This window comes from Coptis chinensis, chromosome 5, assembly GCF_015680905.1.
Source record: "Coptis chinensis isolate HL-2020 chromosome 5, ASM1568090v1, whole genome shotgun sequence".
Lineage (NCBI taxonomy): Eukaryota > Viridiplantae > Streptophyta > Magnoliopsida > Ranunculales > Ranunculaceae > Coptis > Coptis chinensis.
The window spans coordinates 85,373,502-85,445,590 of NC_141460.1; the positions used below are offsets into that span (position 1 = coordinate 85,373,502).

General features: G+C 37.4%; 6 protein-coding genes across 8 annotated transcripts; 2 read left to right on the forward strand and 4 right to left on the reverse strand.

Annotated features, from left to right (window-relative positions):
- Positions 1-8,464: 8,464 nt before the first annotated feature.
- On the forward strand, positions 8,465-8,965 carry LOC147499571 (protein FAR-RED IMPAIRED RESPONSE 1-like). Its single transcript, XM_086563503.1, has one exon. The coding sequence runs from the start codon at positions 8,465-8,467 to the stop codon at positions 8,963-8,965; it is 501 nt and encodes a 166-aa protein (XP_086419629.1).
- Positions 8,966-11,685: 2,720 nt separating this feature from the next.
- Positions 11,686-14,008, reverse strand: LOC147499572 (uncharacterized). 3 transcript variants are annotated; one of them, XM_086559139.1, is made up of 5 exons: positions 13,761-14,006; positions 13,551-13,625; positions 12,506-12,689; positions 12,113-12,202; positions 11,686-12,032 (listed from the first exon to the last, which is right to left on the reverse strand). In XM_086559139.1, exons 1-5 carry the CDS (start codon positions 13,842-13,844, stop codon positions 11,869-11,871), a joined length of 597 nt encoding a protein of 198 aa, XP_086415265.1. In that variant the 5' UTR covers positions 13,845-14,006; the 3' UTR covers positions 11,686-11,868. The 3 variants fall into 3 exon arrangements, with proteins under 3 accessions (XP_086415265.1, XP_086415266.1, XP_086415267.1); XM_086559140.1 differs by having other exon boundaries at positions 11,686-12,017; positions 13,761-14,003; XM_086559141.1 differs by lacking the exon at positions 12,113-12,202 and having other exon boundaries at positions 11,686-12,017; positions 13,761-14,008.
- A 2,708-nt stretch (positions 14,009-16,716) lies between these two features.
- On the reverse strand, positions 16,717-18,661 carry LOC147499573 (pectinesterase QRT1-like). The gene is made up of 4 exons (XM_086561337.1): positions 18,069-18,661; positions 17,773-17,976; positions 17,412-17,647; positions 16,717-17,229 (listed from the first exon to the last, which is right to left on the reverse strand). The coding sequence occupies exons 1-4, from the start codon at positions 18,543-18,545 to the stop codon at positions 17,073-17,075; spliced, it is 1,074 nt and encodes a 357-aa protein (XP_086417463.1). The 5' UTR covers positions 18,546-18,661; the 3' UTR covers positions 16,717-17,072.
- A 295-nt stretch (positions 18,662-18,956) lies between these two features.
- Positions 18,957-22,297, reverse strand: LOC147499574 (pentatricopeptide repeat-containing protein At4g02820, mitochondrial-like). The gene is given in 3 exon segments (XM_086561336.1): positions 18,957-20,171; positions 20,174-20,492; positions 21,972-22,297. Coding segments are annotated over 3 exon segments (1,530 nt in total). The 5' UTR covers positions 22,248-22,297; the 3' UTR covers positions 18,957-19,236.
- Positions 22,298-31,679: 9,382 nt separating this feature from the next.
- LOC147499575 (peroxisomal adenine nucleotide carrier 1-like) lies at positions 31,680-35,876 on the reverse strand. The gene is made up of 5 exons (XM_086561338.1): positions 35,533-35,876; positions 33,450-33,681; positions 32,986-33,132; positions 32,340-32,500; positions 31,680-32,265 (listed from the first exon to the last, which is right to left on the reverse strand). The coding sequence occupies exons 1-5, from the start codon at positions 35,667-35,669 to the stop codon at positions 31,989-31,991; spliced, it is 954 nt and encodes a 317-aa protein (XP_086417464.1). The 5' UTR covers positions 35,670-35,876; the 3' UTR covers positions 31,680-31,988.
- Positions 35,877-51,192: 15,316 nt separating this feature from the next.
- LOC147499576 (uncharacterized) lies at positions 51,193-52,509 on the forward strand. Its single transcript, XM_086563504.1, has 2 exons — positions 51,193-51,990; positions 52,129-52,509. The coding sequence occupies exons 1-2, from the start codon at positions 51,193-51,195 to the stop codon at positions 52,507-52,509; spliced, it is 1,179 nt and encodes a 392-aa protein (XP_086419630.1).
- Positions 52,510-72,089: the final 19,580 nt, after the last annotated feature.

Consider the following 72,089-nt stretch of genomic DNA (forward strand, 5'->3'; position numbering starts at 1 on the left):
AGACAATGCTAAGCTATAGCAGTTGGCATTGGATACCAAAGAACAAGAATAATATAGCAGACTCTCTTAGAATTATTAACCTATTGAATGGTACTGAGCAAGCACCCGCCCTTGATACTTTTTCAAACACTTTGGTACGTTATGAGAAACTAGATGGAGATGTTTAACAAGAGTTAAAAGCCCATAAGCTAGACCATTTCTGGAGCCATTTAAGGGAAGTGGAAGGTCGAGTCGGTGACGCAAGCTAACTGATCTTGCATCCTTAATAGTCACCACTGCACCATCAGCTAAGATCACTTCCTTCAATACATCGGCATCCACATCATGCTGGAAAAACAAAATAATGAACACCAACATTAGCATTATGTACCAATGCGTAACAGCTATATAAAAAAAAGGTGAAATTCCGTCGAGATACATCCACTAATAATATACCATAATAAAGTTAAAAGTTTAATGCCGAATAAAAATTGACGCCAAAAAAAAAATGAGATGTGCCATTTTGCGTAATGTTTAAATTTTTTTAGCACAATGTGACTTATGAGCAATGGTATCTAGAATACCTAATATTGAAAAGTTACATTGCATATTCTAACTCTAATTAATTAAGAGGTATCTAAACTATTAGAAAACTTATTTGAATTGACTTTGCCTTTCTATGCAACAATTATAGAAATGTTATCGTCAACTCTAGATTTCTACATATAGAACAATCATAATCATTTCAAAAGATCTAATAAGGAGGATCCGTGAAGATATTGTTTTATACTTTGAGTAAACACAACATTAGGGCATCTCCAATGGAGAGTGTATATATACACCTCCACATAAGTGCCACATAGGTGCCATTAGGATTTTATGGCCCCTCTTACACATTAATAGTTTCCACATCCAAAATGGTTTCCAATGCAACAAAGTTTAAGAGTTTGTAAAATTAAAAATGAGAAAACCGGACGGTCAAAGTCCGTCGTTGGGGGTTAACAAAAAAAAAAGCAAAGCGCCACTTTGAGTAACGTTCAAGTTTATTAAAACTGGGCCAACCAATAAATGACGGTCTTTACCCGTCGCAAACGTTACAATTCTAAAAAAAAAAAAAAACGGAAAAAGTTTAAGTGACGTTCAATTGGGGCGCTATACTTCAAAGTGACGTCCGAAATGTTTATTAACTAATAGCATGGGGATTCCCCATATTAGCTATTAGCTTATCACCGGGATTTACACCCACCATTGGAAACATGTTTTTGACATTTAGAGTGTAAATTTTACACTTTAAACAATTTACACTCTCCATTGGAGATGCCCTTAGTAAAGAGATTAAATAGTTCTATCATAATTACTATGAAAATCTTATAATGCATCCCCATCCTCAGAAAGTGTAATATAAGCTTCTTTAGTATTGAGGCTTACATGAAGGATGAAGAAACGATGAAGGGGGAATAAAACAAATGAATAAATGAATATGAAAAATTGATTGTGAAATGATAGGTCAGACAATAGTGGCGTACTTAAGAGCTGCTCAGAGGAGTTATTTTGCAATGGATGGCAAGTAATCAAGATTAAGTCAAGTAATGTTCTAACGTTTTATCATAATTGATTGGTTTAATATTTACCAATTGATTTCCAATATGTTCAAAAAATTGCGCACCAAAAAAGAAGCTTTTTACTTCAAGCAAAATATCCTAAAGATCTCGGGCGTATGCCCGGTTCAAAATCTAGTAATGACATAAAAATACAACATACTTTCTTGTTTTTTACATTAAATACAATGTATTTTTTTTTCTTGCCTAGAAATACAATGTACCTTCAATTTTTTACAATTGATACTATCTGTTAAATTTGATTGGACGGAATGTGATTTAGCGGTTATAAAAAGTCACTGAAAATTGCACCTGCCGTTTTATTTTATCAATATGACTAAAATACCAATGTCCTATTTATCCAGAAAAAGACTTGAATACCCTCAACAACAAATCAAATTTTCAATTGTCTAGTACGTAGTCATAACACATACCTTCCAGCCATACATTGTAGTTGAAACCATTAATGGAGACAATGTTGTTTGAACAAGATTATAATTCACAAATGGGTTACTTCATTTTTGTGTCAAAAAATTCGGCTGCACGGAAAAAAAAAATATTTGTTTCCGACTCTTCTTTTCGAGGTGTGAGACACTCTCAACTTCCAAAACCCATAAACAAAACATGAAAAATTTAAAACCAATAAAAATTTAAATTAAACAAAAGTCCTCTTTATTACAAAAATTCACAAATAAGATTAGGTTACAAATCTCTTTTCAATAACTCTTTATTTAAAATTACAAATGAAAATACAAATAACATTGTCTCAACTGAAAATCTATATCACCTCAAAGAAAAACAAAGCCTATCTTGAAATGCAACGCTAACGCAAACCACAAGCAGGAACCAATCTTCTTCAACACTAAACATGTCAAGATTTATCAACTATGTTCATTTAATGAACACACCCGATAAGCAAACATGCAAATCGGGTCAGCATTATAAACAATGCTGGTGTGAGTAACCCTAAAATACAATATATATTTATACATATATTTACACACTAAATAAGGCAATTAGTTCCTCCACCGAGGCGCCTTAACATCCAACGAATAATACAACATCCTTAAGTACCATAATTAAGGCAGGTAGTTCCTCCACCGAGGCTTTTAGCTTTCCGACAATAATACAAAGGCATTTAGTTCCTCCACGAGGTGCCTTAGGTTCTAACTAAACTAATAACCAGCCAAGCATATTCTATACTTACCACATTTCATGCTCAATTACAAAGTGGGTCGTCTCTGCACAAGTAATTAGTTTGACCCACCCTTATGCAAAATCATATACAATCATCTGTCTAAAGATATATCATTAACCAACATATTACCATAATTATATTAATTAAGGCTTTCTTTACGTATTCCTAAAATCATGTCGTATCTATGTCTTACCTAGTTTCCCTAGCTACCACAATCACTTCCCAACGCCGAACATGTACATCCACATGCCTCCTCTCACATAATGAACCACTCCGTGCGTAACTACCCTGAGCGGGATGTCGCACACTAAGTAACCCTCACACGAAAGCCATTATGTGAGTACTGCCATTATTCAGAATAAAATATCGCGCATCTCGTTCTAATTTTGCGAACGGAATAATCAAGCTACTATTCAAATTCACGCCCGGAAAGGGCCATTCAGATTCTTCAAACGCCCGGAATGGCCAATCACATTACTTATGCCCGGGGCCATTCAGATTCATCAAACGCCGGAAGGGCCAATCATATCACATAATACCCATCACCAAGGCAAATCCCATGAGTTGTGGTAGCTAGGTTCTAGGATTTTTGTTACGTAATTTATTCAAGTGTCAGACATATATATCTCAGAATAATTCTTATTCTATCTCATGCCAGTATACTTAATTTTACTGAAGCTCAACGTTTCTCGTTATAATACAATCCACATTATCACGTGTCAATACTATTCATTGCACGATATCCAAATATATCTATATCAAATCTCGAAACTTATTATTTCACGTGCCAATTATATATTGCACTACCCCATATGGAAAGTATCAAGCTTTCATAAATACTACAATTCATTTAAGTAGCAACTCATAATAGTAATCAATCATGTAACGTATTCATTCAATATATTTATGTGAACTCAATTCACCATCAGAGGCACGCATTATTTCCATTTGTGCACAATACAAATAGTATATAAATAATTAAAATATAAGTCCATTCCACCAAATATCAAAATGAAACGACTTTAAAAGAAAGAACAACTCAAGTCCAACTCACAAGTCTTATAAGAATTCCCCTCTTGTTACGTGCCAATATTTATATGTTTTACACACTACTCACGTCAAATCTTAATTAGATAATGACAAACAAAGTTATACAATTTTTGATAATATTTTATTACTACATTTGTCCATATTCTTAAATATGGGAAAAACTGGAAAAAGTTAACATTCCACAGTCAACGGTCAATGGTCAACGATCAAAGTAAAGTCAACACGTCATTTTCAAAGTCAAACTGTCGTTTCCATGTTCAATAGGTTCAGGGTCATAGCCATGGTTCATGGCTAAGGGCAAAGGTGCATGGCTCATGGGCTCATGACTAAGGAAACGGTTCGGACCCAACTAGCCAAGCCCAAACCCAAACCTTAGAACCCGGCCCCAAAAGTCTAAACTGGCCTAGCTTTAAAACATATGGACCAAGCCCAAAACAAAAATAGAAAAACTGGTCCAAAGAAAAATAATGTGAGCCGACCCAACAACAATAGATAGAACTGGCCTAAAACAAAACAAATAGAAAATGGCCCAATCCACTAACTAATTTAGTCCGGCCCAAAACTACAACTAAAACCCAAAAACTGAAATCGGCCCCAAACCAAATAGATTTCAGCCCAAGGGAAAACAAACTAAGCCCAAGCCCAAGAGAGACCACCGAAATCGTTTTCTTTAAATGCTCCAAAGAAATTCTCCCACCACCGCATTTCAAATGCCACCAACTCTCCTCTTCATCATATCGGTTTTGACCCAAATAAAAAAAACCCCATAACTTTACTAAAAGCTCTAACTCGATTTATTAACTCAATCTTCTACCTCCAAACTAGATCTGGATATATAAATTCCCGCCGCCATTAACAGCTTGTTCAAGAGCTCCCCCACTTCACAACACTCAGTCCCATCCCCTACAATCAATTCTCAACCAACCAAGGCAACTACAAAATGAATTGTATCGAACCCTTCCTCCACAGTGAATCGTCAGCCATTAACGACTTCTCCAAGCTCCCAATAGCCCCCGACAGCACTCAAACCCCCCATTACCAGTCTACAACCCATCCACCAAAAGCACCCATACCAACCAAACATCAAAACTATATACAAAACTATATACAAGTTCAATCCATAATGTTCGACAGTTTGACGATTCTTTCCTTTGGGCTTTAGCCGCCATTAACGGCCTATTCCGAGGTCCCACAGTTCAGTAAAGAATATCAACAGTTTCAATCAAGCTAAAAGATATCGACATACATAAATAAGTAAAACAAAAACTGATCGGAAGCACTCGACAAGAAAACTTTTAGTCATAGTCAGATAACTCCGCCGTGAAAACGAAAAACATAACTACTTACCAGATAAAAAACTCACTTAATCCCTCAGAGTCCGAATCATCAGCTCCAACGCTTCTAGCCAACGAGCTTTTATCTCCGCCTCCATTTTTTTTTTATTATCTCGTAAACCCTATTCTCCGAACAATATGAATATATACTTGGGTTTGAAACCTAAGCCCAATACAGACTCGGGCCCATAAACCAGGCCCACATGCATATCCCAAATCCAATCCAGCGAATTTTAAATAAATAAATTAATTAATTAATAAATAAATAAATACGTATTTTAAATACGGGCGTTACAATTTGTTTAACATCAACTATTGAAGCTTGTAGTGATCCAGAACCAGCTTATTTACAAAGGGTATTGCCTTAATTTGTTAAATTATTGAGAAGTGAGAGTTTTAAGGACAAACTTGTTTTGTTATCATTGATTCAAACTGTTATCGGTGTTGAGCTAAACATGAATCGATGAACCATAACTCTTTACACGATTTTCAATGGTTGTTTGGTTAAGTTTTTGAGTAATGAGAATCGAGCTTAAACAAGGAAAGCTAGTGGAGAGGCATGCATTATTGAAGTAAACGGTCTTGTTTTTAAAGATATGTTCCGAGTTTAAGTCTTAGTGTTGGGTTTCTTTTGAACCACGCATGGCTAGTTGAGATTGGACAATGACACAATGAGCATATACCCAAGGAATCGTAAATTTTTTTCCATGGTTGTTTGGTTGTTCTTGTCAGGAAAGTGAACGTTTTTGAGTTGGTTTTTTTTAAAGATATGGGTTTAATAAAATGACTTTTAGCCCCCTCGTTTCTTATGCTTCTCTTTTCATCTTTCTCCTCTCACTATTTGTTTTCTGCCCTTCTCTTCATCTCTCTCCTTCCCTCCTACCTTTGCCAATCTCACTTCCCCACTGCTATGCAATAATTCTAGTTAATGTTGGATCGATGTCTATCTGCAGTAAATTTTACAATTTTGAACAACCTTAATTTTATAAAATCTGTTTTTAGATGATGGCATTACGTTGTTGGAGCTAGGAATTGACATCTTGAAACCACTGTCCGTTTAGTTACAATCCCTTTGCCAACCATTTCAGCTACATGCCAATATGCCATCAGGCTTAAAGTTGATAATGCACAAGCGAGGGTTTGAAAATTTTGATTGAATCGCCTTTATGATATCTCAAATCTACTTTTCTGGACTCATCCTAAAATTTCGATTACCACTTTACATCTTTATGTTTCACGATCCAAATACACATGGTACAGTGTTCTCAAAAATGGTTGGGCCATGAAATTCTTTTTGGTTGCTGGTTGCTCCTTAGCATTCTTCAAATAAAGAAAGATGCACAAAATAGTATCAAAATGATAAACAACATTCTTGAAAAAGAAAGATGCACAAAATAGTATATTTTTTCAATAGATGAAGAAGTTTACCACAACACTGACTCGATCTAGATAAGTGTATGTATTAAGCACTTGTAAAGAACTTCCTACCAGACACATGATGTACACAAGGCTCACATGCAATGACTCCTCCAGCATAATTCGACCCCAAACATATGGATACCCATCACACCTGAAGACGACTCCAGACACTCGTCATATCTAACGTCTAGTGTCATCACACATACCCAAAGACGACTCCAGACACTCGTCATATCTAAAGACTCGCATACACTTAATTCCAAAATTAAGTGTGATAGGTATCCATATGTTTGGGGTCGAATTATGCTAGAGGAGTCGTTGCATGTGAGCCTTGTGTACATCACGATCCGTAGGATGTTCCTTACAATTGCTTAATACATACACTTATCTGGATCAAGTCAGTGTTGTGGCAAACTTCTTCATCTATTGAAAAAATATACTATTTTGTGCATCTTTTATTTGATACACTACTCTCAAGAATGTTGTTTAATCATTACTTAATACTATTTTGTACATCTTTTCTTTATTTGATACACTACTCTGAAGAATGTGAAGGAGCAGCCATTTAAAAGAATTTCATGGCCCAACCATTATTGAGAACACTGTACCATGTGTATTTGGATTGTGAAACATAAATATACTAGATGTAAAGTGGTAATCGAAATTTTAGGATGAATCCAGAAAAGTAGATTTAAGATATCATAAAGGCGATTCAATCAAAATTTTCGAACCCTTGCTTGTGCATTATCAACTTTAAGCCTGATGGCATATTGGCATGTAGCTGAAATGGTTGGCAAAGGGATTGTAACTAGGTTTCAAGATCTCAATTCCTAGCTCCAACAACATAATGTCATCATCTAAAAACAGATTTTATAAAATTAAGGTTGTTCAAAATTGTAAAATTTACTGCAAATAGACGTCGATCCAACATTAAATAGAATTACTGCATAGCAGTGGGGAAGTGAGATTAGCAAAGGTAGGAGATGAGAGGAGGAGGAAGATGAAGGAGAGAGATGAAGAGAAGGGCGGAAAACAAAGAGTGAGAGGAGAAAGATGAAAGAGAAGCATAAGGTAAGTGGGGGCTAAAAGTCATTTTACACCCTCTCCAAAAAAAACCAACTCAAAAACGTTCACTTGACAAGAACACTCCCATACCATGGAGAAAAAATTTGCTCCTTGGGCTATATGCTCATTGTGTCATTGTCCAACCGCAACTAGCCATGTGTCACTTTTTTCTGTCACCTCATACAGAAATTTAATAGAGACAAAACTCTCAATTAGGAAACTAACTAACCGAAATAAATTAATAAAATTGAACCACAAAATAAGGAATCTATAAATCCTACGCGGGATATTTGGGCATGATATCTCTCCCTCTCTCTTTTTTGTTCGTCCCTCCAACTTCTCCACTTCGTCTCTTTCCTTTTCTTTCTAACTCACAAAAAAGAACAAAAAAATAAAAGAAAAAGACACGATTAGCATTCCTCAACCCAGATGGACAACAATGAAACAAAAACCCAAAGTACTACTGATAGTGACGTAAGTATGATTGGACTGACATTTGATTCGGAAGAAGAAGCCTATGATTTTTACAATTTGTATGTGAGGGCTACTGGATTTAGTATAAGGAAAAATCAAATGACTATGAACAAAGATGGAAAGATAACTCGAATGCAACTAACATGTTCCTTTGAAGGTGAATACCATAAGAAAAGTACTCCAGTAAAGAAAAGAGCAATAAGAAGAACAAGGTATGAAGCGAAACTATACCATTATGAATTTCAAAGAGGGGCATAATCATAACCTTGAACCTCCATCCAGAGTTCATCAATTAAGATCACAACGAGGTATCGAACCTTCTCAAGAAGATATCATTTTCAATATATATGCAAGCTGCTGGAATTGGGTCTAGTGCCATATACACTTTCTTTTCGTCTGAAGCAGGTGGAAGCTGGAACTTAAATTTTACTCGAACAGACTCTAATAATCTTGCTCAGAGAAGGCGTATTGATTTTCTAAAGCAAGGGGTTGCAAATTGTCTTCTTAGTTATTTTCAAAGTAAGCAAAAACTCAACAAGTCCTTTTTTTTTAGGCTCACGACAAATGATGATAATCGTATATCAGGTTGTTTTTTGTGTGGTGCAAAATCGAGAATTGACTATAATTTTTTTGGTGATGTTATCTCTTTCGACACCACATATAACACCAACAATTATAATATGATTTGTGCTCCAATAGTAGGGGTGAACAACCATGGGCAGTCAGTCCTATTCGGATGTGGACTACTCGTTGATGAAACTACAGACTCATTTGTTTGGTTATTCCAGAGGTTCTTGGAAGCTATGGGAGGAAAACATCTTAAACCAATATTCACAGATCAAGCTTAGTCAATGGCAAATGTAATTGAAATAGTGTTTCCAGGTACACACCATAGATTATGCTTGTGGCATATTTTTTTAAATGCTTCAAAGCACTTAAAATACGTTTATATGCAACATACCTTCTTTCTAGTGGAGATGAAAATGTGCGTATATGAACCAGAGAAAGTAGATGAATTCGAAACAAGTTGGATGATGAAGTTGCTTGAAAAATATGGACTAGTAGAAAATGAGTGGTTGAAGGGTTTGTACAAAGTGCACAAGAAGTGGGCTCAAGTGTATGGGCGTTTTGAGTTTTGTGCAAGTATAACAACAACTCAAAGAAGTGAGAGTGTGAACAGTTTCTTAAAGAAGTTCTTCCCAAGAACAATAATTCTCCGCGAGTTCATCAAACAATATGACCGAGTGTTGGCATATAGACGGGAAAAAGAAGCTGAAGAAGAAAAGAGGTCACATCAATTCTTACCTCCACTTCGATCACACTGGAAGCTAGAACTTCAAGCTTCACGGACATATACTCAGAAGATATTTGGAGAATTCCAGAATGAATTAGTTCATTTGATTGATTGGGATTTGGAATTCATTGAGGACGATGGCACAACCAAGACATATAAAGTTATTCCAGTTGATGATCATCAAAGATCTTGCACTGCACTATTATGTATGTTCCTCTAACTTAGACGTTAAATTGTAGTTGCAAAAAGTTTGAGTTCACTAAAGTATTATGTGGACATGTTTTGAAGTTGGTACACAGCTTACGATGGCTTGAATTGCCATCAAAATACTACTTGAATAGGTGGAGAAAAGATGCTACATCATATTTTATTATTGATACTGATGGAGACGTTATTAGACATGACCTGGATCCCTTTGTGTCAGCACAACATAGTGAACTCATGCACATTGCACAATCTATTGTTATAAAAGCAGCAATGTCGAGTGATGCATTTAATTTGGCCAAAGATGAATTGCTCCAGGTCAAACAAAAATTTTATCCATCCTCAAGTTCTGAAAGTGGGAGTGGTAAAAAGGTTTCATAAAATAATGTTGATGATCTAATAACAGTAAGTGACCCTAAACCGAGAAAAAGAAAAGTCAACCCAAAGGCAGAATCAAGGATCCAATGGAGAAAGGAACAACCAAAAAGACAAGGAATTCAAAGAAGATAAATTTACAACCTGGTACTATTTGTATTATTTAGCTTTTAGTGAAATATGTAATAAGTTATTGCTATTGCTTTGTAGGTGTTGCAGGGGAAAACAAATAAAATAACACTGAAAGTAACATTATGCAAGCAATACATGTTGGAGAAACAGTTGATATACCTAGTACTAAACCTTATCATCAAATAGGGAGGCTGAACTCAATCCATCAAATGGGGCATACAAGCTCGCACCTTGCAGGCAACAATCAATCACCTTCAGAGGTAAAGTGTTTATGGAAATATTAGTTCATTACTTACCGTGTTGACAACACCCATGTATTATCAGTTCCTCTTAATTGAGTAGCTAATTTTTTTTGAATTGACAACAACTAAATCCGGTTCGAATGCTTAACTTTGCAGACTTATGGGACCTACAGTAGTGCCACCTACGTTCAACCAATTTTTTACAATAACTTGTTATTGAAACCAAAAGCAGTTTTATCTGCTAGGAATATTCTCCTGTTATCTCCAAGCATTCTGGCAATAGGACAGAAATACTTTTGTGAAAGGGCAAGTGGTTTGTTGATTCCACTAAAAGTATGGGATCAACTTATGGGAATGCTTTTGTGAAAGGGCAAGTGACGTACACGGTGAAATATGAGCTGGTAATTATGCCCATGTTTACTATCTCTACCATCACTTTGCTTAACGTTTAGGAGGTCAACTCCCTTGAGGAAAAGAGTACTGTAATTATGGAATAGAGGAGGTTACTAAGAAACTATTGTCTAAAGAACTTTAACTTGGATGATCATTGTCTGTGTATATATTGTGATTTTTATTTTTATTCTATTTGTATATAGGACTTGAACTAATGAACGAAGGCGGCCTTGCAGTCAAAGAGTGTTTTAACTGGCGTTTTTCTTAGGAAGAAAGTGAATCCAAAAACTTTTAAATCTTTTAATTAGATTTAGTCATTGTGTTATAAATAATGGTTAGGAAATGAACGATCTATTTGAATGTATCCAGACTTTACTTTTTCCCTTTTTGTCAAATGTCAATGTCTTCCAGACCAGATAGATATATAGTTATTTATTTTTGTTGGTTCCAAAAATATTACATACTGTTGCACTTCATGAAATGATACTGTTCTCTTTCAAGCTAAATGTCAAAGCCTAGTATGTTTCAATGTTTTTGAAACTATATTCTCTTCGTAATATAAGCAAGTTCATCTTGTTATTTTTACTTGCTTTATAGGCTTCTTCTTCCGAATCAAATGTCAGTCTAATCATACTTACATGTCACTATCAGTAGTACTTTGGGTTGAGGAATGCTAATTGTGTCTTTTTTTTTTTTTTTTTTTTTTTTTTTTAGAAAGAAAAGGAGAGAGACGAAGTGGAGAAGTTGGAGGGATTTGTGGTTCAATTTTATTAATTTATTTCAGTCAGTTAGTTTCATAAGTGAGAGTTCCGTTTCGGTTAAACTTGTGTGTGAGGAGAGAAAAAGTGACACATAGCTAGTTGCGGTTTGGACAATGACACAATGAGCATATAGCCCAAATAGCAAAAAATTTTCTCCCCGTACCATGTGGCCAATTAGCAAGGCTATCTTCCATATCGATGCATTTGAATATGACTGACTCACAGACCATCCAAAATAAGAGAATATTGTATTCTTTTTTAACATTATTTACTAGTTACATTCCATGAATCCTGATGTACTCTTATAGATTTGCTGAACCGCATTTTCAGTTTATTTCTGCAAATTTGAGCTAATAACTCCATTCTTTAGGCAGATAAATCTCTGGGGATGTACGACGCACAGCTGAGGCAACACAACTCTGTGTTGTTACTTTGCTTTCTAACTCCTCAATTCCAAGTTTAGAACCTCGAATCCTTCTTTTTAGATTACTATCTGGATCTGCAATTAAACAGTCTATATACCATTAGAAAACCTAAGCAATCATGTAATGTTCAGCCAACATAATACAAGTTAAGATAGGCTCTTAAACTAACTTTTTCGAGGAGAGATTTGGGAGGCTAGTGTGTGCACATCGAGGTTTAAGGCATGAATAACACGCGCTGGAAGAAGTACTGGAGAGCAAACTGTAATTATACCAACACACAAGTTGCAATGAGTTAGACTTCAGATATATAATTTCAGTGCAAAGTATACAATTTGTGCATAGTTTCTATGTGTATTAGTTGTATAGTTTTCCTTAAAATTCGAAAAATCATGAATTATATCCGATTTAGGTGATCTAGTCCGTCCCAATTTCGAAAATAACGTTTTTCCTAGTCTAATTTATTGTCTACAGGCTACAGCTATATAATCAGTGCCACAATATTTTTTTAGCATGAATATTCTTGATTAAAAACGAATAAGAATGGTTTCAGTAATCTACTTACTGGGTTTCTTGCTCATCTGAGAGTTGTTACCAATCATTTGAGGGAGGAAGAACCCAGTGCCGCATGGTTTTTGGCTAGAGTCTAGAAAAATAGCTTGCATTCCTGTTCCTCCGGGTCCTCGACTTGATTGCAATTTTGTCCTTGAATGAAATTTTGGGTTGGACTTGTTGAAGGGATGGTTATTCTGGAATTTATTAATAAATATGAATTAGTTTCCCGTGATAAAAAATTACTTGAATGCCAATACTAATTAGCCCGATTTTTATATGCGCCTAGTAGAGAACTTTACCTATGGTTTCAGGCTTTCAGCTAAGAAATGTGACTAAGCTGATCATATTCGATCATATGCAAATAGGAACAAAAAAAAACTCGGAATATTTTGGAAATCATGAGTACTTTAATACCTAAAAGGAATAGACAATGTGAATAGAATTTTATGGTCAGACTGTCTGAGCTTTTTTTTTTTTTTTTTTTTGTTATCTTTGGCATTGCTGGACCCATTCAGTGACTAATACAGATATAGCCTGCTTTAGCAGTAACCTCGTTCATCTTATAATCACGACAAATCTTTGACTCATAGGGGATGGATTCATATTTCATCCTATCCCCATTAATAAGTATTTGATATCATTCAATTAACCATATTCATTTTGGTTTGAGATCTTACTAATATCGACCACTCTAGATCTTATACACGATTAGTACAATCAATGTGGATGGTCACTAGTACCACTGAGGTTTTGGTTCATTGTTTGAAACATTTGATCATTGATTCTTGAAGTTCATTAGATTTTTTTTTCTTTGAAGTTTTTTTATTCTTTTCATATGGAAGAGCACAAAAGCGACCTATCACCATAAGTCCATAACCCCCAAGTTTTTAACTGTCAATAACCATTTTTTTTTTTTTCCTTAAAACCTTTGATAGATTAACCGTTGGAGCAATCTAACAACTTAATTACATATATTATTGTTTTCCGCCCAACCCCTACCTTTTTATATGAATGCAAGAAAGTGAAAATAATTGAGGATATCAAGTGGTACTTACCCGATGAATTTTGTCCACAGAAGGGTCCATTGTTCGATGATATCGCCGTTGCTCTTGTTGAGGCCATCGGTTCTCCTGAAAAAATGATTTGCAAAATTAATTACAAAATTTAGTTAAGTTAATAGAAAATAGAACCAACGTACTCTATCCCTATAGCGAGCCATGCATGTAGGTACAAAAAAAGAAAAACAAAAAACCATAAGATGAGACCTTTGATTCAAAAGCTTCGTCAAGAACATGTGTAGGAAGCCAAACTCTACCCTCCTCAAATCCAACAGCAACTATATCTTCCATAAACTTTTATTGGGATAGAAAGATGTGAGAGATATTGAATGAGGGGGTTACTTGCAATTTGGTTTTATATAGGAGAAGGTGTTTCCGTGTTGGAACTCCAACTTCTAACCTGCAACATAACCACTTAAAATATAAATCGTGGTGATGAGACTATGATAGAGAGAGAGGGAGAGTGTTCATTTGAATGGTTTGGTATATAAGATTGACCTTGAATTCTTGCAAGATTAATTAATATCTAATTCGATTTAGATTTCGTTAAAAGTCTCAAAATGGCAAATCTACCCTTAATGGTAAACTTCTAGCACAACACATACTTTAAACACGAATAAAGTCAGCATATAGAAATACCACAAGACACATCACACAAGTAGTAAGCATCAAAACATTCAAAAGTACCAAGAAACGTTTTGGAACATACTGAAATCAATGGCTAAATTCTTAAAAGATTTGGCCACGTGGTGTACCGAAATCATAACATATGAATATAAAAGGATTTGAAAATTTAATCCATTCCTGAGTATGAAACATACGACAGCGCTAGGAGTGGGCTCATAATTAAACACATCAAAACAAGGATCTTATACATGCTAAATATTTGGTGAGGAGGTTTTTTTGGCCTAAGTGGGCAGGATTGTTTTATGAATAAAAGTATAGTGAAGAATTTCATGTATAGAATTTTCGCATAGTCGATAATCAAGGGCAGATTTTGAGATAATCATGGCTGTAACTAAAATGGTATCATGAATCATGATGTTTTAGAGGAAATTTATTTGAAGGGTAGTTTGGTAATAGGAAGTAGTGAAATGGGAGCTCGAGACGTGGATTGGGTTGGGTTGGGTTGGGTTGGGTTGGGTTCGGTAAACCTCTATATTTGATCAGTTGTTGCAGTTAATAATAACTTAACATAAACTCAAATGCTGATATGCTTCACTCACGTAACACTCTTTCCTGCTCTGCTCTCCAACTCCACCTTACGCGCAACACACGACGCACTAGTGCACTAATACACAATCAGTTCATGTGTAATTACAACTATGAAAAGTCTTGGTTATTGAGATCATTACTTGTTTTTTTTGGTCACCTAACTATATGGATGTGATTGAGTTGCCAATTTGCCATATATATGATAAAAAACCTGACGAGTCACAATTTGCTTATGAATTGTATAACACGATAGAAACTAGTTTGAATACGCATTATAGTTTGCATTGTGTATTTTTTTGACTTGGGTTGATCGAGAGATAGCCAGGAACAATTATTTATGTAAATGTTGGAGGGAAACCTCCTCCTTGAACAACATGCCTGTCACATTTTACGAATGTAAATCTGATCCATCATATATGTAGTCATTATAACCGAATAGCGCACTTATAGATGTTGCAGTATTGGAATCTGACATATTTTCTGAGTATGTTGGTGATTTGATTAGGAGGATGACATGATATACTTTGACACAAGAAAAGGCCAACACAATGTAGTATATCCAAACAGGCCGGTCAATTTCGTTACACTAAAACCATTAAGCTATATTATCTTGATTTAGTTGTTGTTCTACCTTTAGTCCTTAACTACCACAACTACTGCAAAAATACATCCGTGCTAGCTTGTCAATCTGTTGAAATTCTGTTAAGTGAAAGGTCTAGTACTCTCCATATCGAGAACTTGGCCTCTTGATATCACAGAATCAACAGCAAGCTTCCAGGCGCTCAAGAATAAGGCATCACCAGCTCTCACACATGCATATATTTCACTGTGTAGGTCACCAAATCAAGTAATAAAATGAGTTATGACTTGCTAGTGTAACATCGTTCTCGTTCTTAAACTCCAATGGGCAATTAGAAAATCTTCCAGCGATTACAAAAGTCATTATGTACGTCCACAGGACCTCTGCTCCAGACCCAATATAGTTACTTAGCTTAATGGGCCAAATGCTGACTTACACATGTACCATTGTAATTGGCAAAAAATATACAAGTACCATTGTAAGATTTGAATAGTTTCATAGTGTTTGAACCCTAAGCAATTGCAAATTAAGGCTCCTTCAAGTAACACATTACAACTGTTGCAAGTGTCAAATGTCAACAACCATTTGTTTTTCCCTAGTTCTACTGCGAGTCAGTTGGTAGGTACAGCACCACCTAGCTTCTTCGTTCATCCCCGGAACTCCCTAAGCCGTAGTTCAACTTTATATTATGGGGTTCTAGAAGCATATCTTATCTTTAACATGTAAACAAACTCAAAATCGTTAAAGTATTTATAAGTTTTGGATTAGGCTAATTTTTTGTAGATATGATTTTCTAACTATTCTAAACATTATCACAAATAATCAAAAAAATTAAAAATTTCTAAACTAGCCAAATATAGTATCAAAAATGGTGAAAATGAACGGTTTACAATTAGCCAAAATTTGTAAATTGTTAACTGCATTTGGTAAGTTTGAATTTTTTTGATTTTTTAGATTATTTGTGACCATATTTAGAATAGTTAGGAGATCATATCTACAAAAAAAATTAGCCTAATGCAAAACTTATAAATGTCCTAATGATTTTGAGTTTGTTTAGATGAAAAATGACCCTAGAACCCCTCCCTTTATTAGCAACCGCAACTACTATAACTGTGGAAAGCACTCAAATCACCATCTATCCTTCTCTAGGAAATATCCCTCCACAAGTCCACAATAAACCTGTTCCAATAATCTCAAGGCCGGTAAAACCTTTTTTTTTTTTTTTTTTATCAGAGCCACCAAAGGAATAACACCATATGGTCGAATGTTTCTAGCCAAGGATACAGAATTTCTCCTAAATGTTACTTCGTCAAGGCATATATGTAAATGCAAACAAAACTGAACCATTTTTCCACCCACTACTAACTTGGGTGATCGTACATGGATTCGGTCTAATCACCAGTTGCGAGGTAACTAAACAAAATTCATTTAGTCCTAAACTCCTACTCTGCCAATTTTGATCACTCAAGGGTTATCGAAAAAAAAAGATCACTGAAGGGTAAATGTAACTAGAACCAGTCTTCGATCTGGTGCAAGAAATCCTACATACTGTATACCTTACTTTAGCAAGTAAATAAAATTAAATAAGTGAACCACCAGTCACCACATTGCCAAAAAAAAAAAAAAAATCAAAAACCAAATAGCATAGTGGCAATTAAGGCTAGTCCCCTGTGTAGAATCCTGCATCCGCCCCGGAATGAAAATATTGATCAACTCCGAAACAGCTAGTAGTCGGCGAGCCTAAGCCACTGTGCAGCATCAATGAAGCTCTTGTCCATATACGGCCCTACTTCCTCAGGGCTGAAATTTTTTGCCCATCCCACACGGTTTGTTTTATCGGCTCCTCTTCCTCTGCATTCGTATTCTCCAAAAGTCACAGTCCTACATCAAAACTTTCATTAATCTCACATATTTCATTAACATATGTTAATTGTTTTCGAAATTTCCAAAGAGTATACCTACATCAAGATTATATGATGCAAAAGTCTCCCATGCAATTGTACTATTTGATTCTAATACTTATCCTAAAAGTCTGTTAAGTTTGTACAGTTTGTTGAACTTACTGTTGTCTTGATGGGTCTCCCCAGTCAGCCCAACCTGATGGATTTATTATATTCTGGAAACGACAGAGAGAATAAACGATTCTTGCATATCGACCCCAAGCTCTTCCCAAGTAGTTAATTCCAGTTCCAGTGACTTTACATTTGTAGAATGAGAAGCCTGTATTCTCCTCAGTTGAGTTCCTATGATGTGCGGCAATTGCTCCAGATCTTCTTGCCATTGATTTTAGAGTGCAATCCTTAAAAACAAAAACACATCTTAATTATATTAGAATCATATATAATTGTACATCTTGTTTGGAGCACTGCTCAAAATAAACGACAAATAATCACAACGCTTTTTAGTATATTAAATTTCTGTTACCTCAAAGAGTGACCTTGCATTGCCACATATAAAGTCCACAGACCCTTGAATAAAACATTGATAGTAATAATGGGTGCCCGTCAAGTCTAAGATAGTGTCCTGTGTCCCACGAACTGTGACTCTAAAGAACATAGCTTTGTCACCAGAAACCTTTAATGCAACGGCTTGCATCCCTACACCTCCTCCCCTTGCATCTATAGTGTTCTGAAATAACATGCATTAAAATCCGTAGCAAAATATATATATATATAGGGGGCATCATAACATGCATTATGTTAAAACAGATTAATTATTACCTCAATCGTTAACTCTGTTGCGACAAAGTAGTCACTTGCAACATCAACGGTGGCTGTACCGTAAGTTCCAAGTACCCTTCCATACATATCTTTATCAGAAGCTTTAGCATTATAAGTAATCGTAACTTCGGCACTTCCATTTCCGATTAATGAAATATAAGGCTTAGTGCGTGGAATATGCAGTCTTTCTCTGTAAACCCCGGGATATATAAGAATCTTTACCCTTTGAGCGTTGTTATGAGGTATCATATCAACTGCTGCCTGAATTGAAGCTGAATCTCCTGACCCATCCTTGGCTACAACGATATGTCGAGTAGGACTGAAAATACCCTCCGCTTCCAAGTCTCTATAATCCGACAAGTCCGACCAAGATATATAGTTCAACGAATTATCATCACCAGAAGTGCAACAGATTGTAGGTAACTGTGAACTAAGAAGAACGAGAAGAAAAACACCACAAAGTACTGAAGAGTTCATGTTGTTTTTTCTTAAAAGTTTGCCAAGTCGCCAAGAGAAGATGGTTAATGGGATGAGCTGATTCTAGTTCTTGTAGAGAAAGAATTCATCATGGCATGTAGAGAATGGAGTACGTACTTGATTTGAAGGTGGAGACTGGAGAGACGAGTTGTAGAGAGAGAAGGATTTGAGACTTTGAGTCCAAGTCTGAAATTTGGTTTTCCGTGTTTATGAGACTGACCCAAAAAAATATGCCCCTGAAGTAAATTGATCAATTGGCTCAGCCCAAGCTTGGCCTTGGCTTGGTTCGTGTATATGCCTAGCCTATTTTAAGGTTCCAAGTTTTTTTTTTTTTTTTTTTTTTTTTTGGCTAAAGGGTAATTGGTTGTATTGATAGCAAAACTGCGCCATAGCAATTAGCCTGATAAAGGATTTCAGAACAACACGGCTCATATTAAACATTGAACAAACTAGTAGTCCATATGCATACTTTTTAGGATTCAATACATCGTTCCTTGTCGTTGATAAATATATTTGAATAATCAAAGCAAACTTTGAACAAACTACTAGATCACCCAAAATTACTAATAGCCGCTAATCCCAACAAGAAACACTCGGACCAACTTCTAAAATGGATGATATCTTCCATGCAGCTCAATACTTGTCATTAAGGTGTTAACAGGTCGTTTGCGTATTTGCACTTTGCACTCCCTCAAGAAAGTACACTTGAAGCGTCAGCCACACAAAATTTGCTGGTCAATTTTATAAGCTCTTGTGTCTCTTCATTCAAATCAACAGTGTCCTTCTTCATTCGTTCAGCAACTATGAGAGGCATTTTACCAGCTTTCTCATACGTGCGTAGTAAAGCATTGTAAATCTCTGTTGTCACATGTCCAGCTTCTCGAAGAATGACCAGTAACTTTTCTGCACCCTCAACATCTCTCTGCTTACTGAGGTTATGAAATACTTCTCGGATAATACGATCATCAGGCTCCCATTTCCCAACGCTCTCAATAGCTTTCTGGAAGTAGTGTAGGACTTTGTCCATTTGCTTCAGTTTCAGAAAACCCCATGTAAGAAGTTCCCAAGTAGTGTAACTGGGTCGTATGCCTTTCTGCACCATTCGGCCATAAAAGCTTTCAGCCTTTTCCATATCATCATTGTTGATGTATGCTGCAAGAAGTAGATTTGAAAGCCTCGAGTCACCTGTGGTGGATACTGTCTCCCACTCAGAGTACACTTTTTCTGCTTCTTCAAACTCCTTAAATTTAACAAGAGAAGATATCATGCATGTATACTCAGCATCATTCATCTTGCTGAAGATTGAATTCATCTTCTTCCATATTCTGTGGACGCCATCTTTATCATCCATGTTGGTATGCAAACTAATAAGGGACGAGTAAGCAACACGAGCTTTCCGAGAAGCCCTTTTCTCCATCTCCTTCAAAGTACTTCTTGCCTTGTCAAATAGAGAATTTTTTATGTATAAACTGGTTAGTGTGCTGTAAGTTACCCAGTCTCCATCTATCTTTGCTTTTTTTAGCTTGAGGAAATACTTTTCTGCACCCTCAACATTATTCTGCGAGGCGCACACAGCTAAACATAAGTTGAATGTAACAACATCTGGGGAGGTGTTCTTCTTCAACTTTTAACCACCTCTGGGACCTTATCCATCTGCCCAGTTGCTATGTACAAAGTAAGCATGTGGTTATAGGGAAGAGGATATTTCAAGAAACCACATTCTGACATCTTCTTCATCAGAGCCTCGGCCTTATCAGACAATTTGTTCTGTGCATAGGTGTGGAGTAGCGCTGTGCAGGTCTGTTGTCCTCTCAGCTGCTGTGGAAGATCTTCAAAGAATTTCTCTGCACTAGCCAAACCACGGACTTTTGCAACCAAGTCCAAATGAACAGCATAGTCCCCTGGTAATAGTTTGATATCTTTCTGAATCTTCATCCATTCACATATCTGCAAAGAAGCAAAGGATCTGGAAAATCAACTTACGACTTATGAATTAGGGTTCGGAGGCATTCAAGCAGTTCGCTCTCTCTGTCTCTGTCTCTCTCTCTCAGCTTTGACTACTACGCCAGTACAAAATAGCCAAATAGGACAGAGGAACGAACCCAATCAAAAACCTTACCCCAAATCTTAACAGTTCTTTCAAAGTGAAACTAAACTAAAATTTGGGCATCAAAAGATCTTAGTGATATATATTATACGACTTTGAGGTTCTACAATGATGGAACTGAATCAATATATTGTGGCAATCATATATTTGAGCTTGAAGAATACAATAAAATTGTCAAACACCAATCTATATATTAATGTATGCATTACAAAAGTTTGATAGACTTCGAACTTGATATGTATTCTTATCGTGTTTTACTAAACCACTCCGGGTTCTTTAAGGGTGTTCAATAGCACAGAGCCACAGATATCTGAAAAGAGATTATCCCCAAAAGTATTCTACATTCCCGGTCACAATTTGCACTGCGACTTGTGTTCAGTGCCACTTAACACTTTTATTTTCTTTTGTTCCGTCAACAGTATAAAGAGGGCTCCAAATTCCTAATACACTTAAGCTTTAAGTGTTCACTCCAAAAGTATTCACCCATATTAGCTCCTTACCTTCAACTCATCTCAATTGCTACCACTCTATACCCAATCTATGCCACACCTGGAATGGCTAGATTTCCAACTTCTAATCTTCCTTCTTCTAAATGGTGCTTAGACGAATAACAGAAATCAACTTTTGTCACCATTACTATTCAGAAGCACCACATGAACCAAAATAAATCCATTTTTTCATCCAAATTAAAAACATCACACTTCTCCACATTAAAACACCAGTCCTGTTTTAAGCTACCACTAGAACACAAACTAAGGGTCCATTTAACTCCCACACCTATCCATTCGCTAAGATCTTGTTCATTAGTTCATTTTTTTTGGGAACTTTCACACACACAAAAACTCTATTCTCACCCCAAACACTTCCATGCCCCTCCCTACTCATTTCAACTTCCCCACAAAATTACAACTATTAAGTTGTGAAAATTTCTCACAAAATCAATAGTTTTATCCAAAATTGCTTACTAAAGTGGAACTGTGGAAGTTTAGAATTATTTAAACTAGTCAAACACACCCAAAAATCCCCAATTTGGAATTATAAACCATAGAGCTAAAATCCCCAAAAAACTAATCACATTTCCATAACAACTTATCCAAATCGCTAACTGAACAAAATTATCACAATACCATTCCAAAACTAAACAAAATTCACAAAGAAGTACACAAACCACCAGCCAAACAATCCCAAATATCAAAAAGACTAAACATTTCCACAACTAAACACAATATAACAAACACCCAAATCACAATCCATCCAAAAACATAACCAAAAACTCAAAAACAATACAAATTTCTACAAATAAACAAAAGGGGCAGTACCTCAAGAGCATGTTTATATCGTCTAAGCTTCCGAAGCTCACGAACGATACGATTAAGCTCATATTTACCAACTGGGTTTCCTTCTTCTGCCCATTTACGTATAGTGATTACAGCACTTCGTTTTGGGTATATCAGACTTAAAAGTCTTCTTCCCAAAGTATCTTTTCCACCACTTTGTGTACTGGTAGTGAGATTGTTTGGAATGAGTTGTTTTTTTATTGTTGTTGAAAATGAACGGTTTAAGGCCAAGGCTGTTTTCACATAACGCCTAAACATTTCTTTGGTGATGAATGAGGTTTTAGCAGGGTTTTAGGAAGCTGAACAATAATGAACAAGTTTTGTTTTTTTGCATGGGCTTATATTGTTATTGGGCCCAGTGATGTGTTCGAGGCATAGTACGTATCTCGATACAGATTACAGATATATAATATTGCTTGGACTACGTGAAACATGGTGGTCCCACAGTGTGATTTTTTTTTAGTACTTGTTACTGCTGGACCCCATATTGCGTTGGGCAGATCCCAAAAACTAAAACACTTATTACAAATGTTCTATTGGTCCCAAAAGTTGTTTTGTGTTGCGCAGACCCCAAACCAAAGTGAATTTGACTTGTTGGAACATTTTTAAATTTTCTTTCTATTCTCTTTTTCTTCCACCATAAAAAACCATAAACCCTTAAACCCTTAAACCCTAACACTAAACACTAAATTAATAGCCCTACCCCATTTTTAGAACATGAAGATGATGAAGAAAATGTAATGACGCGACCCCATTCAAGAAGAAAATATGTAACAAGTTCCAAGTGACCCCATTCAAGCAAGAAGAAAATGTAAAACAAGTTCAAAGTAAAGAAAATAGAAATGGATGATAATGCATTTAATAAGAATAAAGGTAAATCTAAATTAAACGTAATTATGAATGTAGTAATTATACATGTAGGAATTATTGATGTGTATAGTGATTATACATGTAATAATTATGCATGTAGTAATTATTTTCCGATGTGTTTATACATATAATAATTATGCATGTAGGAATTATTGATGTGTATAGTGATTATACATGTAATAATTATGCATGTAGTAATTAAACGACGCTATCTCCGTCGCTTTGTATTTCACACCAAACGGTCTCAAACACCGTCTCGATCGCGGTCCAAAACGATGTGGCCATGTCGCTTTGGGATTTGAATTTGAAAAACGATTTGTCTATTTTTTTGCGACTTGAACGGTGTGGGCCACACCGCTTTGAAATTAGTTTAACGATTGACGGCCACACCGTTTGATTAGGTCCCAAACGGTGTGGCCATGTCGCTTGAGATTTGAACTTGAAAAAAACCCCGTTTTTGCCACTTGAACGGTGTGGCCACACCGCTTGAACTTAGTCTCAAACGACATGGCCACACCGCTCAAGATTAAGTCCGAACGGTGTGGCCACACAACCGCTCAAGTGGCAAAAAAAGCATAAGTGAATGATGGATACTACAGAGTGAATGACCTCGACCAAGCTTTGAGATTAATTGGCCAAGAAATGGAAATGAAAGGCTTGCTTTTCGAAAGCATTGTTACTTATAATTCCCTTCTTCAGAAATTATGTGAAGCGTGCCAAATGAAGGATGCAAACAATCTTCGCTGAATGAAATGAGTGATAAGAAGATTGAGCCGGATAATGTCACCCCCTAAGCAATACCTTTGATAAATGCGTATTGTAAGATAGGAGATATGGAATCTGCTTGGAAATTTAGAAATAAGATGTTGGAAGGTGGATTGGTCCAAGACCGCTTTACTTACAAGGCTCTCATTCATGGGTTCTCAGAAAACGAGGGAAATGGACAAAGCTAAAGAGCTCCCGCTCGATATGCTTAATGCAGTAACCATATCTTAACTCTTTTAAATTGAAGCATTAGAAATTTATTTAGTGAATTGATAATCAAGATATATCTTTTGAATGGTAAGGATATAAAGTACCACTTAATCGACATATCATTTGTAATTGATGTAAAGTGTTTCTACATTATCTCAAGAAATAACTCATTTATCGCTACTTTGATTTTGGAAAGTCGAAATTTTAATATTACGTAAATGCCAAATATTTTCATTATAGTTTACAAGCTAGTCAATACACAATGCTATAGAATGAAATATTTAACCACTTGTTCATCGATATTGCTTCAAACTAGTCACTTATGTACGTGATTTTCTCCAAATTATAGTGTCTACTCAGTGGATTCCTAAATGGTTACCAATCAAGGCAATGAAGATGCAATTCTAAGACTCCCCTGATGAGCCCTTCTTGTCGATATTTCCATTTACTGTATACCGATACGGAAGGTTTTGCAAAGGCTTAAAACATTGTTTATGCTCAAAAGTATTCACTCTTATGCAAGGAAAAGGTATATTGGGTGATTCTCATTTGTACACTAATTTAGCATATGCCTACTTCAAAGCCGGAAGCTAACCTTGGCTTCGTGATGCTTGATGACATGACCAAGAGGTACTTGATGATTACAGCTTAAGATTTACAGTGTCCTTGAATGCTTCTTTGCCAATGACATTGACATACTACGCGCTTTTTGGGGTCATGTTGTTGAGAGGTTTGATCACAAAGAAAGTCCCGCTCCTTCCTTTGAGACCACGTAACCATTGTTTTATTTATTTCATAAGCTGCCACCGACTCACCGTGATAAGTGTATAGTCCAAAGTGATATATCAAATAGCATGTTTGTGCCACAAATCCCACAATGGGAGCACCAATATCTTCTCCTTGACTACATGATTTAACCTCTATGAGAGGAACTCAGAATGAACCAAAGGATGATGATGCTCAACCTTCGCTTTCTAATTTTGGATGTAGATGAAACTTGATTTTCGGATTTCGCTAATGAGTGCTCTAAACCTTTTGCGATGGCTCTAAAACAATCCAAAAGTCGAAAACTTTGAGTGGGAAAGCCTTGCGGTTCTTGGTGCAATGGAACCAAATTTAAAAGACAACTTCACGACTTTATAGCCTTCTCCTCAAGACATTCTCAATTTCAAAGAATGAGTTCGGTTTCTCCAAAGGAAATGCTTCACCCATTATCCATGAAAAACAGGAAAAAGATAAATGCTTAGCCCCCAAGGACCTCTCAAGATGTGTCTTGTTTGAATTGATTGAGATTTTCTTTTATTTTCTCATAGACTTGCACATTGAAATATAGGCTCAAGGATTAAAATCGGAGCAAATATTGAACTTGTTTTTTAATTGAAAGACAAAGGATAATATGATTGAACTCGCTTTATATAGATTAAAAGACCCTCGCTAATATGTTGTTTTTTTTGCTAAATCTTAGTGATGTACACGCTAACACACTAGATTGTCCCCGACCGATGCATGGAGCTGCCTACTCCGCTTCTCAAATTGGAAGAATGATTGATGCAAGCAAAATTATGCCTCAAACACCGAAAAGACAAGGCAGGAAACAAAAGGGCAAACCAGCCAAAGGAATGTAATCGAAAGTTTACAAAATCCGATATACAATAATCGCCTTAACGGATAGGAAAAGAAAAGAAAAAACATGCAGAATATTAAGCAAAGAAATTATGTGCATCCGCCAAAAGTAGAGAAACAAAGCTTCTTTTCTCAAACTAGTTCTACAATTCGTAATACTTAATCTTGGGTGATTAATTGAACTGCTCAAGGTCCAAACTCCAAACAATGGGCCTTTAACATAAAAACCACATAGCAAACATCCCCCAACTAAAACCTCCCAGTATATGAGTCTAGACTCTAGAGTAGATATATGTTGTCCGCTTCAAGTAACAAGCATATTATAGTTAAATACTAATCATTTCCTCAAAATCCTTGACCTTCACATCCGCATCTTCTCCGTGATCAATGCAATAGTCGATTTGGGGACAAAACATATTGTATGCTCAGAAAGGAAAACAACAATGTCATCGCTTTAGTTTGCTTCCCAAAATAAAGGCATAGGTCAAAGAGATTCAAATGCACTAATGCACGTTGATATTTAGATGCAAGTTATCCGCATAAGAAAGTCGCGGTAGAGAGACGACAGAGACAGATTACCCGCTTTCCTTCCTCAAGTCGAAAGTGGCACAAAGCTCACCATGTTATAATCATCAACCTACGAAAGATCATTCCAACTAGAAGTTACGCGAGATGGAGGTAGCTAAAACAAATTGGGCATCGCCTTTTTACTAACACATTTTTTCATCCCTCGAGTTGAATCGCTTTTGCTTTGACCCCATTCTCCATCTATTTTTGCTTGTGTGTGTCCTAAGTAATGCGTGAACCGACGATATGAAAATCAAAAGGTTAAAATGATGGAAATGTAAAGGCATATTTGGAAATAGAGGTAATTAAACTTTTTCTCAAGAATGAGATGTACCTCGTGAGTCGAAAGCAAGTAAACAACACGTATTATTAAAGTTCTTGCGCTTCAAATGATCCACAAAGTTACGAAGAACAGAACATGCGAAAAGAGTTCTATCCGCCTACGATTATGCAAAAGAAAATCACCAACTTGTTGCACAGACTACAAGAAAAACACAATCGATACCTTAGTTAGTAAATGACTGCTCAACCACTTGGGGATAAACTCCACTACAATGAGCTACCCCCGCCCAGACATAATTCTTGACAAAATAACATTCAATTTTCTAATTCAAACACCTTCCGTTAGAAATAATAAAAGATGGCAAGAGATAACATACTTGAAGGCATAGACCTGACCAATGATTGACTGAAGATTGAAACAACTAACAATTTATTTTATCATTATTATTTTGCCAAAACAATGGTATGGCTTATAACGCTTTATAAGCATACATATTTTAAAACTATTATACACCCATGAACCCAAGTACCTTACACTCACTCAAGTGAAAAAGCATGCTAGCATACCCACAAAGTCACAAACACATGCACAAAAGTGCAGATAGGCACATCTACAACCACATACATGCGCATCAGATCCAAGAACCTCTGCAGATACAACCCAAGTGCCCCCAAAACAACACAAAACACACACACCTCTATAACGGCGCATACATAAATGGCCAACCACCGACTAATTCTAAAGCATCTACACACAACATGCACATATTCACCATACTTGTGCAAGGACATGCACATGTAGGATGCATCCTTCAAATTATATCTAGAATATGCATTCTACTAGGAAACAGAGGAAGGTATGAACTCACACTTACCACAATCAATTTGTTTAGTTGTTGCTAATATCTCAAAATTATAATTCTACATGGTTTTACCAAGATAACGCTTACATAATCTAATACGATATACTTTCCTATTGGAATGAAATCGAGGATGGTTAGTGCTAAAATATTTTAAATGTATTGTGTGACATATAAAATGGTATAATTATGATCAAGACTATGGTCCGAACCCCATATACACAAAGGATACGTAAGAACTCTACAAGGAATCAAATAAAATAAATCTAAAATGTTTGAGCTCAAAGGAATCTAGTTGAAACTTACCGATAAAAAAAAAAGGAATCTAGTTGATCGAGATCGAGATGGTGGGTTTGATCGAGATCGAGCTTGATCGAGATTGTGGGTTTGATTTTGGTGAGAGAAATCGCGAAGAGGGTTTGAAGGATAAAGGTGGAAACCGGTGTTTTCCGGTTTCTTGGATATTTGGTTGGGGGGTGTACGAGTCCAAGTTGTGCCCAACACAATGGGCAGACCCCGGCCCAACTCGGGGTCTGCCCAATACAAATTGGAGTCTGGCAGTAACAGGACCCACTTTTTTTTGTATGGGTAAAAATCATGACATGGCAGAGTTTCTGCCCAATTGATCACCCAAGCTTTCCAACTGAATCCACTGGAAAACACCACTTGATTCTTGGAGTTTATATATTAAGAACATTATAGTAACATGATCCACCAAACCTGGATTTTTATCAGTAAAGTTTCTAAATCTATAAACCATCTAGCCATGCATACTCTCATCCGGCATGTTCATAGGCAACATGTCCAATACCTTATTTTGCACAAATGGTTCTGATTCAGATAACTCAAAACAAAATAACTTGTTTTCTCTAGTTAAACCATACAACATTCCCTTAGGGAACAAAAGATCTTGAAAAAGCACTTTGTCCTCTTCTTTCTGCTCTACCACTTGTTCATGCTCTGCCTCTTCTCCTTGGTCTACCACTGCTTCCTGTACATCTGAACTTTGATTTTCTTCTTCATCATCGGATACACTGCCCTTCTTCATCATTATTGGATTCCCCACCTTCTTCATCTTTCGCCTTATGGATTCCAAAAACATACCATTCTGGGTCCTGGGGTCTACACATCTCAAAAACTTCACTAGTCTCATAAAGTACCTGCCAGCTACCTCTAGCTGCAACTACATACTGGGAAGTGCCTGGCAATGATGATACAATTGCTTTTTGGAAATAGTGGCGATAATCCTGAGCCCACGACGTATTTCCATGGGCTGCAGCCTAGCGTGGTACATATTGTTTTGGAAGATTGATATGAGTTTGGGAAAAGGGATTGAAGAGGAAATTATCCTCTCCATTTGTCATTACCAAGAAGTCAAGGGAAGAACCGCAGCAGTAACTCTCGCTTGCTAACTTGAACAACTTAAGATTGTAAACTTTGGATTCTGAGAGACTAAAAATTGTTGCAATCTGGTAATTTTTATCTAGAGAGATCAGTAACCATGGAAGTCTATGCAGATGATCCTGATAGTCTACTGCAATAGTTCTCCATGACCGGCAAACTGCGCTGAATCTAATAAAATCCTTCAGGCCTAGTCTTGATAATATCAGGAGGGCCAAGACATCTTTAGGGAGTTTGGAGCACCAATTACTCATGATTACTCTACTCACAATTTACAGATCTACTAGTTTGTTTACGAGCCTATCCTATAAAACACTTCAAAATGAACATATTCTGTGCAGAGGCTGAACGTGTGCCCATAATTTTAGTAGAGCATATTAGGGTTCAAAGACTGGCCATATCAGAAGCTTTAACAAGTAATTGTTCAAGTGTGGACTGGGCAACTTTTCACTTATGATTCCAACTTGGTTAGCCTTTTGCTATCCAGCTTTCTGAGGCCCATATTTTGTTGAAACACCTTATCTCAATCCAAAAGAATGCGACTCTGATCCTACTCATAATCACTCCACTTCTTTGCACAATTGCTACAATTCTTTTCCAGGGGAGAACAATGATTAACAAGTGATTACCTAACTTCAATACTAGTGGGAATCAAAGACAGAGTACACTCATTACTAAGGCTTAAGAAGAAAAATTGGAGAAGATTACAACTATCATATAGAGCCCAAAAGCAGAACACCTGTCCGTTTTATGGCCGTTGTTAAACTATATATTGTTTTTCTGTACAGTAAGGATGGAATGGCATGCAAAAGTGAGGTAAATTCTGGTATGTTTTCAAAGTTCAAACTCAATGGATGGATGGATGGCTGCATATTGGGGAGACTAGAGAGGTAGCGCTTCCTGTAAATCAGAAATGTTATAACTGAAACTCGAACTGAAAAACAGAAAATGTGTTCATCCACTTACAAGTAAAACTATTATCAAATGCAATTACATTATGACTGCCAAAACAAATACACAACTTTTCTATGTAACTAACCCTATCACTTTGAATATCTTCTACCATACCAAGAGCTCCTTTCGCTCTTCCATCCATACCTTGCAAGTTACGTTACATCCAAAGCCCTCCCCCATGACAATTTGATTCGTCCATCTGCCTGACTACCTGTTGTGTAATGGGTCAGGAGTTGTAGGTACTAGTCGTTGCATTGTTCCAATGAAATCTGGCTTACCACTTTCAAAATTGTAACTCCAAACTCTACCTTCCTTTAGCTTTACAACCTTCATTGATGGACTCCTTGCACCCAAGACACCATTCTCAAGAAATGAGACGCTTAACAAGATAACCATCAGCCACCCAACTTGTCGCCTTAAAATTGGCATGGCTTCCTAGTCTCAAATCTCTCTTCTAACGTTAGAACTTAGAACAAGATGCTATTAGATCGTAAGTCTTGCTATTGCATATTACTTATTCATCACTTGATGATTACGGACCTAACATTTATTAAGCAAGAGTTTAAGCAAATGTATCTGGATTCTGGCATATACCTCACATTCAGGGTCAAAAGTTGACTATTCAAGCACCTCTCTGTCAGTCGCACACCTATGGTTTCACTTTACAAGGTGTAGTACTATTAGTAGCTCAGTTCCATGTCTTCCATATATTCCATATATCTTCTATCTGTTAAATGTTCTAGTCTTACAAACTAATATTTTGGAATTATGTATAAGACTATAACAACAACGATATGATGTCTTGGTCTTCACACACAAAGGCATCTGCCTTTGCATTTCTGGTCTGGAATTGGTTTACAATTTCGTTTAGTGACTACTTATAAAGCTTCGTCTGAAGGCAATCAAAATGGTTATTTGTTCCCTGATTAGGATCATTGGGACCCGTTTCTAAGTTTTGTATGTTTATTAGGGGCTCAAGTTTGACTTGATTAGTTCTAATCTTCTACTCTGTTGACCTCTGAAGCAAATAGCCTGAAAGTTCAATTTATCCTCCATTCCATCATTTGTCAAACAAATGCCTAACCTCCCACTAACTGATTGCATAGTTTATGCTTATAAACGTAGCACCTACACATAAATCATCCTAATTTCCACCTGCTCTCTAAATGCTGATGTCACGATTGGAAAATGTAGGAAGTTCTTCTCCTATAGAACATTTTGTATGCAACCACTATACTAGTTATAGCTCCAAGCCTTACTAATTCACTATATTAAAGATCCTGACATACCTGCATTTTCTGGATCACACTTTTCTAGCAAGGTTCCATGTCAAACAAGTATTGTTTGAGACTGGTTGAATTTCAACTAGTCAAATAAAAACACTCAGTCTCAGTCGTTTGAGCACAATCAAGACTTCGGTCCTATTAAAACTTGCTTAACACAAACTAGATCGCCGGAGAAACCTGTTCTATTTTCACATTAGTGAAATGAAAACTGTAGACAGTATGATAGAAAATAAAAACACGTGCAGAAAAATAAAGCAACCAGTCGAACGGTATAGGTATAAGAGAACATAAATCAACCATTACCATCTCTGGTGGCCAAATACAACAGCCTAGAAGACAGCCCATCAATGAATCAATTAGTGGGAGCCACTCGTAAACAATCGATCTAGATGGTCAGTGAACTCAAGTCGCAAAAGATCCAATGTTAGTATACGGGCTTAAAGGGCCTCTAGATATGCTTCATCATGCCATCAGCTTTATTTTAAGCAACAGCACGAACCAACAAGAAGGAACTTCTGACAAAAAGATTAGCCTAGACAAACTTACATTAAGGGAGTAGGGCTCATACATACCTCTACAAACGAGACCTATGAAAAGCATCAGTTATTGGTGATAAATTTATTCATAAGTACAAACTTCCTTAAAGGCCATAATAAGACTCTTGACATAATCAATGAGCATAGGTTAACGTAAAGCCACTAAACAAGATGGTGACAGACCAGCAACACCATTTTGTACTGCTTCGTGGACAGAGAGTGGCTTAAGGAATCATAAACTCTTGCCAATGACGAACAATATGGTTCCTGGCTTCCTGCTCACCCTCTCTGGACTTTGTAAGTATTCATAATCAATGTCACACCAGCAACAACAGATTCTACTTACAAAAGGAATCAAACTTAAACAGAAAAGAAATTACAGAAACTTACAACGTTTGTTGTTGGATACAGTAGTTCCATCACTTCCATGATCCAATTCTTTGACCAATAAGGTCTACCAGACTAGCCTAAACAACATATATTATTTGATACCCCATGTCACCAGAAATACAGAATCTGAAATTCCTGTGATTCTGTGGGGCCTATAAATACAGTTATCACTTATTACCTCCAAAAAACAATTCATTCTGTATTCATCGAACCAAACCAAGCCATGTAATTTACAAAAATCATTGGATTTGTCTCTTAAGAGCTCTTTAATCTACTTCTGGTGACTAATAAAGACCTCTGCAGTGCAAGCATCAGGACCCATGTGGTCTTTGTGATTTTCTCCTTGATCATCAAAAGCAAGGCTGAGCTCAACACGGTCTTTAGGATCTGAGCATGCAAACCTTTGAAGAAACCCGGCAGACCTTCTCTTTTCCAAATGGAGTAAAGTGTACCTGAGATTGTTTTGGACTGCTTGGGTTGAGCATCCTTTCCGTCCTCACTTACATCAGCAGCCTGAATCATGACTTTACACCTGATCAAGCAATGTAGAATTTTAATCCATGAGAACAAGTTGCAAAGAAGAAACCTTAGATAAGTGACACTTACCTGATTGCTGGATATGTCAAACAGGTGGCAATGCTCTTTGAGACGGCGCCCAACACAAAAGCTGAAAAGGCAGGGAGGGCTTCAGGGGACGATTCCGTATCTGCTTTGCTACTACGCTGCCTCATCAGAAGTCTGCTTTTCAGCTGATCAAACACAGTGTACTGCAATACAGAACCCAGTCTCATCTCAATTCTTATGTATATAGAAATGTTGATAGGCAGGTCACAATTTATACTCATATGAAAAATAATTACTAGTGGCACCATAGAGGACTCGGACACCTTGGACATTGGAACCACCCACGATTCCATCCCTTTACTCAATATATCACAATATTTACACATTTGAGCACAGTGATTGTCATTCGGAGTTGATATTTAGCTTCATAAATCTCTTCTAAGTGGCAATATGCAGGGACTACCGGTACCACAGCTATTGAACCCTACCAGAAGGAGACCTCTGAAACTCAAATGACTAACCACATTGTACGAATGTACGATCGGATAGTATGATCAACTTCAACTTTGAGAACTAAACTTTGGCTTTTTAGTTTCCCACACAAGGACTGATAAAAGAAAATGCCTATTCTTGACATGTATAAGCAGCCTTTTCTCTAATTTCTTATAGTTGAGTGTGAAAAAAGCACCTGGATAGCAGGGTTCGAGGTCAAAAGGAGAGAGATGCCAAGGCCATCAAATGCCTCGATCCAGGTTCCCTCTGTAAGAGTTTCATAGAGCCCTTTGGATTTTCCAAAGGCACTTGTCTGCATTCTCGAGGATGCTAACTCCAGGGGCTACATAACAAACATAGAAATCAGTAAATCACACCTTAGAAAAATATAAAATTTAGGAAAATCAACTTTCAACAAATTAGAAGCCATATTCCATCAAGCTCGGGGATGTCATACAAGGTGATCATTTGAGCTCCCAATGCCATGGAACATTAAAATAAAACCTACAGTCTATAAGATTGTCAAACACAAGCACGTGGTACTTGGTGACTTCGTCAAAAAATCTATCCCGCCAAACAAGGTCACAGTGTTGGAAACCAGAAGTGCCATTTAGCATGGTAACTGGTTAGGTAAAGAACTTAGCAAAAGATATGCCTAACCTGTGTCACTAAAGCAGTGCAAGCACCAGCAGCAGCAGCAAGAATCAGGTTTGCTCTTGTTCCTATGGATTTGGTTCCACTTCTCTCTAGATACAACCTTTTAAAGTAACTATAGCCGTAAAAGTAAACAAACTGTGAAATAAAGGATTGCAGGTTCTTGGTCCCAAGTCCTTGATACAGTGAAAGAACCTGCCCTGTGGAGATTGCTTCCCATAGAACATCGGACAGCCTCCTACAGAAGTTAAAGAGAGAACTTTACGTGCAATTTCTATGAGTAGGTAATAATACCAAATAGAAGATAACAAACAACTATATTAAAAACAGATATCACATTAACAAGTTACAGAAACTAGATTCTTGTTGATAATTATCTCAAATAGTATACATAAAATCAATATACAAAACCTAACTATCCTTATCGGTCAAAATTTAAATGCTTATGTGAGTGCATGTGGGGGTATGTATATTCTCAGTTAAAATGTAAATATTAAAAAACAACAACAACAAAACAGATGCCTTGATGCTAATGACACTATTTCTCAAGATTGAAACTCCCAGCAGTATTTTCTCTCCATACTCCCCAATCGAGAAAAAGAAATGGAGTATAAGTTCTCGTCGAATGTCTCCAATATGTCAAAATGTCTTTTAAGTTCCACTTACTGAACCAAGACATCTGCCCAGTGGTAAGTGGTAACCATTTCGTGAAATCAAAAATGGCGAATTAATGCCTCAAAACAAATTAGCACCCACAGGCCTGTAATGAAGGAGATACCTTGCTGTATCTTTCAAGTCATTACACGGTACAGATCTCTACTAGGGATAATTGTAATACGCCTTCTCAAATTTCCAGTTAGGGTTCTGCCTAAGGTCGCGTTCTGCAAAATGGAAAATGTGTGGAGTATAATAACCCTCTGAAAATGTGTTTCAACACAAAAAGGTAGCGGCCTTTTAATTGCCACAGTAATTCACAAGAAGATAAAGTCAAATGAAAGGCATAATATGAAAATCCTTGCTCACTTCTCCATCTCCATCTAAAATCATCTTGAAAGGTGATACAGAGAAAGTGCATCCCAAACCTCATACCTCCTCAAACTATCCTATGATGATAAAAACAAAGGACAAGCCTATTTAATTTAACAGCACAAGTCTCTGGACACATTTTTGTGCAACATTGGTCATGCCCAGTCATTTTCCATTGCCAATTTATAGATCACCCGACTTAAATATATTTGAAACTACACCCAAACGGCTATCTAGCATTGTTGGCTGTCTCCTTTCAGAATTGCTTTCCAACATCGCAAAAACACAGAAACTTTGCCCCCTGCTTTACTATAGCTCCTTTCTTCTTAAAATGAAAAACATCTCCATTTAACGAGGTGCTATTTTTTGAAGTCCAAGGAGTGACTCAAATAAGCATCTCAACTCTCAAACGTGGTAATTGACAAGAGTGATAATACCACCTCCGGATACACACTTTTTTGCTAATTTCTCAATAATCGCATCACAAATACGTGCAAGACTTATAATTGCGTCCAAGAAGAGAGAAGCATCTTGTACAAAACAAACTCAGAAAGCAACTTATGATACTCACTGGCTCTTACAAGGAGTAGTTTTCGCAGCCTAACAACATGAGTCTTTGTCTTGACACCTCGATCTTGAAACATAGTTCCTAGAAGCAAGATACCCCTAATGTCGTTTCCCCCTTTCATTCCTATCCTTTGCATTCACAATCATAGTTTGAGATAGAGTCATTCCACGAACTTATAAAATAGAATCTCACAGAAAGCCAAAACTCTGCCCTAAATGATCTACTACAATTAAATAGATCAAACTAATAAGTCTATAATCTCAATTTTGAAAAACCATTCCAAAACAATGAAATACAGTCATACTCTTATACAAACAAAATAACACAACAAATTTTCAGTAAGACCAAAGTATTAAAACCATGCCAAAAGACGAAACAGCACAATAAAATTCCAAAACAAAAAAATAAATATATGGTACGCATCCTTTCATGGCAATAAACCTTATACTGTACACACTAAGAAAGTAATATAAATTTCATAAATAAAATATAGACCTGTACTTTTGTTGAGCATGATCACGAACTTCAGCTTGATACTTAGTTTTACAAGTATCAAGAGGGTATAAAATACTAGTACTTAACAAAGCACCAATTGCTCCCGACGTTGCTTCTGTTAACGACTCTAAATCCATTCCTAAAAAAAATATAAATTAATCACGTTTTTTAAGTCAAGAAGAAGAAAAAGTTGATGGGTACATAAAACGACAAAAGTTTTGGATCTTGGTTCATGATGGGCTTGTCATTGGAATTCGGAAACGTGATCTATGACTAGATATATTTTGAGGATTCCGTAGGTTGACTTGCTAACACTTTGTAGACTTGTAGTACGTTTTCACGGTGAAATTCAAACACCTTAAAAAGAGTTGCATTTGCGCAGCACCTTCATTACAAAGGCCTTTATCTTCAAATTTGACGGACCTTCAAAAAAAAAAATTGCCTCCAACGAAGCCCTTTTAATTGAGCTTGATTAATCTACCTTAATCTAACTAGCCTTTCAAAAATGTGAATTGGGCCTTGTTTTTAAGGGTTTGCATTGGTGATGCTAACCACTAGTGGAATCATAAACGGCTCTAGGGAAACTGGTCCCAATGCTGGTTTGCCTCTGTCCTCTTAATGGCTTAAATAGTTACACTAGTAAACAGGGCGAACCAAGATCTTGTATAAGGGAGGGCTACTTTGAAGTTAAACTTCCGAGGATTTTTATTTTTATTTTTTTTTTTTTTTTATTTATTTATTTTTTTTTTAGAAACCAAACAATATTGCACACAAACAAACAAGATTTTTTTTTTTTTATTATTGGTTTTAATTTTTTTAATTTTCATTTTTGATATTTGAAAATGAACTTGGAAAATAAAAGAGTAAACGAGATACTGGACTGTTAAATATATATATTTACAGTGTGTGAATGCCCCTATTATTCTTTTTCCACTCTTGGAAGAAGTCAGGTTAGGAAAGATGAGACATACTAGCAGTGTTATCAGACCCAGCCCGAAAATCAACCCGGTAAAGGGACTGGGTCACTGGTTAGTGGTTGGGCCAGTGGTTCACTGGTTGGACAAGTGGGTCACTATTTTGACTATATAATATATATATTTATACATAACCAATAATTAGTAAGAGTGGAGTGATAAGTTGGCATATCTTGATGTGTGTAAGTTGATTGATGTGCTGGGAACCAAGGTTCCAGACTGCCCACAAACAATTTAATTTTGAATTCTAAAATACCACGGTCAGCAGATTGGCTCGACCCGCTAGTTAACCGTCCGATTTAGCCAGGTTGCCCACAAACAATTTAATTTTGAATTCTAAAATACCACGGTCAGCAGATTGGCTCGACCCGCTAGTTAACCGTCCGATTTAGCCAGGTTAAGAAACCGGTTTATCAGGTCAACTCACTGGGCCGGGCCGGGTCTAATAACACTGCATACTAGCATATAAAGTTTTTTTTTTTTCACTAGAAAATGCCCCGTGTTCTTTATTAGTACATAATACATCTCAATTAGTAGAGTATACTATAATTAACCTATAACTTTAAATTGGACCAGCCTTTTTTCTACCACTAAATACCCTTGATTATATATAAAAATAAATTATTCAATACCTTTAAAAAGGGCTACTCCGTCATTTTAGTTTTTATTTCCATTTATACCCTTAAGTTATAACACACTCACAAAGGAGTTTTGTGTAAATTCAGGTTGAAAACTAAATACACGCAATATATGAATTGTACGCCTATATTTATTAGTTATTTAATAGAGACTTTAATTACCATTAATATACCATCCTTTCCTTTTCCCTTTCCCTTTCCTCTCAATCTCTACGTATTCCACATTAAAGATTAGACTCTTCTTTAGCCATGACTGATAGACCAAACTCCATTTTCAAAATAGATACCTCAAACTCAAAGCAAAACAACACACATGAGCAAGAGAAAGGGGAAAGTGACTACCAAAAACAGTGAGGGTCACGGCTGCTATAGTTTCAAGTTTTCAACTGTTTCTACAAATCTACAATGGCATACAGACTCATAGCCACATTACGAGGGAGCCATATGTAAACATTTGTTTTGAAAGAACGGAATATATTAATTTATATTTGTCATTGAAAACAATTGTCATTCAGAGTTGAGGATTGGAAAATGCTTCTCACCTTTAAGGCATTTGATTCGTGACTGGTAGTGTTGGTGAATGTAGAAAAACTTATTAGAAATTCAAACTTCAAAGGTAGGGAATGCCGCAAATCTGGTGCACTTTGAAAACCCCGCGGGAGAATGCATGAGGAGGGCGCAGTCTCCTCGGTACAAGGAGTTTTTATTTTTGGATAAGAGGACATCAAGAACTATGGTGGAATCAGTGGAGGTGGTGGTGGTGAGAGTAGTGATTGATAGAATCGAAAGTAGCTGGATTGGAGGAGGAGACAAATGAAAAGAGACATGATGGAGGGAATTCGATTTCCAATTCTACCCTATGCAGCAGGGCAGGTTTGACTGTTCCAAAACCAGGAAGATGTAGCCAAGTTTCCATGTCCTCTTTCTCAACTCTCACATCCGAGAAGCTACTTTTTCAAGAACCCAATGCCTCGTTAGAAACTAAAAAGGTCTTAAATACTGATAAGGCATTTTCATTTTCGGCAGGAGACAAATTTCAGCTTCAAGATATCTTAGATGCTCAACAATTTGATAGGGATATACTAAATGCTATATTTAAAGCGGGCGTCCGATGGAAGATATTGAGAAAAACTCACCAGAAAGCCAAATCTTGAAGGGGATACCTCATGGCCACTTTATTCTATGAGCCCTCGACGAGGACTAGGCTTTCTTTTGAGTCTGCTATGAAACACTTGGGTGGGGAAGTTTTGACCACGAGAATGCACGCGAAGTTTTCATCTCCGCGCAAAGGAGAGACGCTTTGAGGGTACTACTATTTGTTTCCCATTTTGTCGACAATGTTGTAGATTGTATTGTGATTTATTCTTATTTGAGCACTTGACATGCGATACTATAAGAACGGTGGAAGGATATTCTGATATTATTGTGATAAGACACTTTGAAAGTGGTGCTGCCCGAAGAGCAGCGGTAACGGCTGGCATTCCTGTTATTAATGCTGGCGACGGTCCAGGACAACATCCTTCGCAAGTATGCATGTCATTTTTTATATCTTTAAAATAATCTAATGTATATGCTTTGTCTACTTTGTGAATTTTTTTACTTGGTTTTAGCTTCCATCTAACTGAACGCCTGAATGCTTAATTAGGTGTATTCTTCAGTAACTGGTCTATAAAATGCAAGCAATATTAGAGTCTAGAGTCTATGATCAGAAAACATTAACCAAGGATGTACCACTGAAAAAGAGCCGTGAAACTACTATTGCTTGCATTTTCATCTTCATTGATCTAATGCACCCCTTCCAATTGTGACTTCAACCTCACTGAGGGTCGCTCCTTCAGCAAAGCACTCCAAACTGGGGATACGAACATGCGTTTGTCATTGAGGGCTTAACCAAAAGACTATCAAGCTTATGGAACCCACACACCTTCAATACCGCAGATAAATCGGTTATGATCGCAAAGACATCCCGCGATATGCCAAGTCACCTTAAGAGATTAAGCCCTCGGCGCACTCTTCGCCTTTGTCCGTTGGAACCCCTTAGCCAGCCGGTTTCACCAAATAAACAAAACAATGCCGGTAAAAAAAAAATAGAGAGGAGTTATTTAAGAAAAAAGTCGACGTGAAAGAGAATTTGTTGCAAAAGGTATGGTGGTCGCAATGTCACTGGATGGCTGAACTTGATGGATGCGTACTTGGAGGGTTTAGATAATGATAGAATGTAAGTGAGTTTTAAAAATGATCAAATATGGACGTCATCGAAGTTGCTCTCCAAGTACTCGACGCTTTTTGTATCGGTGGCGCCCCATGGTTCGTTGTAGAACTGCCCAGCTTATCTTCAGCAGAACCTTACACATTGTAGATGTCAACTTTTTCTGAAAAACTTTCAGCTTGGAACGGATCTGACGTCAACTACTATTTGTCACTGCAACGATCCAGATACGGTTTGAGGAAAGTTGCCGCAGCGTTTTCAACTGCTATGGATGTCACTTAAATTGATCTCCACGTCCCCGCATCGTTTTTATCCAAATTTGTCAGTTAGTGGTGGCACTTGCTTTGGCGCAAGAAACCCCGTTTAAGCTCATGGGGGAGCTTCTAATTGAAGATGTCGACTGATTTCAGCACATGCTTAGCATTAGAGGTTTTTTCCTAGATTTATCCATACAAAAGGAGCTTGGAGTGAGGTGTATGTGCAAGGGAAGAAGGCTCAAACGGGGGTCATAAGCCCATAGACACCACTTGCTACGAGTTATTCTTCTTCGGCAGCGTCAACTTAAGTAACCTCTCCAGGTGTTAGACCTGAAAGCACTCTGACTTTGACGGCCAACAAGTTTGGCCAATCTTCTTAGTTGGACTCAGCTCTTGCTTATGATTAATATGATGTTGGATTTGCCTTTTATAAAGCCTCACCAGTTGCTTATCATTCTAAATAAGACCAAGGGACTTACGTTAGATTAGAAGAAAGGGTTATGAAAAAAGAACATGTCAGTCAAAAGCTTTATCGGATTAATTTCGGGACAGTACAAACGCCTAGCTATTATTTGTATGTGTGATGACTACCTACACACACCGTTCAAGTTCAAGCCCGCAAGGTTCATAATGAACTTCAAATATCCAGTTATGGGTGAAATTGATAAAAGATCAATTGAATCGGTCCAGGATGCAGTTTCTTTGTTTGGGCCGGAAGATGGTCAAAGACCGCATAGGTTGTAAATCAACACTGAGGTACAATTTACAAAGTTTCATGTTAATTCATGGTTAACACTTGGTTGGACCTGTTTAATAAGACCATTCATGTGCTATTAGTGTTACTGGTTCCACCTGGATGTCGTTCTACCCAATATATTCAGATGTTGTTTAATGATTAATGATTTTAGCCAATAGATTATCCTCATTTTTCCGGTAAGATGAGGGCTTACGATCGAGAGCTCCCGCTATGATCTTTACCCAACCGAAAACTATATATGAATATGTCATTTTAATCTTGAACAGTTATATGTAGAAATTTAATTTGATTTTGTCTGCCCTCAAAATCAGATACCGCCTTTAATAGTTGCTTGATTAGTCCACGAACCAGCTCCTTAATGTGTTATCATAGTTTTCCTATATTCTTACGCTATACTGATCACTCTGCGGTTTAAATGGGTAACTGCTTATTGTTGTGCGATATCAAGAGCATCCTTAAAACCGTAAACAAATTACATTGCTAAGCTCGCGGCATCATGGGTCGATGATTATTTTGTGTGGATGTCTCCGGAAGCTTTTGGTTGCTTTGTAAGTTTACTTAATGAGAGTTACTACCCCCCTGATGATCAGGTCACGAATTATAGTGTGCTTACATGTATTTCAAACTAAGACTTAATCAATTGTGTTGTCGTCATGTTATGAGCAGAGCAGTTTTTTTTTTCATAATGGAACTGGCTAGAGTCACATGGTATACATTTTCTAAACTGAGATCAACCTATGCCCTCATGATAATGTGCTGCATGTCAGTTGAGGGAGTCATTATGATCTACTCAAAGAAATTTTTTTTACGTTTTTTCCTCTTTTCTCTAGAATGGCACATAGGTAAAATGCTCTTTAGATTCTCCCTTCTTTCCTTATAGTAAGCTGTGTTTTATGTGGTGTTGTATGTGCCCTCAAGTGTCTTACGAATTTTTAGAGTTGTAAGAATATTCTGTTTTTCACTGTTTTTTTTTTCTTTAATACCCCAACAAATATTGATAGTTCAAACTATTATGACCCTCCCAAGTAAGTTAGCATGACTTTAGAACTGCTTTGCTCATATTTTGTCCATGAGGCTTTAGCCTACTTTGCTCATACTTTGGCCATAAACAAGAACTCATTAAAATGACCAACTGTATAACATAAGCAGTAGTTAAATTTTCAGAACTCCAATTGTAAATTATCAAGGTGTTTATTATTTACCAAAGTTGAATTTCCTTTATCCGAAGAAACAAGATGGATTCGATCGAAATGTGATGAAGCTTATTCCTCTCTTCTCGCCGCTCAAGAACCAAAAGAACACCCACCCACCCCCACTTAAGTCCACAAAATTCAAGTTACAATGGTCATCATATCTCCCGACAGTGGCTTTCCTCGATCAATTGGTAAAAAAATTGTAGAAACATATATGGGCGCTTCGGAAATATATGCCGGTAATTGTTCTCGATATATTGCTTTGACTTCCCGCACCTTTCTTTTATTATGTTTTTCTTCGATTTTATTTGATTCACATTCGTTGAGTTTATTTGACGCTAAATTTGATCATAGAAATTGTATGGTTTGGTACTACTTTGGTGTAAACAACTTAAATGGTAGTCTCGTGGTTTAAACAAGAAGAGGGGTGTGATTTGTGAACATAATGGTGCGAGGCAGACATACCGTGTTGTGAGATGCAATTATGGATTTATCTAATAACAATTGTTGGGTTAGTCTGTGTGTTTTTGTACTTAACTTAGAAAATACATAATGGATCTTTAGCTCAAATGGGAGAGCTCTTGGGAGTTGGAGTGTCATCTTCATGCATCCCGTGATGGTGGTTCAAATCCACCGATCCTTTTTCTTTCTTATCATAGGTTTGTTTATGGTAGTGTGATTGTGTATGGTTGTATCGTGCATGTGGTTCTGCATTTTGCATGATTATGGGAGTGTGGACTGTGGACTCTTGTGGGTGTTATTATGGACTGTGAACTCTTGTGGGTGTTGTGTGGACTTTCTTTGTGTGTGTATGTGGTGAATGGTGTGCGTGTGTGTAGACGTAGTGACCGGCCGTGTGTGTGTGTGTGTATGTGGACTGGGTGATGTTGGGGTGTGGTGGTGGTTGTCAGTGGTGTGTGTGTTGGTGACTGCGTGTGTGTGTGGTGAGGACTGGCAGTGGTGGTGGTGTGTGTGTCAACCGGTGGTGACGCTGCCATGTGTGGTGGTGGTGTGTGTGGACCGGTAGGATCGTGCCGGTGTCTCGTGTCAACCGGTGGTGACTAACCGTGTGTGGTGGTGGTGTCGTGGACCGGTAGTGGTGATCTGTGCCGGTGTCTCGTGGTCAACCGGTGGTGACTTCGTGGTGGTGGTCGTGTGTGTAGTGACCGGTGGTGGTGTGTGGGACCGGTTGTGGATCGGTGGTGTGTGATGTTCTTTGTTGTTGGGTGTTGGTGCTCAAATGTTATCGGCTGGTGCTTTCTTCTTTGCTGCCGGCCGGTGTTAATTTAAATGTGTACAATACAACAACAACATGTGTGCAGCAATGTGTGGTAGCAAAGATCAACAATTCAATCTGCAGCCGCCACGCCAAATAAAAATATGTACCAGCCACTCGCAAGGTAATGACAATGGGAGAGGCCAAGGTAGGGGAGCAAGAGGAAGAATCGGTGGGTAGGGGGTGGGCAAAATAGTTTAGTGAAGAAGGACCATAACACCAATGCAATCAAGCCATGCCCCTATCTAAAACCATTCTACTTACAAGCATACAAGACTTAGCTAAGGGTGGTGGATCAATCACCAAGCGTGTCGATGTGTTATTTCCACACCATGGTGACTCCATCGAACGTAAGGTGATTTCCTTTTTACTTTGCATTTACGTCGACACTATAACAGCTCAACTATATGCCCCTGCTCTTATTGTTTTTCATGCACTTCCTCTTAAAACATTGTCGGTTATACATGTCGCCTTGGGTTTGGATTCAACCTGTATAGGTAATTTAGTTTCCAATAGGAATATCATTCGATATCAAGCCATTCATAAAGCCAAGGCTCCATGGACACGCATAACTTGAATTTTGGACCGAGATACTAGCAAGGGGATCACCTACGGGAATGCACAAAGGGGAAGCCATGTAGACCGAGATGCACCGGGACATCGAAGCACCACGTAATCTGATTGTCAAAGACAGAGAAAGTAATTATGAGAGTTTGTTTGGGTAGTAATATTTTTAGCCTCGGTATTACTAAATACCCTACGAAAAATTCTCATAGGAATGTCTATCAAAGGTGTGCCTGTTCTCAAAGGAAGCAAGCCAATTTTTTGCCAAAGTTTGTCTGTAAACACAATCTTGAGTACTATCCATAAAATGCCCATATGACCAATATTTCACAAAAGTAAAAATAATCAATGTATGAATCTTTGCTCTTATCTTTCTTTTACCTAAGTTTGTCTTATAATATTTTTTCTTTCAGATTTATGCCTAAGTGTATGTAAAGATGTTTTCTTGGTTTTAATGATTATATTACAATTTATCCACAAAGTGTCATAAAAAAGAAGTATGGTCAGGATGCAACCAATGTTGGTGATGAAGGTGGATTTGCTCCCAATATCCAGGTTAAATGCAGCTATACTTGACGTTGTCGTCTTCATTTTTCTGGAAATGCAACAATCTTTTTCTTTTATTTGTGTTGTTAACTCTTCTTTCTTTCATGCTTTATATTTGGAGATCACATAGCGAAATAATTTGGGACCGCAAATTGGCGAGATCTTACAGAGAATGGGACTAAGTAGTTGTTGTTAACAAAGTCATTTCCACCACAAGTGAAGAGAACAAGTGCTTCGCTCACCGATTTTTAGCCCCGAATAAGTGCCAATGAGTGCACCCACTCTTTGTCGATATCACTGAAATACTTAATTTGTCCAATCAATCCTCGATTATGTTTACCTGCATAATAGTGTGTCATCCATTACGACGTATTTATTAGATAGGTTTTTTTGGCTAAGTGAACAAGTTTAATTTATAATGTAAATACACTAAGTACAGTTCCATTTCGGATTAGTATTATTATTAGATAAGGTTCGGTGGTGTGGGTATTAGAATTTGAAATGTGAGGCTTCTTACAAATTGGATTCCAAAGTCGTTGAGGACTCCAAGCCCAAATAGAGGCAAAGTTAGCACCAACCGTTTGTCTCCAGCCCAGCTTAGCTATGGCCTTAAGTATGACATAGTAGGTTCTTCACCAATTGATCGCCTCCGATTACATATATAATTATGGCATGTGTTAGTATATATAACATAGTTTTAAATATAAGTAATAAAGCACTTTCAAATAAATTATACTAAAAAAGGAATTGGAAAACAAAAATTACTAAAGTACTTGGCCTTTGCTCAAATATGGAGTCAGACTTCCATTAACTTTACATTATCATTATAGAGTATACACACAAACTATAAATGTACTCCAATCAAAAGAATCTCAAAATATAAAATGCAGCACATGAAAAATGAGAGATATTTTATCGATAATATCGGGGATGTTGAGTCCATTGGAGAAACGGCCGGTTACGATGAGTGGGATAGTCGATTCCATATGGATAAAGCCGGCCAAGATGAGCAGTTGTTAACGGATAGTTGTTTCGCTGCCACTATCCACAAGTGAATCGCCAAATACAAAAATGCACGCCTGCTTGAAGAACAAAATGCCCAACACTATAACTACACTAATTACCATGGAAGCAAACCAAAACGAAGAGTTCTCCATAGTGTGTTCAAATGTCCGAAATTAACAATGTTGAACACGTAAATCTCTTTAACTATCGTGTTTCAACACACTCAACTCGACACGCATGAATGGTGGTTTGATATCGTCTTTTTTGGTTGTAAACAAACACAGGTTGCAAGTTAATATTTATTGGGGGTAGATTAAGCAGGTCTGTATGGAGGCAAGTTGAGTACAGTCTGGCTATCCGGCCATCCCAAAAATCTTTTCCTTTTAAAGTGCAATTCTGCATTGATTTCCATATGGTTTGGGTGACAACTGTAAGAGCTATCCACTTATTTATAGACCGCCAAAAGAGGTACTAACATCTGCGCCATCTATCAATAAAGATAAAAAGCGGATAAAAAGGGATTCTTACTAATCACTCAAACCTCGTATCCGTTGTAGTTTTCAATATTTTCATGGTGGCTACACTAAAACTTTTGGAAGCAAATTCCAAATCTTAGGTTATTCCATGTTAGTTTTTAAGCAAGATTAAAAAATGAAATTCTCTTGGTTGTTTTAACACATGCATCTTCTACTGCAGCTTTTGCAAACTCTTTCGGTTCAGGACATGACTTCGCCAGGGGGTGGTAGTGGAATTGGAGGTGACGGAGAAAAGTAGCGATGGGGTTTCATGAGCATTGGTTAAGGACAGTTCAAAAATATGATTAATGGGTTCCAGTTCAGTGTACTGGACCTCAACTGGTTTCTCTACCACCAACAAAAGATGCATCATTTGTAAAAGGTTTCCCTCCTGGTATTAAATATCACATGGAGAGCCAACATAACGGGTAATTACTTATGGATAACAATTACGCATTTGTGAACTCTCAGTCTGAAGTCCCCCATCGGTGGGAAAGAGTTAGCACACCGCAATGGGCCTCTGCGCTACAAACCCAACCCCATGTATGCACATTTACTCAGCTACTCATCAGTGATTCTCTTCCATACTTGAATCTGTACGTACCTTGCTTTGTGCCTTTCTATAACTGTTTTTTTTTTTACTATACTTCATCTAAATCAATTAGCCTGCTGTTAATCGAGAGATCCTTAAGTTTCATATATTGTCACAACATGTGAGTAGAATCAGATTTCCCGTATAATTAGGTGGCCGAATTATTAAGAGTTCAAGACACAACACACGTACATACACACTCTCCTACAAAAAAAATTTGTGTGCTTTCTCCCAAAATTTGCTAGCTTCCAAAAAACCCAAATTGAAGATTAATCAAAAAATGGCGAAGTAAAATTATGTTTACACTTTTCGCCAATCTCTTTTTAACATCGCGTGCATTGCACGTGCATCTTGCTAGTAGTATATAGTATATAGAGTTGGTATATTTTGTAATTTTCGACAGTTTTGTTAGTATAAATATAATATATATATTTTTCTGAGAAAATTAGGGGAGACTATAGCCCCTGTTAGCCCTCCTTTGGGTCCGCCCCCGAGTGAAGATAGAGAGAGGTTAGAGGTGCACAACTCTTCTACTATTTGGTTTTGTAATAGATGTTAGAAAAATAAAAGTGACATGTAAGCTTTTTTTGTCCCCCAAATAGGATAAATGTTATATTAAGCACCAATACAATTTTCGTTTTTATTCTCAATTTCTCATTCTACAAATGCGAAATTTATACTGTCCCGATCATTCCTAAAGTTCAACATATTATAATAATGGGTGGTAGATGCAAACGAATATAAGAGCACATTGCTGCATTGAAGGGTCTGATTTTGTTTTTTCAAAAATGTCATATTATCAAACAACTATCATTTGTAGGAATGTATTGATGATGCTCTAAGTAGACCTTCTTTTTTCTATAATATTACAGCTAAAGAGCTTGTATCATTCAGAAAGCGGTTAAAGAACTAAAGAAGGAGATTGCGGGTTGACTGTTCAATTTAGTTGGGCCTAAGAGTGCCTCCAAATTAAGGTGATACCATATATTTGGCATCAATGCAGGGCCAGCCCTTGGCCTATACTACCTAAACTTTGCATAGGGCTCCTAAAATAAATCCAAATTAAAGGCCCCATCATGTTATAAAAAATCCACTAGTGTTAAAAAAAAGCTAAATAAAAGCCTAAAAAAAAGAAAACAATAGGCTCCATATTGGGGACCTTGCATTCGGTCCTTGGAAAGTCAGGGCCGACCCTGCATCAACACCAAATCATCTTAAATTTATAAAAAAAAAACATACCATCTTCAGTACTCATCATGTTGTTGAAATTTTATTTCCAACTTAACTTGATTACTCGATTCCCCAGCTATACAGTATGAAATTGTAAATAAAGTTGGACTTCCACAGTTTATGCGAAAATCAAAAATACATTAGGTGCGAGCTTTAATATTAACAAGGTTTTGGACCTGATCATATGGTCAGGTGGAAAAGGCTTCATTTCTGAAGCAAAAGATACTCGTACGATATGGCTCTTTCAATTATACTGCAATAGGAAATTGTATGACGCCACTAATAATTCTACTTGTGTACATATTAATATATATTTAGTTCTTTGAGTTTGAGTTGTACTTAATTAAATATAAAATTAACCACGCATTAAAAGGAGATCCATATGGCTTCATTCTCTCCTTAGAGAGCACCACTTAGGAGAGAGATTGCCCACGTAGAAAGGTCTCTGTTTTGATATAGAGAAAGAAAGAAGAGGAGGATATATAGATTTTAAGTGCAAGTGTAAGTGAGTGACTAAGAGCATCTTCAGGTGTGAACAATTTTACAAATCAGTGCCAACTCTGAGTGGTAGCAAACAAAAATCTACAAATCTAGTTAAAATGGGACTCTCTTTTTTGTTTTTTAATATTTTAAAATTCTCTTTCCTAAAAAAAATGACATGTTTTGGTTAGAGTAGATCTCATTTTAATTTTTTAATATTTAAAAATTCCTTAAAAAGTGGCTATAGTTTGTCTAAAAAAATCTCACGCAACAATTGAAGTGGCGCCCTATATCCTCATCATTGGTGGCAAATGAGAATGCGACCAACAACTGTTTGTGAATGGATTTGCCACCACCTAGAATAGGTTTTTCGGGTTATTTGGGCAATTTAGTAGCAAATGCAAGTTTTGTTTTTCTGAGTTATTTGGGCAATTTAGTAGCAAATGCAATTTTTGCTACCACCTAAGAGCATCTTTAATGGTGAGACCAATTGAAGACCAAACACCAAATTCTTGAAAATTTGGTAAAAATCATTTTTAGTGGTGATACCAAATAAAGAAAACAAACCAAACACCAAATCTGCACGGTGTTTTGTTTGATGTTGTATCAAACATATGACACAATGTTCAATAAGTTATGCGTTTTTTTTAAAACCGTGTGGGCCTGTGGGCTATTGTGGGCTTCTTTGGCGTGGCTTTCAGAAAGCAGCATCAGCTTCAAAATGTGGGCTTTGGGCTAAACTATATGACGCGGTGTTTCAAACATCACGTGGGCTTTAGGCTAAACTGTGGGCTTTCTGGCGTGGTGTTTTGAAAGCTGCATTGGCTATTCTGGCGCGGTTTATCCAAAGCAGCGTAGTTTGGTGTTGAATATTTGATGTCTGGGTTAAAGATGTTTGGTGTTTGTTTGGTTTGGTCCAAAAATATAGTGTTTTTGAGGTCTCGCCATTAAAAAGCGCTTCTAACTAAGCAAAGATGTTCTAAAAACGCTTAAGCGGTAGTCGAGGGAGAGAGGCGCCTAAGCGCCTAGATCTTGCCTAGGTGCTAGGCGGGTTTTTAAATAAATCTTAAATAAATATATATATATATATATATATATATATATATATATATATATATATATATATATATATATATATATATATAATAATACGCACCTATACTACAAGATATGAAGAAAATCATTTACCATAACTCAAAAAATAAACACAAACAAAGATACTTATTACAAAAATGCATAATAGTTTAAGAAAATCGACTTCATATAAAAACATATTTTTTCTTATAGTGACATATAATTTACATTGAACTTTAGTCTTTTAAACTCATTCAAATCTAAAGCCTACATGGGTTTTTAATTTTCAACATTTAATCATCTTTGGTGGACTTGAGGTGCACTTAAGAAAACATATGGGGACCAACTCTTGGGCGACCAGGAGTGCTATAACTTAGGATGCATCTGTTTTCTGTGCTCCTTTTTCCTTCCCGCTTTTAGTAAAAACTGGTTTGGTGCACTTATCTTATCTTTTTTGCTTTCTAAGTTCCTTTCCTTATCAGGTAAAATCCTCAACTGTAGATAGTGTGAGTTCTGGTAAGGAGAGATTCTAGGGGCTTAGCTTACAAGTTCAGTTTCTCCGTGGGTAATATTTGTTTCTCATCTTTGGTGGTTGCTTCAGCTGGTAAAATCCTCAAGTGTTAACACTGTGAGTTCAGAGTAGGAAGATAGCGCATTACCTCTTTGATAACATAGTTGGATACGTTTCTAGAGATGGATTCACAGCTAGATAATCTTCAGAGTTTTCCCCCACTCACAGCTTCTCGCGAGCAGGGATGTAATCCATCCTTGGGTAACAATCAGATGCAACATAAGAATGTGAATGCTACAGGTAACCAGGCGTCGAATTGGAGCTCACTTTTCCAGGGAGGAAACGCATCTACATCAGATACCTCTCTCCAAAGGTTTGAGCTTGATATGATTGAGGGGATTACACAAGTGCCGATGGACTTGAGGTGGAAAGGTCTCAATGTGTGGAGAGAGAATGTTGTGGGTTTTTTCTCGAACAGAGGCTTCCATATCCGGTGGTGAAGGAGTTCTTGAAAAAAAATTGGAAAACAAAAGGTGTATATGAGATGGTTGCTGATTCTGACCTGTTTTATTTTAAATTTTCTAATGAGGAAGATAAGAGGAAAGTGTTAGAAAATCCCCAGATATTCATGGCAGGGAAATGCTTCATAGTTACTCAATGGACTCAGGACATTGAGAGGAGGAAGGATGTTGTTAAAGCTATACCAATCTGGGTTAATCTTTATAATGTACCTAAGGTGCTCTGGACTGGAGAGGGGTTGGGTTTTTTAGCCAGCCGAATAGGAGAGCCACAGAGGATGGATGAAGCCACAGCAGCACGGAAGAGATTACTGTATGCGAGGGTTTGTGTTCTAGTGGAAATTACTGCAGAGATGCCAGATTATTTTTGAAATAAATATGGGTGGAGAAGATGTTAGGAAAATCTTTGTAGACTATGGGTGGGTTCCAAAAATGTGCGACTATTGTAAAAGGTTTGGACATAAGACTGTTAACTGTAGCAGTATAGGGCATATGCCTAGGGTTGACTCTCATGTGGAAACTAGGGTGCACACAACTGAGATTACAAGTGTGATCAGTAGCATTAGTACTACTTCAGGGGCAGAGAACACAGTGCACAATGCGGCACCAGTCACAACCTCACATACTGAGATAAATTGGGAAGACAGAGGTGCTCAAACTGTGGAGGGTGCTACTGAGGGAACAATGAATGTCATAAATCTGGGAATTGGAGGTTTAAATGTAGCTGGGGTAGATTTGAACAGTCCAGAGAATACCATGGGTGAAGACAATGGAATGAGAGTGGATGGTAGTGAGGAAACAAGGATAAATGTAGAGGATCCAATAGTGGGTTTGGAAGAGATGAATGCAGTAATGGAAATGGTAGAGAATGAAGTGAGGGTTATAGTGTTAGCAACATCAGCAGAAGTACCAGAAGAAATTGAGAAGAGGAAGGAATATGAAAGCCGCAAGAATCGATGTATGTCAGAGTAATATGTTTGCGGCCTTAGTACCTTTTGAGAACACTCGGATTGATGAAATGCAAACAAATCCAAACCCGCTGATGCATTATGAAGTTGAGCAGAACGAATATAACAATCTCCTTGTGGCAGCCAGAAATGGGGACTTGTCTGATGAGGAGTCTTCGGAGGAGGAAACCATCTATTTCAATGATAAGAATAATATCCCCCTGTCTATATCGGATCCACCTGCTTCTCCAAAAGGTGGTGTGACAACGAGGAGTAAAGGTCAAACAACTAATCAGTCTAGTGGTAAGAAAAGCAAAGGAAAGAAGAGCAGGGGATGCCCCAAGGGTTCAAAAAACAAAAACTCCAATCTATAAATGATAGGACCAATTTGCTTCTGGAATGTGAGAGGAGCTAATGACCTGTTGAAAGCAGCGGAAATAAATAAGGTGCGACAAAGTAAGAAGTTGTGTATATTTGGGCTGCTAGAAACGAAAGTGAAGCAAGCCAAGTATGACCTCATAAGACAAATATGTTGCTCTACATGGGAACATACTAATAACTATGATAGGAGTCACTCTGGACGCATCTGGATATGCTGGGATCCGTCTGTAGTCAGAGTTCTTCGAACGGACGCGTCATATCAGTATATACATTGCAGAGTTACATATCTTCCAGAACCAGAAGAGTTCTTGCTCACAGTAGTATACGCTAGTAATGCTCCACGGGAAAGGCTAGTGTTATGGAAGGATTTGCAGGGTATACACAAATCGATTCAGATGCCATGGTGCATAGTAGGAGACTTCAATAACATTTTGGCTGCAAATGAAAGGATAGGAGGAGATCCTATGCATCCAAATGAAGTGTCTGATTTTAGTATATGCATACAGAATGCGGGACTCTCAGATATAAAATCCACTGGGTTCTTTTACACTTGGTGGAATAAATCCATCAGGTCAGCCAGAATCATGTCGAGGATTGATAGATGTTTGGTTAATAGCCTGTGGCTATCTCGATACCCGCAAACTTTAGCTGATTTTATGCCACAGGGTGTTTCGGACCACTCCCCTATTCTCATTACATGGAACGATTTTAATAGAAAGCCAACACCGTTCAGATTCTGCAACTTTTGGGTTTATCAAGATGAGTTTAAAATTATGCTAGAGGAAGTGTGGGTAACTCAAATCTACAATAACCCGATGTATAGACTGATGCAGAAACTCAAGTTACTAAAGGAAAGGCTTAGACCATGGGAAAGTAGGAACTTCTCCAATTTACATGAGAGAGTAATTGTTGCTAGGCAAAATTTATAGGATGCGCAAGTGCTGGTTCAAAATAAGTCTGATGATGCTATGTTGGGTGCACAGGAAAGGGCTGCAATGCAGAAGTATATCAGTCTTGCACGAGCAGAAGCGGAGGATATGAGGCAGAAAGCAGAGGAGAAATGGATGATAGACGGGGATAGATGCACCAGTTTTTTCTTCAATTCATTGAAGGAAAAAGCCGCCAAGAAAGGTATTTGGGCAATTGCAAACGACCAGGGGGTTACAGTTAAGGGTCAGGCAGATGTATCAGATATCATTGTTGAGTATTTCAGAAAGATGATGGGTACTGAGGCTCCGCCAGTTAGAGAGAGAGAGAGTTTTTTTGAAAGTCTGAAATGTCATCGAGCCGAACATGAGGGAGGTACTTGATGCAGAGGTTACAGGAACAGAGATTAGGCAGGCTATCTTTGATATGGAGAATAATAAAGTGCCTGGTCCGGATGGGTTTAATCCGTTCTTCTTTAAATATTGTTGGGAGACAGTAGGGAGAGGATGTCATAAGTGCTGTTAAAAATGTGTTCAGATGTTTTAAGATGCCGAGGGGTATCAATGCTACCTTCCTTTGCCTCATCCCAAAGGTGAGCAACCCTTCAAGAGTGGAGGAATTTCGACCCATAGCACTATGCAACACGATATATAAGTGCATATCGAAAGTAATCACCAATAGAATACAAATGGTGATATCTGAACTTGTACATGAGAACCAGTGTGCTTTTATCCCAAGTAGATCTATTCAAGATAATATTCTCATGGCTCATGAAGTGTTGAGAGGATATGATAGACGGCATGGCACACCCAGATGCTCAGTTAAACTGGATATCAGAAAGACATATGATACGGTTAGTTGGCAAACGATCCTCCTCTTATTGGAGAAATTTGAATTCCCTCAGAAGATGCGAAGATGGATTCATATGTGTATTAGTACAGCTTATTTCTCTGTCCTGGTGAATGGGGCTCTAGAAAGGTTTTTTGCTGGGGGAAGAGGTTTGCGTCAAGGCGACCCTATGTCCCCGTATCTTTTTGTGCTAGTCATGGAAATTTTGGGAATTGTGATCAGGAAAAGCATTGAATCCAGGCGCATGCGATATCACTCTAAATGCAAAAGGAATATGTTGACACATTTGGCCTTTGCTGATGACGTTCTCATCTTCTACAAAGGGGAAGTAACCTCTATAGAAGGCCTCAAGGACTGTTTACAAATATTCAGTGAAGCTACTGGACTCAACATTAACCCTTAGAAGACTACTATAATGATGGGAGCTATGTTTCATGATGATGCACGAGCGCTGGCCCAGATACTGGGTTTGGAACTTGTGAAACCTCCAGTAAGATATCTTGGTCTCCCACTCATTTCTGCTCGACTTGGAATCAAAGAGTGCCAACCATTGATTGAAATAGTCACAGGCCGCATAAAGGACTGGAAAGCTAAACTACTATCTCACGCAGGGAGACTACAGTTGGTCCTCGCGGTCTTGAGCTCTCTAAACATCTATTGGGCCAGAACATTCATACTTCTTGTAGCAGTGCTGGAACAAATTGAGAAAATATATGTCACCTTCCTATGGAGCGGAACTGAATCCAAAAGTGTGTATATCAAGCAAGCTTGAGTACCATACGCAAAACAAAGGAGGAGGGTGGCCTAAGGATGATGAGTATGGAAATATGGAACAAGGGCGCGCATTGTGGGCTGCTGTTCAAGATCGCAAGCAAAGAGAGTAGTGTCTGGGTCGAGTGGATTTGGAGAAATCAGTTGGAGAATAAATTCTTGTGGACTATCCCGATTCCCAGAGATTGTTCTTGGTCATGGCGCAATATCTTGAAGTGTAGAAAGGAAGCAAGAGAGCTAATCTGTTATTCTATCTCAAATGGGGAAGACACTCTCTTATGGCATGACATTTGGTGCAGCAGCAGTCCTCTCTTACACAATTCACAAGCAGTAGCTGAAATCATGCTTCCCCTCAATGCAACAGTGAAGGAGCTATTGACCAATGGAAGCTGGAATGACATTGTAAATAATATACAGTGCAGTACCCTCAGAGAAGATATCTTGAGTACCAAAGTGAATCGACACATAGAGAGAGATCGAGTAGTATGGACACCGCATCATAGTGGATCATTCACGACGAACAGTGCGTACCACGCTCTGAGAAGACATGGGGGTAAGGTTAGATGGCAACGTATGGTATGGGGCCGACTGGTTATCCCTCGTCATTCCTTTACTGCCTGGCAATTATTCTCAAACAGCCTCTCAACTCAAGACAGGTTAGTTTACAAAAAGATTCTAACACATTCATCTTGTTGCCTGTGTCAGCAAAGTCGGGAATTCTCAAATCATATTTTCTTTGACTGCTCCTTCTCTCGAGAGGTGATAAATGGCATTAAGATAGTCTTGGGTATTGGAACTGATTGCAGAAGCTCAAATAGAGAATGGTCTTCACTGCTGAAACTTTGCAGAGGGTCGAGCCAGGTGGTGGAAATCTATAAGAGTTACATATGTGCAATAGTTAATGGGATTTGGAAGGAGCGAAATGCACGTAGGTTCTCCAATCATAGTAGGCCAGCATCAGCGGTGTTGAAATGCATTCTGAGAAAGATGAGAAGATATTTATAGGTGAAGGTATCGGAAATGGAGGACACGGACGTCGCCCGAAGGCTAACTCATGTTATCGGGATCCAGGTGAAGTTTAAAAGTGCGACACAACAGTTTTGTACCTGGGAACCACCTGAACAGGATAGATTTAAATTGAACACAGATGGGGCTGTTGCAGATAATGGTACGGGTCATGGGGGAGCAATCAGAAATAGTAAGGGTGAGTTATTGAGAGCATTCACTGGTAGTAGAGGAGAGAGGTCAGTACTCTTCCAAGAATTGAAGGCCATTGAGATTGGGTTGTGTATATGTTTGGAAATAGGCTGTGTATAAGTGGATGTGGCATCGGACTCTCTACAAGCAGTACAAATGAGTAACAAGCGAGCCAAGCCGCCATGGAACTGTCAAGATGTACTAAACCATATTTTAGATATAGCGTCACAGTTGTTAAGTTGTACTTTCTCGCATGTTTTTAGGGAGTCTAATAGAGTTGCCAACCACCTAGCTGGCCTATCTATTGACCATGGTTGTAATATTGTGTATGTTGGTCCTCCAATAGGTAGGGAGTTGTATAATTTCATTGAGGAGGATGCAAGAGGCACCATCTATGTACGAGTTGGATGATGAATACAAAGTGAGGTCACTAACCCTAGCTTAAAGTTTTTAAAAAAAAACATTTAATCAATTCAAATAAAAAAATAATAATAATAATAATAATAATAATAATAATAAAAAAAAACTTGAATGGACCGCCTAGTCCGCCTAGACCCGCCTAATCAGTCTACTGATTTTTTTAAACGACTTGGGCCTAGGCGAGTCGGTTGGGCACCGCCTAGCGCCTACACACTGCCTAGGCGGCCGCCTAGACCGATTCTTTATATATATATATATATATATATATATATATATATATATATATATATATAATAGCCCTTTTCGTGCTCATTGGGGCATCCCACGAAAGAGGGATTTAAGAAAAACTATGAGAAAAAAAATAGTAAGTAAGAGTCCCAATTAATTATGTTTCCTTTATATACTAAATCTCTTTTCAAGTGTCCTAATAAATTATGTTTCCTGTTTCCTAATCTATACACATCCAAACAAAGAATAATAAGGATTACAGGAGAGACTCTCTTCTTCAAGAGTCCTAATTAATTATGTTTTCTGTTCCTAATCTATACATATCCAAACAAAGAATAATAAAGATTAGAGGAGAGACTCTATTCAAATTAGGAGAAAAAAATTGCTGATAAAAAAGCTAGAGAAACAAGCTGCAAGAAAAAAACTAAATAGGAACTAAAAGTCCCCAGTATGTGCTGATTTCAAAAGTCTTCTTTCTTTTGATTTGTGTTTACCATAAAGTTTGGAGTGTTAAGGGAGAAGGTAATGCAGGTCTAACATTAGAATGTTTGACTGTGACTTCCAAGATTGACAAACCATACACTTTACGTATATATACCAACCCTAATTGTTTATTAACTCAGTCTACTTCCTCATCTAGGGAGAAGGTTAAGTTATTTATTTTAGTTGTCACTATCTATATAATATCCACATATTTTAGTATGTTCCATAAAAACATTAGTAAGTAGATCTAAAGCTTTAAACCTTACATATATAGTTTTGGAGCTTTGAACTTCTCTTTCATATGAGCAATTCTTGATCAATAAAAATTTTCAAGTAACTATTTTCACTCACCTAATCCTCATTTACTAGCTGTATTTTATATATATAATGTGTTTAAGACTTATATTTCCTTTTTCTATAGTTATTAGCATGCCCCATCCATGCTAACGGATAAACTTCTTTTGACATAATAATAAGATTTCAGTGCATCCTAAAGATGTAACCATTGTTTTGCAACCATTGTCAGATTGTTGGACATTTAGTCTCTGAGTGTCGACAAGTCAATAAGAATAAAGAGCAAAGCAACAACGAAGAAATTCCGCAGAATAACAACAGAGGGAAGGAACCTATGGAACAAGAAGTGTCGACAGATGGTCGGAGACTGTCCAAGAGTCAAAGGAAGAGACTAAAAAGAAGGAATCAAGGAAAGGAATGGAGACCCAAAACTGAGCAAGTAAGCACAGCAGCGGCATCGGCAGCAGTGACACAAGCTCAAGAGAAGGTTAATCAGATCCCAGATGCGCAACATATGCTCTATGAAGTAGAGGGGAATGGGGCTGGGAACAGTGAGTACCACGAAGGGCTGGGAATAGGGGAACCTGAACCACCTCTTGAAGCAGAGGAAACACAAGCGATGGTCATTCACTTGAATGATAGTATTGAGCCTTTGGATTTGGGAATGGACGAAGAGGACTACATGAGGTTTAGCATGGAAGCAAGTAGATTCCAGTTACTGGCTGGCATTGAGGAAGTGGGCGAAGTAGCTGCCACTGACACTGAGGTTTCTGATATTGAGACGGAACACTTCCATGACCATTGCAAGGACGCAGAAATTGATGTAAATGTAGCAATACCTGTTGCTCTAGAACAGAGGACAATGTTAGGGATTGAAACACGATCAGGGAAGAAATGTGGCGAGAGAAGCAATCCCAATAGTAAAAAGCATTAAGAGTCTAGCAAAAAGAATCAAAGCAGTGGCAAGAAAGGACGGGGCCGACCTAAAGGCTCCAAAAACAAATCTTACAGATGATAACATCCATGTGCTTCTGGAATGTCCGAGGGACAAACGAAGTAGAGAAAGCTAAGGAAATAAACAAGGTGCCAGTGGAAAAGAAGCTGAGCATTTTTGGTCTACTTGAAACCAAAGTTAGGCAAAACAAATATGACTACATCATAAATATTTGTTGCCCAACATGGGAACATGTACATAATTATGGCAAGGACTCTGCTAGCAGAATATGGATTTGCTAGGTGATAAGTGCTTAAAAAGTGAAATTTAACCCTCGATTATGCCTCTTGTTTAGCCATCTTAGTGGACTAATAGTGTTTGTAAGTTATGTTTTAAGATTCTACAGGTGAAAAAAGAGAGTTTTGTAGAATATTAGAGAAAAAGGGGTAAAACAGAGCAATACGGAGCATTAATGATCACATGGGAAGCCCGTGAACAATCATGGAAAAGGCCAAGGAATTGAAGCTATTAAAGATGCGACTTGGACCTATTTTAAAGCCTATTTGGAAGCCCAAGGCCAAAGGATTCGTTGCTTAGACCAAAGCCCGCAAAAGAGGATAAAATGATAGAGCAGAAGAGACAAAATAGGCTTACGCGTCTGGGACGCATAGATCGAGCGTCCAGACGCATTGATTAAGTCTGGGACGCATGAATAGTGCGTCCAGACGCATGAATCGACACTGTAGCCAATTCCTTCTCAGTTTTGGAGATAAAGTTGGACTCTAGAATAAGTCTATTTGTATTAGGAAACAAATGACGGTTTGGAATGCTTTTAGAGCTCATTGTAACCCCTATAAATAGAGGACCTAAGTGCCTCATGTAAATTGCCAATTCACTTATATTCTTGTCTCAAGAACTTGAGGCAGAGAGAGATTAATAATAAAAGATCGGTTTTAACTAGCTGAGTATTAATAAATTAGTCTTTCTAGTCTTATGTTCTTCGACTCTTCTTCTTCTCATTCTTCGTGTTTTTCCTTCTATATGGAAGGCTAATCTTCTCCTTCAAAGGAGGAGATGAAGCCAGTGCTTAAGGTTTAATGATTCTTCTGGTTCATGGTATTCTTCAATCAGGTTAGTTCTTTATGTTTTTAGTTATTAGTTCTATTGCCCACACCAGGGGATGGAAGTATAGATTAAGGTTTTTATTTATTACAATTGAATATTTGATAGTGACATGCTTTTATTTATTGCAATTGAATATAAAGCTAGAATAGGGTTTTATTTATTGTCATTGAATATTATACTATTATTCTCTACTTTTCTTCTAGTTGTGTACTATTTTAGAGTAAGGGAAGTATTTCTTGTGTTTGCCTTAGATGGTGATTCATTGAATACCTGCCCAAGCTCACATAAAAGGAAAGAAGATACTAGTAATATGAACATAGGAACAACCTTGAGTAGAGTTAATTGTTAATGATGTTTCATCCAAGAGGGCATCGGCACTCGCTCGATTGCCCGATTATAGTCTACTTGGAGAACAACATGAAGCAAAAAGTCATTGAATCAAAAGCATTGGTGGATTTGAATCTCTTGAATCTATCTCTCTCATATTCTCTCCCTATTTCCAATTCTTAGCTTTAGTATAAGTTTAGTTAGTTTAGTTTAGTTTAGCATTAGAATCTAAAATCTCTACAATTATAGTTTTTAATCCCTCAAACCCCCTTTCCAGTCTTGTCCTTCATATAAACATACACTTGAAAGTGGAACGATACCCTACTCATCATTTACTTATTGAGGGATAATTAGGTTTTGATACGCTTCTTTTTGTTCAACGACCATCATCTATCTACATCATCCATATACCATATACACACACAAAAAGGAGCGAAGGTCAAATGGCGCCGCTGCTGGGGATATAATTAATTGTAGCCCTGGAACGAGTGTCAAATGGCGTCGCTACCGTTTTAAGTTGTTTATGTTTAACGTTTTCTTTCATGATTAGAATTTTGGATCTTGAGGTAATTTTAGCCGCATCATCCATCCTTTTGAGAAAGAAAGAAGCTTAAAGGACATCTCGAAGACAAGATCTACCATCCAGGTTAGTCGAATCTTCATTCTTTTTATTTCATTCTTAGTATAGTTGCATCGTAGTTTAGTTTTATTGCTTTCTTAGTATAGTTGCATTATAGTTTAGTTTTATTGCTTTCTAGTATAATTACATTTAGGACATTTTTAACAATTGAAGTTGTAAGCCAACACAGCGAAACATCAAACTCTAGTGTTTCTTGTTTGAATCTTGACAAACGGACTATCATCTATGGGTCGTGGTACTTAAGCAATCCAAGTGATTCACCATAACCCTAGAAGAGACAGCTTTAGACAACTGGCGAGATACTAGCTACGAAGCCCAACCCAGTTGAAGGAAAGTAGTTTTGCATATTATTATAATTTAGAATAGTTGCATATTAGTTTAATTGCATTCAAGCATAGTAGGATAGTTTTCATCATCTTCGCATAGCAAGAATACTAGGCAGGATTGATACAATGGCGCATCGATGATAGAGGTGTTGTGGACACCAATAATCTGAAGCTATCCCACCCATGCAAGCACAACAGAGGAAGAAGGCCGAGTGATTTCTATTCACCAATCATTGGAGACCCACCAAGCAAAGATTGTTTTTCAAGAGACGAGAATCTAACCGGTTTGAACTTAAAGCATCGAATCTCTATGCTTCCAAAGTTTAATAGTTCGCACAATGTTCACCATATGTTCACATGAACAAATTTCTATCGATCCTCGAAACTTTCAAGAACCGAGAATATCAAAGATGAGAGTATCAAGTTGATTCTTTTTCCGCTCTCACTCGAAGGTAAAAGCCTCCCAATGGTTAACCGCCGCAAACCGATCAATTCAATAGATAATTGGGAGAAGTTGAGAACAAAGTTTATGAACAAGTTCTACCCACCCCGTAAAGGCATGTGTCATCGCGACAAGTCATTAGCAATTTCAAAGGAAAAGTGACTGAAGAATATCATCAAAGCTGGGAGAAATTCAATAATTTGCTAGTCTCATGTCCACATCATGGATATGACAAGAGCACACTGGCTCATTTTTTCTATCGAGGACTCTCAATGATGAACAAGCAGATGATATCTGATCCAATGCACAAAGGCAAATTTACATCAATGGATGGAGAGGAAGCTTACAACTTTCTCGAGAATTTAGCTGAAGAAACACAACAATGGACTAATAGCAGCGAGGATGTCGCTAGCATGGAGGAGGAGCCAAAGCAATTTGGTTACCAAGCACATGAACAATCGGATCAAGAAACGAAAGTCTACATTGGCGGTCGGCCACCAACATTGAAACTCGAGTAAGAAATTTAATCAGTTCTCTATGAATCCTCCAAGTTCAACAAGTCTCAAGCTAAATCTCTCCCACCATGCAAGCTAGCCAATCTTCAAGAAAGTCCGTTCTGACACTTCTCATGCAACTCTAGAATGTCCCGGTTACTATCAACATGCATCACTTGGAGAGTACAATATAAACTCATTTCGAGGCCCAACCAAGGTGGTAATAACTTTCAAGGTAATTATTGGAGACGAATCTTTGGACCCCCGTTTCTCAAGATCAAAGTTATATTCCATAGACAAGTCAAGTTTCACGCAGTTGGTCCCTCAACAACAATTATACTCTCAACAAAATTCCAATACAAGTGGAGAGTTAGTGCCCGATCCTAGGAGAAATTATGCCGCACCTGCCAACCTGGAAAATGCAATTACTTTGCTATCACGAGAAAAATCAGAAGTTTGAAAGTGTTCTAGCTTCTTTGCACGCTTCAGTCTCGGCTTAATCTCCAAAGAATCTCGGGCAAGTCAATGTTCTAGAATGGAGTCTCTAGAGGCTAAGGTCGACCAACTCACCACCAATGCTTTGCCCTCAGAAGACACAAGCCACTCAACCTAGCTTATTGGAACCAATATTAAGGAGTGAAGATGTATGCCACATTGGGACAACTTCTAGTACTGATCACCTCCATGATCATGTCAGCTCAGTTACTACTCTCAGATCAGGATTGAAGATTAACAACAAGGTTGACTTACCTTCTCATGATGACATTACTACAGAGCAATCGGTCAAGATTTTAAATGAAGTTCGAAAGGAAGTGGGAGAAATCCTTTCAACTCCCATTTGTCAAGACAACAAAGACAAAATATGCAAGAATGCCAAAGAGAAAGAAGAGTAGACACATGTTGATGTGTTTGTACCAAAGACACATTTTCCTATATTTTTTGCTCAAAGCAAAAAGGACAAGCAATTTTTAGAGATGAAGGAGGCATTTGAGAAAGATAACATCAATATCCCTTTTCTCAAAGCGATCAAGCAGTTGCCATCATATGCCAAATTCTTGAATGATGCATGCAACATAAAAAAGTACTCATGTTCCAAAGCGAGCGTTTCTAGCTGGACAAACAACATCTATTATCCATCAGCAAGCTCCAGTCAAGCTCAAAGATCCAAGAAGTCCTACAATATCATGCAAGATAGGAAAAAATTCATAGGTCATGTTCCAAACCTTGGTGCTAGTGTTAATCTCTTGCCATATCATGTGTACCAAGCGTTGGGCTTGGAGAACCTAAAGCCTACAAAAGTCAAATTGAAGTTAGCTAACCGTTCTACCAAGATTCCCAAAGGCATAGTTGAGGATGTTCTTGTTCAAGTAGCCGATTTCTACTATCCAGTGGATTTCATTGTGATAGACACCCAGGAAACCTTTGATAAAATTCCAATTATTCTAGGCCGACCTTTCCTCGCTACCGCAAAAGCTTTGATAAATTGTTACAACGGTGAAATGAATATCAACTTTGGTAAGATGTCCATGGACATAAATATCTTTCACCTGTTGCATAAGGATTGTGATGACACCAAAGGTGAAGAGGTGTACTTCCTTGATAGTATGATACAAGAATTCATCCCATTCGAAGATACAATTGAAAGTGCTCAATCTACAGAAAAATGTGATGAACCTGAGAACCCCACCACAGAGGCGTTGCTAGCCATGTTCTTGGAATCTCTGCAGAAAATTTAGAAATTAAGTGAGCAGAATGGAAAATTGATAGAGAGAGTATCATATCTTGAGAAGATTAACTCTATATTTCAGGATGAACAACAGACTTCTACCCAGAAAAATCAGTTGCTAGAGAATCAGCTTAAAGAAGTTTTAGAAAAACAACAGAATCTAGAAACTGAAATGAGTCTTCAGAAGCAGAAAGTGAACCATATTGATAAGGAGAATTGCAATCATTGAAGCTTCTTCTACACCATCATTATGTCCGAACGAGAGAAGTATGTGAACGGTCTACCTTCCACCCCGAAAGAGGTCGGCCCGGACATCCATTATCATTCTTGTGGTGGTAAAAGGCACATCAAGATACTATTGTCTGTTAGAAAGAAAGATTTTCATCAATCTTCTACACAGGGGAACCACAAGGCCTATCACACAATCATCAGACCTGAAATAGTTCAAGGTAGAGAAGCAACTTCACCAGTAATCTTTCCAGCATATCAAGGAGTATTTTTAACAACCCACAAAATAAGACCTCCTCGTCCTCCAAACATTAGTCAGATTTGGGTAAGAAAATCTGATCTCCTCACTCCAAATTGATAATACATTACGTCTTGGGGATCTGACGTAAAAAGACCTAAAAATTCGGCATCAATGGTAATATCCTACCTTTTTCTCATCCATTTCATTTACTTCTTTATACATTGAGGTCAATGCATGCATAAGTAGGGGGGGGTGTACTTGTAAATGAATTTGAAATTAGTTTTCAAAAATTTTCAAAAAATTAGTTTTATATATAAAAATATTAAAATATATATATATATTTTTTATATATATCGGCGACATGAGAAAAAAATGAATTTTAATGATGAGTGAGTCCGATATAGATTCTATCTTTATAGTGTTGAGTTTGATAGATAGTTGATATTATTGATTTCATTACCGCTTAGACTATTTATTATGCTCGAACATAGTTCTTGTTGATAGAATTCTTTATCAAGGCACCACCATAATAATTTGGTCGGTTTTGTGTACTTTTGCTAGAAGAGATTTAAACCCCTAGTAAACCTGGAAGTAGAATTTTTTAGACTTAGCTGTGAGACTTGAGCTTTATACCCATTTTTTGGAGAGTTCTTACGAGAAAAATTCAGTCTTAGTGACTCAACATCTTTCGGTTCTTTATGTCGTTGTAATATAGTCTCATTATTCGTTGATTTGGTTAATCATGAAGTGACATCAACCTGGGGAGATAGCCATTAGGTCTTGTAGTCTATTCAAATAGAGTATCATCTCGATAAGTCAAGTAGTGAACCCATTCGCAAATTTCTTTATTCCATCATATTAAACCCTTTTGAGCCTTACAATAAGCCATTTTTTCCAAAACCCTTTATCCTTTACCCAACTCCGACAAAGGAGTATAGCCAAAATCTTTATCAGCCATACCCATATGTTTCTCGAAATACGAAGCACACAAGGAGGAAAGAAAGACCACAAAAAGGAAGATTACAATGAAATATCGAGAGATACAATGAAGACCATCATTCTGTTCAAAGTGAAAGAAGCTAGTGGAAAACAAGCATATCCAAAGACTAATCAAGGATATACCAAAAAAAAAAAAAAAAAAAAAAAAAAAAAAAAAAAAATCGTAATGGATGGAAAAGCTAATATAAAGGAATAATTTTCTCTGCAATACAGAATTTGAAGAAATATTCCTAATAATGAAGGAAAACCCTTAATGTTTTTCAGAAACAACCTTTGAATCCTTTTTACCTTTCTTTAATAAACCAATACCCAAGCCAAGTTACAACCCATGACTTATCATTACAGTATGGTACGAAGTCTTGAATAGGTGAGAGTATGCTAAAGTGAAGAACCCGACACTTCATATGTGATTGACATTCTTTCCATGAGACTAATTTCATCCAGAAGTTCGTTTTTCAAGGTAGTATGTGGGATGTTTGTATTCATTATTCTTTTCTCCACATACATGAGGTAAAATAGTAGACCATCTTCTGAGAGATTCTTTTTTTAGAGTATGACCGGTGAGGATTGAAAGTCGAGATTATCTATCTAAAGGTAAACTAGGGATTCCATTTCTTGGATAGGAGAGTATAGGAGATTGACTGAGTACACACATAAGCCTTGATTGAGAATTTTGTCAATTTTTACTATCTCCCATCATAATCTATGAGTCTTTGTAGCAATGTAGTCAAATGAATGGAGACCATCTCATTGGAGTAAGCACTAAAAGTGGGTAAGGAATTTCTCTCTCAAAAAAAATACTATCATTCTTGAACATGCTATTGATTGATTTTGTGGGTATATCACCGAAACCCTCACGAGACTATAACTCGCCCTTTTGGGGAACTTAAAGGTTTAAAGCCTTGTTGCATATGGTAAATGCAATCGCGATGCCTCATGAAAAGTGAGTTAGAATTTTATTTTTGTTATTAGGATGTGATTTTGATCACTTATCTATTTTTATCTTATTTGCTAAGAGACTAGCAAAAGGCTAGTTGGGAGTTGTGATAAGTACTCAAAAAGTACAATTTAACCCTCGATTATGCCTCTTGTTTAGCCATCTTAGTGGACTAATAGTGTTTGTAAGTTATGTTTTAAGATTCTACAGGTGAAAAAGAGAGTTTTGTAGAATATTAGAGAAAAAGGGGTAAAACAGAGCAATACGGAGCATTAAGGATCACATGGGAAGCCCGTGGACAATCATGGAAAAGGCCAAGGAATTGAAACTATTAAAGAGGCGACTTGGACCTATTTTAAAGCCTATTTGGAAGCCCAAGGCCAAAGGATTCGTTGCTTGGACCAAAGCCCGCAAAAGAGGATAAAAGGATAGAGCAGAAGAGACAAAATAGGCTTACGCGTCCGGGGGCGATAGATTGAGCATCCATCCACGCATTGATTAAGTCCGGGGACGATGAATAGTGCATCCGGACGCATCGATGAATCGACACTATAGCCAATTCCTTCTCAGTTTTGGAGATGAAATTGGACTCTGGAAGAAGTCTATTTGTATTAGGAAACAAATGACGGTTTGGAATGCTTTTAGAGCTCATTGTAACCCCTATAAATAGAGGACCTAAGTGCCTCATGTAAATTGCCAATTCACTTATATTCTTGTCTCAAGAACTTGAGGCAGAGAGAGATTAATAATAAAATATCGGTTTTAACTAGCTGAGTCTTAATAAATTAGTCTTTCTAGTCTTATGTTCTTCGACTCTTCTTCTTCTTGTTATTCGTGTTCTTCCTTCTATATGGAAGGCTAATCTTCTCCTTCAAAGGAGGAGATGAAGCCAGTGCTTAAGGTTTAATGATTCTTCTGGTTCATGGTGTTCTTCAATCAGGTTAGTTCTTTATGTTTTTAGTTATTAGTTATATTGCCCACACCAGGGGATGGAAGTATAGATTAAGATTTTTATTTATTACAATTGAATATCATGCTAGCTTAGGGTTTTATTTATTGCAATTGAATATTTGATAGTGACATTCTTTTATTTATTGCAATTGAATATAATGCTAGAATAGGGTTTTATTTATTGTCATTGAATATTATACTATTATTCTCTACTTTTCTTCTAGTTGTGTACTGTTTTAGAGTAAGGGAAGTATTCCTTGTGTTTGCCTTAGATGGTGATTCATTGAATAGCTGCCCAAGCTCACATAAAAGGAAAGAATATACTAGTAACATGAACATAGGAACAACCTTGAGTAGAGTTAATTGTTAACGATGTTTCATCCAAGAGGACATCGGCACTCGCTCGATTGCCCGATTGTAGTCTACTTAGAGAACAACATGAAGCAAAAAGTCATTAAATCAAAAGCATTGGTGGATTTGAATCTCTTGAATCTATCTCTCTCATATTCTCTCCCTATTTCCAATTCTTAGCTTTAGTATAAGTTTAGTTAGTTTAGTTTTGGTTTAGCATTAGAATCTAAAATCTCTACAATTATAGTTTTTAATCCCTCAAACCCCCTTTCCAGTCATGTCCTTCATATAAACATACACTTAAAAGTGGAACGATACCCTACTCATCCTTTACTTATTGAGGGATAATTAGGTTTTGATACGCTTCTTTTTATTCAACGACCATCATCTATCTACATCATCCATATACCATCTACACACACAAAAAGGAGCAAGTGTCACTAGGACCCTTACAAGATTGAGTTAAGCAAACTTCAAGAATCAGATCAATTTATACATTGTAACATCAGATTCAAGCCCACGAATGAAGAGATCCTCCTCATCGTAGTCTATGCTCGGAATGCTAAATCTCTTAGGCTCAAACTATGGAGAGATATCCAAGACATCCACTGTTCTGTCAATAAGCCTTGGGCATTAGCAGGGGATTTCAATAATATCACTAAATCAGAAGAAAGACTGGGTGGCAGGTCTATGCACCCAAGAGAAGCAGAAGAGTTTGTGGAATGTCTATAAAGGTCAGGGTTATCTAATATGAGTTACAATGGTTTCTTCTACACATGGAACAACAAGGTGGAAGGTAAAGGAAGAATTTTGTCCAAGATTGATCGATGCGTTGTAAACAGTCTTTGGAACAGTGAACACCCAAATGCTAAGGTTGAATTCCTGCCGCATGGGGTCTCAGACCATTCACCAATTCTCCTCCTCTGGAATCAACTTGCAAGTAAGGCTTGGCCTTTTAGATTCAAGAACTATTGGGTCGAACAGAAGGACTTCCAGAGGATTTTACAAGAAGTCTGGCAGGTAAAGATCTATTCAAACCCCATGTACATCCTCATATAGAAATTGAAGCTGCTGAAAGAAAGATTAAAACCATGGGCCAGTCACAAATTCTCGAACTTACATGTGAGAGTAAACCAAGCTCGAGAATGGTTATACGATGTTCAGAGACAAGTTCAAGCAAATCCTTGAGACCAATTTTTGGGACAAAAGGAGAAAGAAGCGCTATAAAGATACAGTGAACTTGCAAGTATCGAAGCGGCCGAAATCCTTAGTAAGCAGGAAGGTGAATGGATGAGAGAAGGTGATAAATGCATCGTTTTTTTCTTCAAATCACTTGAAGAAAAGAAAGGGAGGAGTGGCATTTGGGCGATTTAGAATTCTCAAGGGGCTAATGTTTCAGGACATGCTGAGGTGACTAAGGCAGTTGTTAATTATTACGCTGAAATTCTGGGCACCAATGCAGCTGACATAAGTAGAGATGAGTTCTTCAATAACTTGCAAATCAAAGCCAGAATATCTCCTAATATGAAATATGTGCTCGAAGCAGATGTCACGTCTGAAGAAGTAAAGCGAGCTCTTTTTGACATGAAGGAGAACTCAGCTCCTGAACCAGATGGGTTCACTCCCCTTTTCTTCACGAGTTGTTGGTCCATTGTTGGTTATGACTTCACTGCTGCTATTATAAATGCTTTTAAATTCTGTAAATTCCCTAGAGGTGTAAATTCCACATTCATATGCCTCATTCCTAAAGTCACCAACCCCTCCAAGGTTGAGGATTTTAGACCTATTGCATTGTGTAACACCATTTATAAATGTATATCTAAGGTCATCTCTAACAGAATTAAATTGGTTATCAATGACATAGTGCAAGCCAACCAATCAGCTTTCATCTCTGGCAGATCAATTCAGGACAACATTCTCTTATCTCATGAAATTCTTCGAGGATATGACAAAAGCATGGAACTCCTAGATGCTCTATCAAGTTGGACATCAGGAAGGCATTTGATATGGTTAGTTGGGAGTCGATCAAAGCTATGCTCAAGCAGTTCAATTTCCTGGTCAACATGTGTAAATGGATCAAACTGTGCATCTCAACACCAAATTACTCGGTTCTAATCAACGGGACTCCAGAAGGGTACTTTGAGGGAAGGAGAGGACTAAGACAAGGAGATCCTTTATCTCCTTATCTCTTTGTCTTAGTCATGGAAATTCTGGGCTGTGTTCTCACAAGGAACATCGATAATAGATCCATCTCATATCACTCGAAATGCAGGAAGGTGAAATTATCTCACTTAGCTTTTGCCGACGATGTGCTTATGTTTTGTAAAGAAGAAAGAGACTCAATACAAGCCATCAAGGAATGTTTAGATGATTTTGGAAGTGCTACTGGGTTACAGAGCAACAAACATAAGACAACCCTTTTAGCTGGAGGCCTAAATGCACAAGATGCTCAAGCTTTAGCTGCTATCTTAGGTGTGGAATTGATCAAACCACCGGTAAGATACCTCGGACTTCCACTCATATCTGCAAGATTGGGCATAAAAGAATGTCAACCTCTAGTGGAGAAAGTCACAAGCAAGATTACCAACTGGAAATCAAGGCTCCTTTCCCATGCCAGGAGGTTACAACTTATTGTCTCAATGCTTTTATCTTTTCACATATATTGGGCAAGAACTTTCATTTTGCCCAAGACAGTGTTGGAACATATTGAAAAGACATGTGCCCAATTTTTATGGATGGGAACCATCATGAAAAAAGGACATCACCAAGCCAACTGGAGCACAGTGTGTCGACCTAAAGATGAAGGTGGGCTGGGAGTTATGAATCTATAGCAATGGAACATTGGAGCTTATTGCGGACTAATTTTCAAACTCATCACGAGAGAAGATACTATATGGGTTGATTGGACATGGAAGCAGCACATCAAAGAAATTTTTTTTTGGTCGATGTCTATTCCACAGGACTGCTCATGGACATGGCGAAGCATTCTGAGCACCAGGAAAGCAGCAAAAAAATTCATTAGATACACCATTTCCAATGGCGAAGATACTTTGTTATGGCATGATATATGGTGCTCTAGATCTCCATTGATTGAAGATGATGAAGCCAAGTCATAATGGAACTTCCCGCTGAATTCAACAGTAAGTGTCCTCATCTCACAAGGAATATGGAATACTGCAGTGACCGGATTACATTCACAATCTTTGAAGGAAGAGATCACAGCGATGGAAATCAACAAGCACCTTATAGAGGATAAGATAATCTGGACCCCCCACCAAAGCGGCCACTACACCTCTAACAGCGCGTACATTGCACTGTCACAGCCAAGAACAAAGATAATATGGCACCGTATGGTCTGGGGAAGATGGGTTCTACCTCGGCATGCCTTCACCACCTGGCAACTTTTTTCGAATAGCATTCCAACTCAAGATAGGCTAGTGCAAAAGAAGATTTTAAATCAATCTTCCTGCGGCTTATATCAGAACAGTAGAGAATACTCCCTTCATCTATTTTTTGAGTGCAACTACTCAAAAGAAATCTTTTCTAGAGTTAAAACTCTGTTGGGCATCAATATCGACAGCAGCAACGCCAACAGAGAATGGTCAACCATTATTAGATTGTGTAACAGAGATGATATGGGTGAGATTTATAAGGTGTTTGTTTGCACATCAGTGGACTACATTTGGAAAGAAAGAAATTATCGGAAGTTTAGGCAAACTGCAAGACCGGCATTGGTAGTCTTCAACAAGATGCTCAGAGACTTACGAACTTATCTGCAAGTCTTAAAGCCACAGGTAAAGGACACAGACTCAATTAGAAGTTTGTTTCACAGACTGAACATTGAGGCCCAATTCAAGCAACAGATCAATGTAGAGTGCAGTTGGACTCCACCATTAGGTGATTGAATCAAGGTCAATACTGACGGTGCGCTTAGCAGCAATGGCCCAGGTCATGGGGGAGTTATGCAAGATGGAATTGGTTGGGTACTTGCTAGATTCACTGGAAGTGGGGGTACACTCGGTGATTTTCCAAGAGCTCAAGGCCATTGAAGTGAGTGTAAGCAGATGCATTGAGGAAGGCTATAAAGAAGTTGAAGTGGAATCAGACTCAATGAGAGCCATTAATGCAATCAATAAACGAGAGAAACCACCTTGGTACTGTCGAGATGTGCTTGCAGCCATCGAGTTAAAAAAGCAAGCATTCAATTTCATATCCTTCTCACATGTTTTTAGAGAAGTGAATAGAGCCGCAGACTACCTTGCAGGCTTAGATCAATCTAGTAATTTTCACACTTTACATTTTGTCCCTCCTATAGATCATGTTATACAAACTATTGTAAATGAAGATGCGAGGGGAAAAATCTATGTAAGAAGAGTTTAAAGTTTAATACAAGTGAGGGTCTGCCTAACCTTAGCTTCACTTGGAAAAAAAAAAATGTAAATGTAGTTACTTATTGATAAATCTGATAACCAAGTGTTTTTTCCCCATATTCTATATTGTTTTTATTTGTTTCAATATGTGGTTGTTATTTTTTATTCTTCACTTTTAATTTCCTACGAGCATTTCTAGACCAATTCGTGCATGGGTAGACACCAATGATTCTATCCATAATATCTTTAGAAGTTGAAGTAATCCAAACTTACTTTCATGGTTGTTATTTGGTTATATTTGCATAATCTGATAAGTTCATGGTCGTTGTTTAAATTTTGAATGGGGTTTTTGGTGTTAGTAGTGTACTCAAGTGGGAATGAATTACTTTGTACATGTTTAAGGTTTGTGTGTTAGTAGTTTGCATGCCGATGGTATTTTGGAGTAGATAAATTTATCAAGGAGTGTCAGTGGCATTGCCAGAAATAGGAGATTCTTACATGGAAACACAAATAAGAGATTCTTCAACAGAAGATGAGTTAGTAGACTTAAATGAGGTTTTCTTATTTTTTAGGGTATGTTTTGTTGAATATATATATATATATATATATATATATATATATATATATATATATATATATAATATATATATATAATCATAATAAACCTTGCAAATCTAATACGATATAACTGAGTTAGGTTGTGTTTTGTGAAGTTGTTGGACTATATATTCAAAACTTGAAACTATACTTCTAAATTTTTTGGTGTACATATGTCTATGTTGGAACATTTATGTCGTTCGTTCAGACTACCATTCTTCAAATGCATACTTAAAGTAAAATGATGTAAACCTACATGATAATATAGATACTTGAGGGAAACCAAAAGGTTCCATGATCATGTCGTACCATAATAGTTGAGTAATATGCTCATATGGATTTGTTTTCTTAAAATTGAAGTTCAGGCATACAACATAATTCATATTTGATATTTCTTAAATTTTGTGAGAGTCGGTTTCCCTGATTTTTCGGTTCACAAGTTAATGTTTAATGTATCTTAAAGTTAAAGCGTCGGTCGCTAGCGTTTTTCGAATTGATTGGATACGTTTGATTGATTTTCTAACCTGATTGTTTTGTATGTTCTTAGATTCAGGTGTGTTATTAATCTAATATAATGTTGATTTTCTTTCACATGCGTTGCTTTACTATATTTTTGTTAGCATTAAGCTACTTCATTGGTACTTTCGTCCCACTTACAATTACAAAAGGAAGGATTTCTTAGTTATTGGTTTCTTTTGCAACAAATCGAAGACGAAGAATCTAAAAAAACATCACATTTTGGGTATGAATTTGAAGGTCTTGGTTCTCCAAGTCATGGCTCAGTCCTGAAGGTTGGACGACTAATTGATGCTTATCTAGCAGAAATTGCACTTAATCCATATCTAGATCTACGGAAATTCATTGCTATCATTGAAATCTTGCTTGACTATGCCCGAGTTATTGATGATGGACTCTACACAGCAACTGATATATATTTAAAGGAAACTTATCCACCTTTTTTATTTTTGTTAGTGTTGCAGTCTGAAATCATTTATAATATAGAGTGATGCTATGATTCAGTGTTAATTCGACT

Bases quoted from the DNA above. Each gene is read 5' to 3' on its own strand.
- LOC147499571 (XM_086563503.1), top strand. From the start codon at position 8,465: ATGCAAGCTGCTGGAATTGGGTCTAGTGCCATATACACTTTCTTTTCG.
- LOC147499572 (XM_086559139.1), bottom strand. From the start codon at position 13,844: ATGGAAGATATAGTTGCTGTTGGATTTGAGGAGGGTAGAGTTTGGCTT. The intron at 12,690-13,550 runs GTAAGTACCACT...AATAAATTCCAG, and splicing joins CTGTGGACAAAATTCATCGG to AATAACCATCCCTTCAACAA. The intron at 12,203-12,505 runs GTAAGTAGATTA...GTATAATTACAG, and splicing joins TCAGATGAGCAAGAAACCCA to TTTGCTCTCCAGTACTTCTT.
- LOC147499573 (XM_086561337.1), bottom strand. From the start codon at position 18,545: ATGAACTCTTCAGTACTTTGTGGTGTTTTTCTTCTCGTTCTTCTTAGT. The intron at 17,977-18,068 runs GTAATAATTAAT...ATGTTATTTCAG, and splicing joins CAACAGAGTTAACGATTGAG to AACACTATAGATGCAAGGGG. The intron at 17,230-17,411 runs GTAAGTTCAACA...GTTTTGATGTAG, and splicing joins GGAGACCCATCAAGACAACA to GACTGTGACTTTTGGAGAAT.
- LOC147499575 (XM_086561338.1), bottom strand. From the start codon at position 35,669: ATGGATTTAGAGTCGTTAACAGAAGCAACGTCGGGAGCAATTGGTGCT. The intron at 33,133-33,449 runs GTTAGGCATATC...TTTGTTATGTAG, and splicing joins GCACTGCTTTAGTGACACAG to CCCCTGGAGTTAGCATCCTC. The intron at 32,266-32,339 runs GTAAGTGTCACT...TTGCTTGATCAG, and splicing joins TTGACATATCCAGCAATCAG to GTGTAAAGTCATGATTCAGG.
- LOC147499576 (XM_086563504.1), top strand. From the start codon at position 51,193: ATGATAGGACCAATTTGCTTCTGGAATGTGAGAGGAGCTAATGACCTG. The intron at 51,991-52,128 runs GTAACTCAAATC...CAAAATTTATAG, and splicing joins TTATGCTAGAGGAAGTGTGG to GATGCGCAAGTGCTGGTTCA.